The 54,488-nt window shown below is 36.2% G+C and overlaps 1 protein-coding gene across 13 annotated transcripts; it reads left to right on the top strand.

The window, feature by feature from the left end:
* Positions 1-1,138: 1,138 nt before the first annotated feature.
* POSTN (periostin) lies at positions 1,139-35,207 on the top strand. 13 transcript variants are annotated; one of them, XM_005501866.4, is made up of 24 exons: positions 1,139-1,398; positions 2,935-3,033; positions 9,794-9,858; positions 10,978-11,135; positions 11,780-11,944; positions 12,757-12,903; positions 14,171-14,312; positions 15,462-15,674; positions 15,810-15,944; positions 16,536-16,684; positions 17,210-17,346; positions 18,171-18,301; positions 21,123-21,253; positions 21,425-21,527; positions 21,898-21,965; positions 22,543-22,588; positions 24,770-24,817; positions 26,321-26,416; positions 27,038-27,127; positions 28,670-28,747; positions 29,058-29,138; positions 31,210-31,296; positions 33,391-33,432; positions 33,971-35,207. In XM_005501866.4, exons 1-24 carry the CDS (start codon positions 1,277-1,279, stop codon positions 34,009-34,011), a joined length of 2,574 nt encoding a protein of 857 aa, XP_005501923.1. In that variant the 5' UTR covers positions 1,139-1,276; the 3' UTR covers positions 34,012-35,207. The 13 variants fall into 13 exon arrangements, with proteins under 13 accessions (XP_005501923.1, XP_064908361.1, XP_005501926.1 ...); XM_065052289.1 differs by lacking the exon at positions 29,058-29,138; XM_005501869.4 differs by lacking the exon at positions 31,210-31,296.
* The last annotated feature ends 19,281 nt before the right edge of the window (positions 35,208-54,488 follow it).

Raw genomic sequence — 54,488 nt, 5'->3', positions numbered from 1 at the left:
CCTTAGAAACCATGAAGAACAATGGTTATGTACGACGTGACCTTAGTTATCAAATTTCTGTATACCTATGCCTAGTTATAACCTTTACGTATAATTATGCCTATGAAATAGTCATTGTCTCTGCCTGCTGCTCTTTGCCTCATTTGTCTCTGTTCTGTAGCAAGAGGTTGGTTCTACATGTGCCAGTTCAATACTGCATCCATTTCCAGTTATTCACATCACTACTCACTCTGGTTTGGAGGAAGAAACTACAACAAAGTACTGTCATTAGAACTGACCTTATTTTCATAAAGATCTGAAGTGATCTATAGACTGTACCCTGAAATTGTGTTAATACACAAACACTTCTATATAAATGGCATAATTTTTTCCTTGACATGAAAATTACAAACTCCTGAATTGCAGTGCAAACAGTAACTGTCCCTGGAGCCTTAAAACTGTCACTTCACTGGAGGTCTGAGCCTGTCACTTATCCCTTCTGCCTCAGTTTCTGCATTTACAGCTCAGAATTACATTTTCCATTAACTTCACAAGAGGCTTCCAAGGACTGAGTGATAAGTATAAAAAGGCATATATTCAAGCTTTCAGATACTCAGTGATCTTTGTATGATTACATAAAACTCTGAATAAAAGCATTATGTAATAGCAATAGCTATTATTAGAATTAAAATGAATATTTAACCTAATGCTGCATTTGATTGTGTAACTACTTCATAATCAGTGTGTTAATGCAGCTATTTTTTCTTAAGAGAAAAATGGTATTCCAGGTTATTGACAACAGTGTTGTTTGTAACTTTCATCAACTTCACTATTTAAACAGCTGATAGCTGATAACAGTGAAGGCATGGAAAAGAGAGAAAAGTAGTTCTGATGAGAACAGAAAACATCTTCCTCTGGGTTTGAAGAAAACCACACGCAATGATCATGATCTCTGGATGCTAAAGTGCTATAAATACCAAATCATTAGTCAAAGTCTAAACTTCTCAAACTTTCTCTGCTGTTATGTCAGCAGAATAAAATGCTAAGCCTTCTGTAATGAGGAAGAAATTAGTCAATCGGGGTTTATAAACAATGGTTTGTATGGTTAATGTATGGTACTAATTTAGGTCCTGAAGCTGGCAGGGAAAGCTGCTGTTCTAAGGAGGGTGGTACCAAGTTTCAGGTTGATCCTTTGGTTCCCTCCCGCCCCCTTCCAGCATGTATATAAGTTGTCAGCTCTCCAGACCCTCTGCCAGTTCTCTCTTCTAGACTTGCCAGAAGCAACAGAAGACTAAAGATGAAGATCTTTTTCTTATTCACCTTTTCCACTTTGTTTCTGTCTGCTTTTGAACAAGCAGCTGCTTCTGCTCACTACGACAAGATTTTAACTCATAGTCGAATAAGAGCACGCGATCAAGGGTAAGTGGGCTTTATTTCTATTTTAAAAGGGTGTTTATTAATCTTTATTCTCCCCTTTCTTCTTGAATTATATTAAATGTGATTTTTCACTATGAATTCTTTATATTATTCAAGTAGAACTTTTCTTTATTAATTTTACAGGATTTTTTCCTAAATAAAAAGCTTTCTGAGGAGTTTCAAAAGGAGACAGAATACTGTCAAACTTCATAAAATGTGGATAGATCTAAAATAACAATTTCTCAAAGAACAAACTACATGTGTTTTAGAATCACTGAAGATAATTATGGATCATAATTAATGTGATGGGACATCAGATATGTTTAATATATATTTTGAAATCTTTGAATAAAGTTGACACTTATTTTAAGGCATTTACTCTTTTTATTCCACCCTAATGAATAACATGAACTCTATTTAAATGCTTTCTGACATGGTAATATATACTAGGATCTCGTAATAAAACTTCTGTTCCCACTAGAGCATTGCGGCATGCTGATCAGCAGGGTACCCAAAAGACAATGCTTACAAGCCAGGCTGCTTGGAGACATGGAAATAATTTGAACAGCTGGTGTCAGGGAGACACATGTGTCTCAACATATTTTAATTCAGTCTTTTTAAGTAAAAAACTTTCTGTGAATAAGAATTGTTTACCCTCCAGTCTTCTTTTGTTGAATTCCCTCTGACTACTTCACACACACACACACACACACACACACACACACACACACTCCCTGAGCTTTTTAACAGAAAAAAAGTTCACTGGCTTCCCGCTGTAATGAAATACAAATTCTAACTTTTGAACTGATGAGTTCTTTTAATTGTAGAAGTATAAGAATTAGAGACAAAATGCTTTTGCTCCATGGAATTTACCCTTGAGAAATTCCTCTTCTCTACACTACCATGCTAAGGAAAAAGTATTCCTCATTTGAAATCTGTGACTCCTTTTATTTACATGCCAATTTACCCTTTGGTCCCCAGTAATTCCCAGAATGTTTACTTAGGTGCCTGTGGTACTCCAAATGGCTGGTAATCAAAATAGCTGATCGATTTACAGAAGACAGGGCTTCCTTCTACATAAATAACAAGGCAATTTTCTTTCCCATCTCCACATGACCTTCAGCTGCACAGATGTGTACAAGACAAAAACTTTAATGAAAAGACCGTGATGGTATTCACATCTCGGTCCCTGGTGGCTTGGAATTAATTCATTTCACAGGAGGAAGAGAGAAATGAAAGGCATATTGAGACTTGACTAGGCACAGTGGGTGATCACTGCCCATAAGAGACAGAGGGTCAAAACAGAACAGAGGCAAATCTCCTGTCTCCCTAGGAGGGTGGGCTTGCCAAGGAGCCCAGCTGGGCAGTCCCAGGAGCTTGCACTGTGGTTGCTTGAAAACACACCTGCCCTGATAACTGAGGCCAGATGTTCATTTCTTACTCTTCTTCAACAGAAACTGTATTTGCTGGTACTTTATGTAAAACTTCCAAATATGTAAGGAAACTTATTTCAAAAATGTTTCTCATTCTCACCCATAGACCAAATGTTTGTGCCCTTCAGCAAGTTATGGGAACAAAAAAGAAATACTTCAGTACCTGCAGAAACTGGTACCAGGGAGCCATCTGTGGAAAGAAAGCGTAAGTGTCCTGTTTCAAAACTATTCCCCATTCATTGAGATATAATTTTCTATTAGAAAACTCTCCTTTTCTCAGAAGCAAACTAACTGTTTCAAATGCAGAGACAGGAAGAACTTACAGGGTTACAGCTTCTATTTAGCTGCTTCTAAAACCACCTGGATAACTGATCCAGTAAGTGTTGCCAATAATTACAAAAGGAGTGGAACATCTGAAAATGACAGCATAATATGCAGTCATTTTTTTAAGTTCAAGAGTCTTGAAAGTATTAGTTTCAGCAATATATCTCTGAGTTACATATTCACAGCTCTATTTTAAACACAAAGACATACGAGGTTAAGCGATCTACCCAAAACCACAGAAGGATCTAAGAAGCCAGTTGTGAAAAGAACTCAGCACTATCCAGCAGAGCTGTGTGCTCAGACCACACCTCTCCACAAAGGAAAAATAAAAACTCACATTATGGTTGTGGATACAGATTAAGTCTGGATGAGTTTGTCACTCTTTTGGAACCTGTGAGTATGTTTCAATTGTCAGTTGTTCTCAGAACACAAGTCATTGCCATCTCTGTGACAAAAAGTCAGTAGTGTCAGAGTCACTACTGCTTTGTCAGGCATAGAGTAGCATCAGAGTGTGAACACATACAAAGCCCTGAGCCCTGAACTTGGTCTGCCCCACTTCTCTCACTTAGAATTCATAATTTAACAGGCTGACATTGTTTACCCAATAAAATAATGTTTTTCTAATGTACTACATTTTCTCATGCTATTGTGCAACAACTTGGATAAATTTCTCAGCAGTTGTCACAGGAAATAATTGTTTTTATTTCCCCATTATTGTCTTACAGAGTCCAAATAGGTCTCAGGTGACATTTTCAGAAAGGCTTGAGTGAATAGGGAGTCTGGGCTTCAATTCCAACTCTGTCATACGCTATTAGGAGCATCCTAGTGAAAGCCCGTAAAACTCTTCCACATGCCTAAGTAATATTTAAAACACACAATTTGGATAGTCACTGAGAGATTGTATGCCCTAAGACATAAAAATATTAAGTTATATTCGTATAAGGTGCAAATTACATAGATGAGGGACTTAAGTCCATTGAAAGTAAGATTTGTATTTAAAATTTTCCTAATCAAGCTCAACCACTGTTTGAGATGTTAATGTAACTTGGAATACGGATGCTTTGTTTCTGTGTCAAAGGCTTCATTAACAGAGGTTAATATGGAAGAAAAGTATTCATAATGTTAGCCACATAAACCAGTTGAAGATGACTCTCTTTCTAAACAGGTTCTTAAAGTGTCTTGAAAAAGTTTTATGAGCAACAGTATTTCACTAAATAAACTAGAAAGGAGGCCTTAAACAAGAAGTGACTGATAATTTGCATTTAATTAGTGTCATATTTGTATTCTCCTGATTGTCAAAGTAATGAATAAATAGAATACACATTTTCCAGTCCATTCTTCAACTTTAAAAAAATGCTTCTAAATATAGAAATAATGAAAGTTTTGGGAAAAAAATAGATATATTTAAACAATTATATGTTGCTCACACTGATTACATGTAAGTGAAAACTGAAACTATAAGCCTTTGTAAACATGTATGAAATCCATTTAATTGCTCTTTTCAGATAGAATTCTGTGTTGTCAAAATTATATGCATACACAATCTGAGTTTGTCCTGGGAAATGGGAAGGACAAAAAAAAATGATGCAGAGTGTACATACATCACTAGCAGTGCTAATATGACTACAGCATTCTTTAGTGCATCTACATAATGACACTTTCGTAACTAAAAAAGTATCCTTTCCCTATATATTCTTTTTATTTTTCTTCAAAGCCAGCTTGACATGTTGTTTCTTTTTTTTTTTTTTTTTTTTTTTTTGGCTGGTTCAGCTGTCCTGGCTGACAAACAGTTATATTCGTAGTTCTTCTTGAACATGATCCATATAGTTACTAATTTAGAATAGAATAGACTAGACTATTTCATTTGAAAGGGACTTACAATGATCACCTAGTCCTACTGCCTGACCAACTCAGGGCTGACCAAAAAGTTAAAGCATTAAGGGCATTGTCTAAATGCCTCTTAAACACTGACAGAGTTGGGACATCGACCAACTCTCTAGGAATCTTGTTCCAGTGCTAGAGCATCCTCTTGGTAAAGAAATGTTTCCTAAATGTAAAACTGATTAAGACTCACAAATGATTGTTTATGTGAGAAAAAAATGCCTCCAGTAATGATTTTTGCACTGTTAAAACCAGACATGTATTCAGTAGTCAGGCAAGGGCCTTAGGGAAAAAAATGAAGGAAGATGTAGGAGGAGGAAGTTTTCTTTCATTTTCTTTCTGAGAAAATGTTTTCAGTGCTTTGCCAGTGTACCATAAATTAATGGAGCAAGTTATATTTGTGATACCATGAGATACTGATTCCAACACACGGTCTTGCCTTTTAAGCACTGCCATGGCTTTGAAGTCTCAACTCTAAGGTCTGTCTAGACGTGAAGAATTATATGGCCTCACCAGCGCTGAGGAAAAGGCTGGATTTTCATGGGCCAGGCTGTCACCCTAAGCTTTCTGCCATTGTAAACTGTATTGATTAATAATTACTTACTTCCTTAAGAAGGTGGAAGAAAGTAACAACAGTAAGTTACAGTGATTGTAGTACAGATCATAATGTCCATCTTACCCAAACAGGCAATTTGATTATTCTAAATCTCCAGAAGTTTCTTTGGAACATAATTGACTGTCTGAAATCCTAACCAGTCTCTCCTATTTTGATTTTGGCCTTGTTTTTATAAGCAAATCCAGACAGGTTAAAACCCATTTTTCATACAAATTGCAGATTTGTATCCATTTGATGATGGTGATAATAACAAATTTCCAGTCAAACTAAACTGTGTGAGGTCGTTTGCCCTGCCTTTACCTTCAGTTTTTTCAGACCTGTAGGTTCATATTTTTTATCAGAATCTTGCCTTCTCCTCCAGGTGGCATTATAATACTGACTTCCCTTTTCCTTTAGTGGACATGCTGCAAGTCATCCAAAATACTTCACCTTTTGAGGAAAGTCTGCCATACCACTGGCTTCTTTGGCACTACATTTTATTCCACTACAAACAGATTGGGAAGAAGGCTATTTCCTGAAGATGACTTAGGCTGACACTTGGATATTCTCAAAACCAGTTTTGGAAAACAACCTACTCCTGTGGTTTTGTTCCTAGATATATATCATGTCTTCCCATTACAGAAAATCTGACCTCAGCACAAATCTGACAGGGAATTCATTACTTTGCTGAGCTCCAGAAGTAAAATGAATTAAACAGTGATAGATATGTTCATGTGTCAGGAAAAACAGTTTGAAGCAACAGGCAGTTTGGACTCATTGAACTGAAGTCAGGTGGTGCCTTTGTTCTTTTCACTGACTTGAATTTAGAGGAGTGTAAACTGTAAAACATTTTGCAGAGCCTGAAGCCCTTGAGCTGTGGGGCTGAATGGATTTGGGCATGAGACTCTATACAGAACTGTTACCTACCTTCTCCCTCCCCTTTTAACACTCCTTTTAAGCACTCACAGAGCAAGGCTAGAAAGGAAAACTATGTATGAGAATAAGTTAAGTCATAGAACTACTGTGGGTTTTTTTTGTGGCTGTAATAGAGCATCTGTTATAACTTAGTCTTAGCTGTTAATGGGAGTTTTATACTCAATGCACGCAGAACAGAAAAGCAGACATGACTAAAGTGGTTACTTTAAAAAGAATACTTATACAATGGACAATGGCTCTTCTCATGTTAATATCTCCATGTTAAAAAGTCCTCCTTAACTTGTATGTATGATATATAAAATGTTAATTTAATAATAATTTTATTATTTACACTTCCTATCTACTGCTGTAAATTTCCAATTGGGATGCAACTTAATGTTTTACTAAAATAAAAGGGTATTGGACCAGAAGTCTTTCCAATGTTTCTATGCCAGGAAGGAGTAGAAACAGATGAGTCCAAGAGATGATTTGAATAAACTAAAATCCAGATCTGTTAGCCAAGAATAACAAGGACATAAGGTAGTGTAGCTCTGCCCCTTTTTCTTTTGGAATATACTCTTTTAGATGAGGTCAGAACAACTTTTTGCTAAAAAAAAAAATAACAACGAACCAACCAAAAAAAATGCCCCAAGACCAAACCAAAATACCAAAAACTCGACAATGCAGCATTAATTGTTATATGAATAACTGCTTTCTTCACTTGGGCACCACCTTATATTGAACTAGTAGGGAGGTACAGATGAGGATGACATATGGTGTGAGAAGATACTTCCCTCTTGCACTGTGTCAATACGTGTGTGGTGCTGAGGAGCTGTATCTTGAACTGATTTATATCTGATTCTAACCTTATTATGGGATCCTCCATATAGACCGCATTTCTCCCATCTTTCTCACAACATTCTGTGCACAGCTGATACATGGACCTTCTAACTGCAGTCAACTGTAAGGGAATGTGAATATAGTAAGTAAGAACTTAGAACAAACCTTGATGACAGAAAAAAAGCCGGGGCTGTACATAACAAGTTTCATGGTAAAAAAAGGCACTAATCTTGTAATGCTCGGCTAAGAGGCTTTTTCTTTCTTAACTATGTTCTTCAGCCAATTTTCTGCCTTTCATTAATTGTGTCATTGTTGGGTATGGTAAGAAGACTAAACTTGCCATGTCTCATTCTATTCTTATAACTCAGCTTTCTCTTTCCTTTGTCCAGAAGCTGATTAAAACTGCAGTCTTTCATAGTTGCTCATGGGGTGAGGGGGAGATATTTTTTATTCCATGGAAGGAAAAAATATTTTCTCATGACAAAGCAGTTCACACAGCTGGTAGAACATTCAGAATCCTATTCTGCTATACAGTTTTCTTTAATCACATTTTTCTTTATTTTAATTAGCTTCTGGTAGGATCATGGAGGAGGAGTATAATATTAATTTTCTTGTTATTTGAAAAATCTGTAGCATAAAGTGTATGCTCTTCTTGCATTCCCAAGAAATAGTCATTCAGTTAATTGTTTTAAAGAAAGAGATGTGTTAAAAAGAGCTATGGAAATACTTTCAATATATGGCTTCTCAGTTGGAGAGATGAACATGGCAGAAAGGTGAATGTGCCATGTATATATGTATATGAGGGCATGGAGACAAAATATTTTCATAGCACAGAAAAATGAAAGACTATGTGTTTTTTAAAAACTTTATTCTTCAGCATTTCTATCAGATTTCTGTCAATTATGGAATTATAATCTAAATATCTAAAAATGATACTTTGTAATGCTATTGCTTTTCCTGTCTACTTTCATTTTTTAATCTCTTCTGGTAGTTTGGATATTGAAGGTCTTAAGTCCAACTTTTCATTTGAATAAGCAGTTCATTTTAAATTTTTGTGGTTAATGCTTTGTCAGCTTTAGTTTATGGAAAATGAGAGAAGTGTACTTAGCTGCCACCAAAGAGTCTACCAATTAAGATCTGAAATGTAGTGGTAAAGACTCAGCAACAATCTTCAAGGATTTAGTGTTCAGAACTCTATCACTACCAACATCAGCCATACCTGTAAAAATATTATGTAAAACAGTGATGGCAGTTTTTCCTTGTCAGTCCCAGTGTACAATAATTTGAAAAGTAATGTCTGAAGTCTAATGTCTTAATGTTTTAGACTTTGGTAACATTGTAGAATTTGTTCCCTCTCCTAAGGAACCAAAATCAACTCAGAGATAACTTTAGTGAATTTACTCTTCTGTGTAAGAGAGGAGAATTTGTCAAGCAGATGTATGGTAGAGCCTTTATTTCTATTATATTAATTAAGAAGACATTATATTTTATACTACCATCAATGCTAAATTATCAGTTAGCCCTGATTTGCTGTTATGTATAGCTTATACTTATTCGACAATGACAATATTTTGTTGTCATCATTATATAATAGTTCCTAGTCCCCGGTATTGCTAAATTCTATGCATGCTCTGATGACATACTCTTTGAACTCTATTTTTGATTTGTTGCAGTCTGGTTTTCATTCTCACTACATTTATCAACAAACTTTCCCTTGTGCCTACCCATCTAGTCTTTAGTGACTTCCTTCTCTGAAGCCTGTTTTATGTCAGTTTTTAAATAGTTCTCTCACACATTCCCGAAGCTTCTTCAGTCTTTCTTGAAAAACTGAGCCTCTGCAATCCTACTTTCTATCACCATACATTCATCAGGACCTTCACCTAAATATTTGCTTAGCTCCTCTATCCAGTATGAAAGTGACCTCATGTAGCTTTGTCATTTTAGTTTTAGTTTCTGTGTAGTTTTTTTTTTCCTTTACAAGCCTGCTGCCATCAGTTCCTTTCAATGTCCTCACTTACTTTATTTTTCCCCTTCGTCAATCCCATATAATTTTTTCAAAGTAGACCAGTTAAACTAATTTTCTTCAGCTGTAATTGTAGTCACATCATATTTTAATAACTTTACATGTGTTCCACCTTCCCTCCCATATTTCTTCCGAGCACTTAGACTTAATGATGGCAGTTATTCTGAAAATTCAAAATTCAGTAAAATTCGGCCAGTTTATCATCTATACAGAAAAGATTGAAGGATGAAAAATGGGTTAAGATATCTGGAAAGCATGTAGTTAGCAACTCAGAATGAAGAAATTAGTTAAAACTTAATAATAAAAACATAAAAATTAGGCTCAGCTAAAATTAATGTACTGTTTTCCTGTATACTATTTAATTGTTATTTTGTCTGTCTCCCATAGAACCGTCTTATATGAGTGCTGTCCTGGCTATATGAAGATGGATGGTACGAGAGGATGTCCTGCAGGTACAAGCTTATTTTCATATGAATGAGTATATGGAAAGCATTACAACACAGGAGACTTTCACAGGTGGTCATCTTGAGAAGTGACTGCCTCTTTTTCAGAATTACTGCCTGAGACACATAGCTTCATTTGCATACAGCCAACACAGTCAAAAGTCAGCCAGCACTAACTTGAATCTTGGAGCTGAATTTCAGAGCTCCTTCCATTTACTGGGTTGTAGACAAATAATAGTGTATTCAGTTCCCAAAGCTGCCAAAGAACTTTTATTCTTATTCCCATCACACCCCAGAATAATGTATAGTATACCAGTGAGATCAGAAACCCAGGATATGAGGTATGACATATTGAAATTCTGTTTATTCCTTTTCCTGAGAAGACTTGAATCATATTTAATAAAAGAGTGTTATAGGCTTTAAATAAACTATTAATGAGAAGGAGTGAAAATGAAGACAGGATTTCTTGATTTCTCCTATTTGTGATATTCTGTTTTGCATAAATAAAATTAATTGCAGCAAGGAAGAGTAATTTGAGAAGGAACATATTTCATAACTTTACATCCCAATATCTGAACTAATACTTTTACATTCAATGCCTATAATTAGGAGAGATGAATCCTGTTCTCATGCAAAATTATTTTAACTGTGAGACTATGGTCATTCTTACTCTCCGGATGAATCAGTATATGCACAAACCACACACTGGAAGAAGAGCAAGATGCCTCACAAGGAAAATTCTTGTCCACTATGACCAAATGAGACCCACTCCATTGATATTTTTGTGATTGTAGATGGCATTTTCTCCTGCTCTCAATGGATAGCTTCCAATTTCAGGTTGAGCTGGCACAAAACAAGACAACTCTTCTAAATCAAGTATTACAATACTAAGATTTGTTTGATCTAATTTTTCGTAAAGCAAAGCAAAAAATAAACAAAAAGCAGATGTGTTTTGGATTGTTTTTGAGTGTGTTGACAATGGAATTTTAATAGAAGCACATTGTTTTAATATTGACTTAATCAATTTCAGAAAAGCAACACTATTGTCCAACAAAAATAAGCAAAGCAGATTGTGAGAAACTGGATGACTGAAAAGTTTATAGTATTCTTATCTCATGTTTATTTTAGTTGCTCCTATTGATCATGTATATGGTACACTTGGTATTGTGGGAGCTACCTCCACACAGCAATATTCTGACGTATCAAAGCTGAGAGAAGAGATTGAGGGACGAGGATCATTCACTTTCTTTGCACCAAGCAATGAAGCCTGGGAGCAATTAAATTCAGTAAGTGTGTGTGTGTGCATGCATGCATGTGTTAAAGGGAGTTTCTCTTTCAGCTAATGTTGTTTTAGCTGCAGCAGCTCATCTATGATAAGGTAGACTAGAAGCAATATTGATATTTTACACATAAAAGAATATTACCATTACACAAGTTATAACAAAAGGGTTTGCATGTTTAAAATGCATGGCTGAAGCTGGAGAGTCTGAATGCATTTTCAGAAGTAACAAGCAACTGTGTTTCTTTTTTAAACACTTGCATGACAAATATTAATACTCTTAGTGCTATTAGCATAGTTTGGGGGAAACTGAGAGGAATTCCAGCAATTGCATGATGTAGATTATAATTGTACTTTGTCAGTGATTTAGGTGTCCTTCCTTCAGTAATGTTAAATAAATATTCAATCAAAACCCCTCCAGTGATTGTCTGTGATGAGACTTGTTGTCTTCCACTTGTTCATGAATCAGACTAAAGCACCATTTAAGCAGAGCCAGATAGATATAAAAGTTATCAAAGTCTTGTCTCCTAACAGGAAACATCCATTGTTGAATTTATTGAAAGCATGTATTAAGGTAAAGCAATATGTACATCTTTCTGATAGGAAGAATGTTTTGAAGTTTCTAATTGATTAAATTCCTTTCTTTTTCAGGAAATTCGTAGGAATTTGGTTGACAATGTAAATATTGAACTATATAATGCCCTCCACCACCACATGGTAAACAAGCGCATGTTGACAAAAGATCTCAAGAATGGCATGACTCTGGTGTCCATGTACAATAACCAGAAATTGCTTATTAACCATTATCCTAATGGGGTAAGACTATTTTTTTTCCCTAATATAATTATTCAGTTATAGCCATTCCTCTTTCCTTTATTTCCTTCTATAGCTAAGAAAATAGGCTATAGGAAGTTGAACATCTAGCAAGCCAGTTGCCACTGACAAAAGTAAATAAATTTTATCTTTGAAGCAATTTCACCTGTTGTGTAGACTAATCACTAAGAAAGAATTAACAAACATACACTGGTTGCTATTCAGAAATCAAAGTTCAAACAAGAATGAACTTTCCTTCTAAAAGTCAAAGACTTTTGTGGCCAAAATAAATGATCATAACAAATCTGAGAACAAAATTTACTGCTAATTTTCATGTGTTTACTAAATAATATTAAATTATTAGATTTTTTTTTTTAAATTGGTGTGCATGGTTAAAACATTTAAGATTTTGGGGGACACACATCCATTATTTGGCTGGAAAAAAATAACTTTTATAAATGCTAGGAATCTCCCAGTCAAGTTACTCATCTTTGTTTTCTTAAATGCACGGAAGTGTTTATGTTGAACTACAGTTTACATCAGTAACAAAAATTCAATCACCATATTAACCAGATATGGAAAACAAATCTGAATAATTGCAATAACAAATAAAACATATCTGCTGATAGCTTTCTAGAAGTTTAGTCAGACTTTCAAATCTTACAAGGTTTTACTTAAAAGTTAAAATAAAAAGTGAAATAACTACAGTGAATAGATAATATACAGTACATAGATTTCCAGTCTGTAAGAATCAGATTTCAAGTGTTTGATCAAATTAATGCTTAATCTTATACTGCTTGATTCTTCAAATATAGGTTGTTACTGTTAACTGTGCCAGGATCATCCACGGCAACCAGATTGCTACCAATGGTGTTGTTCATGTCATTGACCGTGTCCTGACAGCTGTTGGAAATACCATTCAAGATTTCATTGAAGTCGAGGATGATCTTTCATCTCTTAGAGTAAGTGGACAAAACCAAAACAACAAACAAACAAATTGTTTCTTCTTTCTTTTCTATTTGTGTATGATACTTGGAACTAAGAAAGGTTAGTTCAGTAAGAGACAGAAATAAAGTAAAATAAGAACTCCAGCTGATGTTGCAACCTAGCTATATAAAAAGACAAAATATATTTTACAGAAAGAATCTGCTTCTGCTGTTTTGTGGATCCTATAGGACCATATCAATAAGACAGAATATGTCCCTGTACATTAAAAAAATGTGTCTTCTTTTCAAGCACGGAGGTAATTAAATGTGTGGGCGTAAATAGTAGATACCCCATTACTGGAAATATTCAAGGTCAGGTTGGACAGGGCTCTACATAACCTGATCTAGCTGAAGAGGTACCTGTCCATTGCAGATGGTGTTGAACTAAATGACCTTTAAAGATCCCTTTAGACGCAAACTATTGTAAGATTCTATGATTTAAGTTATGGTGTCTTGTGCTAGATAAATGATTTCAAAATGGACAATAGAAAATTGTAAAACCCCCAAATGAATTCCAGAACTTGACTCACAGCAAGTGTCAGAACACCAGGAGAGACATGCAGAAAAGACTTTTCTTGCAGAAAGGAAACAGATTCTTCTGTCTCCAAGTTTTTAATTTCCCTTCCTTTTAGAAGATGTCTGCTTAATGGGATGGCTTTTCATGCTGCACGTGTTTAAAAAAATATGCCATGGTTTTGCAAATAGCTATTGTCCTTTTCCCTCCTCCACCTCCTCAATAAATACAAAAAAATATTTTAAATGCAGAGCCATAAAGGTGGCAAAGACCCTCAGAATTCCCCAAATCCAGTCCATGATGCTTAGAAGCAACCACATGCTTTAATCCCTTTAAAAAAATGAATATAAAAGCCAAATCTTTCTAGTCTCCTGGCAAAAACTAAGCTTTCTGTATGTTATTTTTTCCTGTGCATTCCTCTTTATATCTCTTCTACTTGGGTTTAACTTTTGTAGATTCTAAGGAGACATTTTCAGCTAATCCTAGATGAGGTCTTACCTGTTCCTCTTATATTAACTTGCATGCTTCCATAACCCTTCTTGAATAAAACTTACTGTTTTCCAGGATACATGCTAGCATCATGCTTGTTTTTTTTTCAGATGCATCACAGCACAACACTGATTTCAGTCTAACATTAAAGTATCTGTGGGCACTAGGTGAAAATAGACAGATAATACATTTTGGTAATATTTTAAATAACAAGCATTAAAAACTCAATTTATTTTCTAGGCTGCTGCCATCACATCAGATGTCTTGGATATTCTTGGAAAGCCTGGTCATTACACACTCTTTGCTCCTACTAATGAAGCTTTTGAGAGACTTCCAAGGGGAGTCTTAGAAAGAATCATGGGTGACAAGGTGGCTTCTGAGGGTATGTAACCTTTCTTTGAAGTGAGAAATACAAATGGGTAGGTCAGAAGGAAGAAACTAAATTATTCTAGTGGCTCTGAAATCAAGCGCTTTACTTTTATACACATAGGGGTTATTTCTTCTGTCTGTCATTTTTCCAGTTACCTAAGGATTCCAGTTCACTGAAAACTTTGTTTCCAAAACAGTGTAAATGAACCTGTGAAAATATAGGCATATTGATGCTTCTAATAGTTCAGCTACATAGTTTCGATAGAGATTCCTGACTCTAGAAATGCAGGGTTATTTATAGGACTCTCTCACAGCTTTTTCATGAACAGCTTTTTCATACAAAAAGGACATGTTCTTGTAAAAGGCAAGTGCTGCCCTGCAAGTTGAACTGAATTTACATAATGTATTCTCACACACTGACAGTCAGCACATATTCTTCTGAAAACTACAATAAAAATGAACAATAACTGAATCAATCTGTTATGTGAACAGCAATATAATGGACCACTAAGCAACTGAAGGCTAAATTTATGAGCTCCACTGCACTAAGCAAATTCTCCATCATTTTATTATAGTCTGATTAAGTCACTGTGCAGTATCCCAATGTAGAATGGTGAGAAGAGGGGTCTGGGCTAATTTTAATGTGAGACAATGACTGAAAATGGGATCTTGAAGAAACGTGATAGTTTTGTTCTGGTTTTTTTAAATTATTTTTTCCAGTTTGCTTCCAGGAATTTTTGCCTAATTCTTTTGGTACCCACAGAGTACTACATTGAATCTCACTTATTTAGTAAAGCATGGTAAAATGTAAATCTGGGGCTGACTTCATGTCGCCTATTGAGTTTTGTACTTGGAGGTCCATTTGGAGCATATCATCCACAGTCACTGAACTATATATAATACTTTGTTATATGCAGATCACAGCATAACCAGTTTTGGTTTTGAAATATAAGGGATGCCAAAGACTTTTGACCATAGATGTTGTTTAGAGGCCTATAGTGCCAATTCTCATATAATAACTTTCAATAATCTTTGAGTGCAAATAAGCAAATATGATAGATAAGCTAGTAAACTATTAAAAATAGTGTAGATGTAATGGTATTATATGTGAACATATGTGTCCAAACACTTATATATGAACTTCCTTCTCTTTTTTCCAAAGCTCTTGTGAAGTTTCATATTTTAAATACTCTCCAGTGCTCTGAAGCCATCACAGGTGGAGCCGTCTATGAAACCTTGGAAGGAAACACAGTTGAAGTTGGTTGTGATGGTGACAGTCTGACTGTGAACGGAGTGAAGATGGTGAAACGCAAAGATATTGTGACAAGCAATGGCGTTATCCACCTCATTGATGAAGTGCTAATTCCTGATTCTGGTCAGTGAAGATATTTTCTACAGTCTTACCTAGATTCCCTCAGACATATTGTTATGGATAAGTATGGAGAATCAAAATCAGGAAAAGGAATAAATTGTGTGTTAAAATACTTTTTTTAAATTCCTTTATTTGCAGCCAAACAAGTCATTGAGCTTGCGGGTGCCCAGCAGACTACTTTCACAGACCTGGTGGCACAGTTAGGACTGGCATCTTCTCTAAGACCAGAAGGCCAATACACTCTCCTGGCACCTTTGAACGGTGCTTTCTCAGGTTAGTAGCCTTAAGAGATTATGCTCTGAATGTCAAAATAAACAAGAATATATGCTACCCTGACAGTTTTCTAAATAAGCCCCTGTACTTTTTCTGAGTCCCAAGGAAAGAGAACCACAGGAAGAGATACCTCATCCTTTCAAAATACATATCATACAGAAGGTCAAAATAAGCCTAATCATGGGGCCGCACAGTTTGTATTGGTATAATTTGTTAATAGAAACAGTACCACTAAATAAGATACAAAATATGCGGAGATTGTGAGAAATGAAAGGTATTAATGAATTGCCCTTTCCCTTAATCTTTGCATTACTAACATTAGATTAACAATATATTTATTCTCAAAAAATTGTACAAGAAGGTTGGTATTTTCCAATACATTAGAGCAGAGAGAAACTAACCCAAATATATAATAAAACAGGTGTTTGTATATCTGTAGAGGTGGCCACATAGGCATCCTGCTGTTCCCTCAAGAATTTGAATGTTAACTCACCACCACAGAAGCAAATTTTGAATGGTTTTATGGGGCACATGTAGAAAGGATATAAAGTATATAAATCACTATATATTCATATCTAAATGGCTTTGTAGATGACACCTTAAGGATGGATCAACGCCTTCTTAAAACAATTCTGCAGAATCACATTATAAAAGTGAAAGTTGGGCTCAATGAACTATACAATGGACAAGAGCTGGAGACAATTGGAGGAAAACTGCTTAGAGTCTTTGTGTATCGCACAGTAAGTGAATGGGGCTTTCTAACAATATGTATTCCAACTATGAAGATGAAGAATCACAAAGAATAAAAGACAGAGAAAATTAAAGCCTCTGACATTCACCATTACAGCTATCCAGCAAAAATCTTTAAGCTTTTAAGCTACGAAACAGTGAAAATCTGATCATTATTAATGAGAACTTTGTTTGCCTGGAAAACTCTCTGGGAAAACAAAAATTATTCCAGATTTGGCACTCCATTAATGACAATTTTTAAAAGCTAGTTTTTAGAGCTAATTAAGAACATTCTCGAGAAAATAAAAGTCGAGTTTGGAATTATTTACACTATATTAACTTGCTCCAGATTTTCCTACTTTTGCTTTCTCAAGCAATACCAGATTTCCTGGCAAGAACACACACTTTGAAATATATATCAATATTATTTTTAAATTTAGGATCCTGTTGAGAAGTATGCATCCATCTCATTTTTCTATCTACATTTAAATGTACATAATTGTGTGAATAGCTACACCACTTTCTCTTTTTATCAGGCTGTATGTATTGAAAATTCATGCATGGTCAGAGGAAGTAAAGAAGGAAGGAATGGTTTTATTCACATCTTCAGACAGATCATCAATCCAGCAGAAAAAACATTGCATGAAATGCTAAGAAATGATAAGCGGTTTAGGTGAGTAGCAGTTTTGACAGCACTGAGATTTTCCTACAGAGGGTAACTATATACAGCACAGCAGGTCTGAGAAAAAGCTGTCAATCGTGGGTTTTTGGACTTTGGTGGGCAGCGAGGATAAGGAAAGAGTTACTACCTTCTCAAAAAAAAAAAAAAAAAAGGCCTGGGGGGCGGTGTGAAGGAAAAAGAAAAAGCATTCTCCTCCAGGTGTATGGTGAAAGGACTCCCAGACTTTATTCTAGAATGGTTGTCTACAGCACGTAAGAGTCAGTAAGCGACCAGAATGAGCAGAATGAGAGGACTAAGAGGAATAAGAAGACAAAAGGGATTGAATGATACATCCAAGGCTATAAATGCCGTGGATTCTGGAGGTTTAATTAACAAGTAGTACAGTTCCATATGGGTGCAGCATGACTGCATACACTTGTGGTACTTATTTCTGTCCCCTGCCTGCAAGTATCTCAATATTCCTAGAGAGCAACTACCCTTGGCATCCTCCATCTCTTTGACTTGCGAGATTTTTATTCAATTAATTCTGCTCTGATCCAGGTTGCCAATAGTGTTTTGTTTTGTTTTGGTTTGGTTTTTTTGTGGGTTTTTGTTTTGCTTTGTTTTCCTCAAATCCTTTTTCCTCAGTCTGCTACTCTTAATACTGTGTATATTTTTTTTGTAATTTTTTTCTTCCTCCACTGTCTTTATTTCTGGGAAATCACGAGAGCATGTTAAGATTGATGTGCTATCTTAAAAAAAAGGCAACTAAATGCCTGGACACAAGTATAATTACTACAGAATGAATTTATGCTTTGTCTGTTTGTTGTAAACAGCGTTTTCCTCAGTCTGGTGAAAGCTGCAGATTTAGATGATGTTCTGTCTCGACCTGGACAATGGACTCTATTTGTTCCAACTAATGATGCCTTTAAAGGTTTGACTGATGATGATAAGGATATATTGATAAGTAAGTAACCAAAAAAAAAAAAAAAAAAGTGGCTAGTGCATTTCTTACACACAAGATGTCTGATAAAAGACTTTACCTTTTGCATAGAGCAGCTCATAGGACTTCCCTAAATCAGTTCATTCTTGGGGGTTAGAGAAAATAGCATCCCACATGAATTTAAATTTCAGTCCTTGATATATTATTTCAAGGTGTAATTACCTTCCAAATTATAATATGCATTCATTTAAATAGCTTCAACTTTTTGTCATTCAACCTTGCTATAGAATTTTTTTAAACAGAAAAGTTTCTTCTATCGTGTTTCTTTTCTAGTCATGAGCATTGCATTAAAAGATTGGGAGTATTGACCTTCCTATCTTTCCTTTCTCTTCTCTGTCTATACCTAGTGATCTCTGATATCACCTGTACTGTACAAGTTAGATGTTGAATACATGTTGCTAAATGACACTTTATGTATTTTCTTTCCATCTTACACTTTTAAACTCTGGAATTATATACATTTTTCACAAGATTTAAAAATAGTTTCTTTAATGCCATGCTTTATTTCTGTGAGAGAAGAAATGCACAGTGAATACTTCAAACTGTCCTGCAGAATTTCTCAGTAGAGAGGTAGACTGTGGCCACAGCACTATAAATATTTTTGGTTTATTTGATGCTAATGTGAATCTGGCCTGTGCACAAGTGCCAGAGGAGTGGTTGCGTTGAGTCCTGCATCCAGAAGGTCAGTCACATTTTCCGTTCCAGCACTTCTCAGATCAAAGGTCAACAGCATGAAGCTGAATCCCATGTATCCTTAATGAGTATGAAGAGCCCAGCTCAGAGCATTGATAAGCAGCAATCCCAGCTCTATACAGACTTTAGCACACTAATGAGGCACTGCGAATTTGAATTTTCTCTTCAGCAATTTAAAATTATGATAGTGTTCTAAATAACCTCTTCGTGTGGTGTGTGTCTAGTCCCTACCAGTAAATTAACAATAGCCTAAATAGCTAACATTAGATATCTATCAAATGAAATTAAGCTTGTCTCAAGGCTGTGAACTGAAGTAACTGGACAAATGTCATTGTTCTGTTTTTGTTGAACTATATAGTTATTTTATTAACTAAGACTGAGCTTATCAGGTCTATTATTTTTCTCTTCAATTCACAAATTTACATTGTACTCAACGTCAGTGCCATTTTGTATTATTTCTGTAAATAAGAATGCAAATACATTTACCATTCTGTTTTTCAAGGGGCTTTATCTACTGTCTTTTCCAGTCATTGTCACTCAGTTTCTACTTACTTTCTTGGCAGACAAGATTTTAATTTTCCCTCATTACTTTTTTTTACATTGCATTTTTTGTGTCAGATTACTTTCTGGAATTCTGTCCTGTCTTTCTTTAAAGACATTAGGTTGCTTTCTGCATAAAAACTAAACCTTAAAATATTTAGGGTTTGTTTTTTCGGGTGTGTTTTCTTTTGTTTTGTTTTGTTTTAAGGACTATAAAGAAACACTTTGTTTATCTGCAAGAAAGACACAAAGATTATTTTAACAAGTAACCAGTGGGACATAGAACAAAAGTAATCTGATAGTTTGTGAAAACAGCTCTTGAATGGCCAAGTTCAGGCTTTGTATGTATACTTGATGTTATGGTCACAAAATCTCTGTGCCAATTTTAGTAGGAAGAAAAAGAGCATTTAATTGCCTTTCAGTAGTAAAACAAATTGCAGTAGTATCAGTGGACAAAGCAAAGGGCAGAAAAATGAAAATGTTAATTTAAAGATACACCCAGAAAAAAATATAATCAGACAGTATTTCCATTGCAGTTTAATCAAGGCTGAAACTCTTGATAACAACCAATATCAGCATGTAACATTAATATGAAACTTGTAATAGAATGATCAATATTCCATGTAATGGAAAGCAATTGTGTCTTAAAACTGCTCTGCTTAGTACCCTGTCTCCTGGGGATGTTGTGGGTATTCCTACAGGCCATCTGATGACTTTGAACCTGCATGGACCCAAAGTGCCAGAGAACTTTGTCAGGACACTAACCTGGGCTCCAGAATCCATTTACTTCAGACAATCTTGAAAATGTTGGCTATTATTTTTCCTTCCAAGTAGCAATGTCAAACTTTGAAATATGGAAATCATCCCTAGAATAGTAGTTTTTTCCCCCCTTCCCAGGTTCTCCAAGCTGTGTCTGTTGTCTGTAAGAACAGACAAAACCAGCACTCCAAATGACTCCTCCTTTTCTGCCTGAAACAGCAACTTTCTCCTGCCCTAGATAGGACAGATATGTGTGTATATAAAGAGTTGTGAATAATTCCCAGTCATCTCATAAGGATGTTGACACAAGAGAATAATTATATAAATTGTTAGCTATAGTTCCCTTTAATTGCAACAGTCTTAAGCCTGGAGTTTATCTAAGAGCTTGGTGAAATTTGATATTGCTGACTGCTTAGTAGTCCTGAAATTATTGTGTAAAGAATGATATGTGAAGCTTCTTTAGGAAAAGGGAAAAAAAATATTATTAGAGGCACAAACAATTAAGAGAAAATAATACCGAAAAACAGGAAAATGCTGTCAGCTTTTCTGTTCTTTTGTATAGGAGTTCTCATAGCATCTTTATGATTATTTTCTGAGTCCCTTTTTGTCGTATGATTGGGGTTTTCTTCACTTTATCATAATTTTAACAGATTCAAATTATATGTGTACACGGTAGCTTCATTCATACCATGCTTAATGCAGGCTCAAGCCTGTGTGAATCCTTAGAATTCCAGAAAAAAACTATCCATTATAATTTAATTTTTACTCCTACTTTTCTTTTCTTTTTAAACAGGAGACAAAAATGCTCTCAGGAACATTCTTCTTTACCACTTGACACAAGGAGTTTTCATTGGAAGTGGCTTTGAGCCTGGTGTGACAAACATTCTTAAAACTATCCAAGGAGGGAAACTTTACTTGAAAACAGTTAAGTGTTGAAAAAGAAGCGTCCCTGATACAGCCTTGTAACAGGGATTTGACATTCTGTGTCTAGCCACATTACAGAATGGGATGGATTTCTCTGAACATTGTATTAGGGCTTGGGATTTGTTTTTTAATGTCCCTAATAACTTGTGTTCTCTTTTCATCCTTTACCAGGTGAATGATACTCTTCTGGTTAATGAACTGAAATCAAGAGAGCCTGATCTCATGGCAACCAATGGTGTCATTCATGTTATTGATAAACTCCTGTATCCAGCAGGTGAGTATTAGTTAATGTAATTTATACACATTCTTGTGAATCTGTTTACATGTTATGTGCATGCAATAACTTCTAAAAGTTATTTCCTTTAAAGAGGCAATTCCTATGTGGAATAAGAAACAGAATTTTTTCCTTGCTACTCATTTTGTAGAATACCCTTGCTTTAAACCATGGCAACTCTTTGAAATTGTATTAAAGTCAAGCATATGGAAGACAAGATGCCCTAGGCTATCTTTTCCACTAATATGGTAGAATGTATATGTACAAGTACATGCTTCTGTGCATGTTTGAGAGTGATTACTTCACTGTAAATGAATGTAAAATGAACACACATGTATGTTTTCTCTTATATGTTCATTTCTTTTGTCAGATCTGCCTGTTGGAAATGATCAGTTGCTCACAATCCTGAAGAAGCTGATTAAGTACATTCAAATTAAGGTAATCTTTAAATAATTATTTCTTTGTCTCTTTGAAAGGATGTACGTTGCAATTCATAAGTGATTCTCTGGTCTGCAGACAACATATTCAGTGTTTCCCAGTTACCAAAATCTAACTATGAATGATACACTGCACTCAATAGTTGGAATTTGTGTTTCTCAACACCAAATAATTGTAGAATATTTATATTTGGATAACTCCAATGTGAACTGACCCAAATCTGCTCTCTGGTTCAGGTACACTTTTTCACTCCAGCAAAATAATTCACTTCTAAGTCCTTGAGGCAATCCTTCTTTGAAAGAAACATTGAGTGGCTAAATTGCTGTGTCCTTAAAACCACCAGCCTCGGTAGCCTGTGGAAGAAAATAGGCATAATTATTTTTCTCAGCTATCCACTTGAAATTACTTTCTCCCTCAACAACGAATTTTCTCTCCATCTCCTCAACACAGACCTAGTCAAATATCATAGCCTAACTTTTAGATCAATGAAGCAGTAAATCCTACCCACACTCATTAGGGAACTAGAAGGCAAGTGCTCTTTCTTTTGAATACTTAAATTATTTTTCTGGTTTTATAGTTTGTTCGTGACAGTACCTTCAAAGAGATTCCACTGACGTTTTACAGTAAGTTAATTTTAAATACTTCCAGATGGGTTTGAGATCGCTTTTTAAATATTGCCAATTCCAATCTTGAATTGTAGATCATTTTTTCAATAAAAAAGAAAGCAATTTCTGGGAAAGTAAGATGTGCCAATGAAGCACAGGAAGAGAAAGACTCAAAGTAGAATGTTTCTGGCTGTTGTGCTACTGTATGTATTTTTTTCCCTTTCCAGATGTGTGACAGGAAAATAACCCTGAAGTAAGCTGTTCAAAGTCTTTGGGACAGACAAGATACATATGGAAAAGATTGTTTTTCAGTTTTTAGCCAAGGTTCATTGCTTGGTGCATAGTGGATTTGTACTGCCTCTCTCTCCAAGATGTAGCACTGTACTGTACTGAATCTCCAAGATGTAGCATTGACCAAAGTCTGCACGGAGATTCTTTCTTTTTCACAAATGCTTCCAGATGGACAGAGTGTACCTGTTCCACCTGTTTCTCATATGTGCAAACATGAGACTTATATATGAGGCAGTTGTTCTGAGTATTTTCTCTTTAGGGATTAAATGTAAAAAAGAATCTGTTTTTTCTCTCTTGTAGCCTTTCTCAGGGTTTGCATTTAGATTCTGCATATAAAGTAGAACCTGTTGAAGAAAATGTTAGACTATAATAATAATAATATTATAATAGCAATAACAACAATAATAATGCTGAAGCTTTGGCTTGTGAAGGAATATGAATTTTTGCAGATTATTACATTTCTGTAGGATTCTACCCATATTTCTCAGTAGAAAACTGAGAATGGATACAGAGGTTAAAAGACTCTTGGAACAAAAAAATTGAATAATCTGTCTTGATGGCAAGTTGAATATGAATCAACCACGTGACCTTGCAGCCAAGAGGGCAACCGCGTCCGGGGTGCATCAAGCACAGTGCTGCCAGCTGGGCGAGGGATGTGATTGTCCCGCTCTACTCTGCACTAGTGTGGCCCCACCCCATGCAATTTGTACAGTTTTGGACACCTCATTATAAGGACATCACACTATCAGAGCATGCCCAGAGGAGTGTGACCAAGATGGTGAAAGGCCTTAAGGGCAAGACTGACAAGGAGCACCTGAGGTCACTTTTTTTTTTCAGCTTGGGGAAGAAAAGGCTGAGTGGTGACCTCATCATAGTCCACAAATTCCCCAAGGGAGGCAGTGAAGGGGGAGATGTTGATCTGTTCTCTCTGGTGAACAGTGACAGGACACAAGGAAATTGAACAAAGGTGCATCATGGGAAGTTCAGATTGGACTTTAGGAAAAGATTCTTCCTTGAGAGGGTGGTCAGTCACTAGAATAGGCTTCCCAGGGAAGTGATCACAGTACCAAACCTGTCAGAGTTCAAGGAGGGTCTGGGTGACACTGTCATATGGTTTAGTTTTAGGCTGTCCTGCAAGGAGCAGAGAGTTGGACTTGATGACCTTTCTGGGTCCTTTCCAACTCAAGATGGTCTATGACTCTGTCTCCCACACCAGTGAGAGTAGCACTAAAAGGAATTCCTGTAAACTGAAGCAAGGGAGGTGAATGCCAGACACCAAGAAACTTGCAGCTGTTTATTTAGTTGAATGTGGAAACATGAAGCCTGGGATCTCAACCAGTGAAGGCTTTTCTACCAATGAATGGGTGAGAGTCATTTATCAGAGCTGTTCAACGAATACTTGAGTCTACCCTAGGTGCAGAGGGACAACTTGATCTCCCAAGGGCACCACAGTCAAGCGCTCTGTGATGATCTACCAAGTGTAAGAATAGTTTTGAATGTCAGATGCTTTCATCTGTTTACCAGGTTAGCTCCCTAATGAAAAGGACAAGATTTGAATTTCAGATAGATCAGGGAATTGTGCTAATCTTTATGCAGGGAATTGTGTGAACCATTATTATTACCTGTCTTACATTGTCACGGGTTTTTTGACCAGTGGGTTTCACAAGGTGCAAAAAAAACAAACCAAATAACATGCCAGAAGACTCTGTTTGCAGGTGACTTGCATACACCACCATTTAGTAACTGGAACTGAGATCCATAACCTAGATCCTTTTGATTTACGTTTCCATACATTAATATCTATTATTTTATCCACATCTTTATGACCAGACCAAATCTAAATGATCATTGCCATAAAGAAACTATAAGAATGGAATGTGCTTTATATTCCATTTTCTATACTTTCAGAAATTAACATAATTGAAAGCAACGTCCAGCCCATCATCAGAAAGGAAGGTAAATGAGGCCCTGAGTATATATATTTCTGTATACGTTCGCATACATATACAGAATATATATTGTAAATATTTCTTTAACAGGATGTGTTTTGTACATAACTCCAGGATGTTCTGCACTTTGCTGGAAAAGCAAAGATACAAATATTGGAATTAGAACTGGCTGAAATATTTTGTATAAAAATATTTCCCACAGTTTTTCTCCCCAAATGGGTTTTCTCCTTTTTCTACAGGCATTTAAAAATATTTTTTAAAAATATTTTTTTCAAACAATTTGTTTGAAGTGCCACAAATATCACTATACTTTCAATAAAGACATTTATTTTTTTTAATTAAACATTTATTTAAAAAATAAGTACACTTGTTTCTTGAACTGTGAAGAAAATAATAATCAGTTCATTTTTTTTATAGTTTTCAATCAGTTCTAAACACCAATATCTGTCGGATTCCTGGAAAGGATGGTTAGCCAAAATTTATTTTTCAGTTTCTCAAGGAATCGCATGACCTAAAGTTTAGTGGTGGGACTGAAGAGATCAAAAAGTGGGACTGGGATTGCCAAAATCACTTGTGATTCAGAAATTAACTAAAACACGCATTGGTTTCACTAGACCAGGTACACTGCTAATGAGATCTGGTTCCTTGGTGAAATAAAAATGCTCAAAGAAAATCTGACCAAGCTCAACTGAGGAGAAAGGCAGCTAAAACTGTATTGCAAAAATTTTATCCAGACTGTTTAATCGTTGTTTCTGGGAGGACTTTTTCCCAACAGAAGTGACATGAACTTGTTTTTTCAACATCTTCTCTGTGTTTCATTCCACCTAAGATTATAAACACCATCTACCATATATGCTGATCTTGGTTGCCTAGTGTTCATCATTAAACCAGATCCACAGAGCAATAAAAATGGATAGATGATTCCATATAGTAATTCATCCAAGATATTTTAGAAATCTTCCTATGATAAAGGAGAATCACTCTCTGAAAGTACCTGTTCTTCTAGGCTAAATCCAGAGACAGGGTGATTTACATGGTTTACAAGTCGAAAATTAAGTGAAACAAGCCCCTCTTTTAAAGAAAATATAAATGTAGCACTTCTATAGTCAAATGTGCAGCTGTTATTCACCAAGGAAAGAAAAAAATACAAGAGCAATAGCTTTAAGATTCCAGAAATGCTGGAGAGCAGACTTCTTACCAGTATATGTAAAGACTTCCTTTCAGCAACTGAGGATCTGGTTTTTGCCTGAGACTTCTCAACAGATGTTTAAAATATCAGATAAACAAAAGTAAAATATGTAAATGTAAATAGTAAGTGTGCAATAAGATCTAAATTTAAGATAGCATGGGAGGAAGTTCAACATTTTACAGCATCATTGCAAGTGTCTTCTCAGATACTCCATTACAGTCATGTGCTACGGGGATAAGGCTAACTTCATCTCACCCCCGTGGAATACCATAAATATTTTTATGACTATTTGTAACCTGTTGTTTTTTTCCTATGTCACAGACCCATCTGTCACACAGCTCACTAAATTAATTGAAGGGGAACCTGAATTCAAAATAGTCAGGGAAGGGGAGACAATAACTAAAGTGATTCATGGAGGTTAGTATGCTTTCAGCAACTCAATTTGTATTAGCTAAAATTTGAAACATTCACTATTCCCAGTCATTTTCTCCTTTATGTAGGTGATTCCTCTGATATGTTAGACAAGTGTTCTGTTTTTAACAAGACCTTCTGAAAGTGTTACAATTTTATTGCATCATCTCATTCTCACATCTCATGCATTTCAATAAAATGTTTTTGGTTTTTTTTTCCCAGTTATGTCCTATAGCTACAACCAAGACAGTATTAGAAATGCTCTGCATGCTGACATACCATCTATCTCAGTTAAGAATTATTTGCTGGTTTTTGTCCTGCAATCAAAAATTCAGTACGTAATTCTGTGATAGAAACGTAGTTTTATCAGACAGGTAAACTTTGCCTCCTGCTTTGCTAGGGGCCTTGAGAAGTTCACATCTAGGGTGCTTTTAAAGGCAAAACACCATGTAGCCATCCAAAATTTGGAGGAAACTTTGTTCCTGGTCTGCTCTGAACATTTTTCTTTTTCATAAAAGATGCTATGGTATTTCCTTGTGTGCTCCAGCAAGTTTTAGTATCTCGAAAACAGTACTTGTAACGCTGTTCATCATCTGATTAATGTCTTCAATTTAAAAATCCTTGTAGAACCAATTATTAAAACCTACACCAAAATAATTGATGGGCGACCTGTGGAAGTGACAGAGAAAAAAGTAACAGAAGAAAGAATTATTCAAGGTAAATTATGCTGAGATATTAATACTTAGTGAAGACCACCATTACCTAACAACACATCTTAATTTCTTTCCTAATGCCTAAACTGTATTTCCCAGAGAGATAAATCTTCCTTAATGCTTCCCACTGTCTATGTATATCTGTGTATGGCTCATATGTCTAGGTCTGGCTGTGTGTGCTACATACACATATACAGAAATGGCAACAATATTTTAACAACATGAAAAACAATGAAAACTTTTTTTTTTTTTTTTAATGTATTTGCAAACCGTGTGCTTTTTCAAATTTCTTGCTACCATTTCAGAATTAGACTGCTTTTATTGCCTTTTTTTAAGTCTGGCTTGCTTTAGAAAGAAGGTGCTTTTTTTTGGTGAACTTTTGCATTGTGTATCTCCAGGTAGGCTTCATTTGATAAAAGTTAGATCTTCAGTGTGTAGATACCTACTTTTACATGTCATCCCATGTCCTCTTGACACTAATTTCGGAAAAAAAAGAACTTCGCTGTTTCTCAGGATGGAGGGGGCCTAGACTGATCTTTCATCCATAAGTTAGACTTTTTTATTCAGCTAGTGTAAGATAAAATTAATGCGCATCTGTGTCCCTTGATCTTCTTCCACAGTAACTTTAAAACTCTTTGACAAATTTCAATTATATTTGACCTACTACAGAGCTATTTCTCTAAGTATCCTAGAAACTTCATGGAAATTGAAAAGTGGAGTATTCAGGCAGTCACAAATTCTCTGCTAATATGTTTTTATCCCCTTAGTTAAATAACAGTTTGAATGCTGCCATTAAAACTCATAGCAGTTGTAAGGGAAAGACAGTGTTGTAGGAACATTTTGACTTAGAAGAAAGACTTAATATTCAGTTTATTTAGGAAATCTTAAAATTCAATTTAAGAAGTCATTCAAGAAAGAACCAGACAGGTTATTCTCATATAGCTATTTACTATAATGGAAAAATCTGAATGAAAAACACTGGCGGTTTCTGAAGAAACCTGGGACTATTTTTCAACACAGAATTTCTGAGGGAGAAAATAAAAAAAAACAACCGAACAAACCACTTTCTTATTTCTCAAATTCAAGTTACATAAATACCCACATGAAATGTTTACTATAATGTAAAATGCCAGTGTTTCAGACCTGATATCTCCTCATCCCTCTATGGCAGAAATTGATAAAGTATTCCAAATGTTAAGCTCTCAAATTATTCGTAGCAGCAATAAAAACAACAACATCTATTCACAACAGTAGAGCCAGACTCTTTTTGCACTTAGTGTTTAAAACTGTGTCTTACTTCAAGAATGTGAGCAGATATTTGTTATAACTATGTTATATTTTTCTAAGTACTTTCCTGAATAGCTATAAATGGTATTTGTAACCCTCTTTCCATCTTATTTGGGACACAGTGAAAGATAAAATGGTGGTAAAAGTAGATCAAAGCATGTTAACCATGGAACAATCCCAGCTGTTAAATAGGAAAAAATAATTTAAAAGGCAGTCCTGTTATATCTGATTAAATCACCATCTTACACATTTTTTCCAGGTCCTGAAATAAAATATACCAGAATTACTGCAGGTGGTTCAGACAATGAAGAAAAGTTAAAGAAACTGCTTGAAGAAGGTTAGTGTCCTTGTTCTATTTCCTTACTTTAAAATATATATGTCAAAATCTAGTGTTCTGGTTTGAGTCTCTGATCTTCACATTTCAGTCAGCTTCACAGTTGAGGCTGCCTAGGTCTCATGCACAGTATGCTATGTCTGTCATGCAATATTATATTTTCAGTGCTTACATGGAATTTAATTTGATAATTTTGTAATAATTTTGTAATTCGGCAAAATGCTATAATAGGATTAATTCAGTAACATGCTGTCATTGCATTGTCAAATGTTTTCTGTGAATCAATGTTGTGCCATAACCTGTATCCTATCAGAGGTTACCAAGGTGACCAAATTTATTGAAGGTGATGGTCATTTACTTGAAGATGAAGAAATCAAAAGACTTCTGCAGGGAGGTAATTCAGTGTATTATAACTAACCTTTTTGCAACAGGTTATGATAACTGAAACCCCTGTCAGATACAATGATCTCAACGTTTTAAAGACTGACCTAACGGAGGTATAATTTTAATGGGAAAAATAATGGAATTCCATATGTGAAGTGCCAGATGCCTATGAAATGGAAATAAGTACCAAATTTTGAGTAATCAATTTTGTTATTATATTGATTAGGAAAAAAAATATTTGGGAGTTTTTTCAGTCTTTAAAAAGTTATCTAATTAAAACTCAGGGGAGCAATGAAGATTTATTCCATTAGCTGTGAACTCTTAAGCAAATTTAAACCTGAAAAAAACTTATTAAGTGGAAAGTACTGTAAAAGGCCAAATTCATCTTAATTATCAGTTCATCAGAAATGAATATTCATTGCCCTCAAGATAATAATAAAGGCATGTTGAGTATCTTTCTTTCAATGCTTACAGGTGATGGATATCAATGCATTAACTTTAATTCTCTTCAAATATAGCACTCCAAGGAATGGTTTTCTTTCCTTCTTGCTCTTTTAATTCTAACAGTTTCGGCAATATATAACCAGTAGCTGTAGAAAACTGGAAAAGAACTTGTGCTTATGAAGTTAATCTTTTTCTATGAATTTGGAATGTTCTCTGCTTAATGTAGATTAGAAAAACTATTTATAATAGCAACGGAGAATTAAAAAAGAGAATTCAAGTGCTGTGATTTTAGTAATTATTAGTGTAAACCCAAGTCAGGAGCTCAAAAAGATGTGGATATTTCTCTTGGTATATATTAACTGAATCCACTTAATTTTGTGTTCACTTCTCGGTAAGTTACAAACTTGAATACTAGCGAAGCAGCTCACAGCCAGCCATGTGTTCACTGAAATAAATCTTGTAGTCCTTCAAAAGCACTATCCTGTGGATGTGACTTAAATTTAATTTTAAACCTGAGTGATGGCTGAACAACACAGAAAGATTTCCACCAGTCAAACCATGTTAGTTAATAATACAGTTAGTGTTAGAGACAAGTTATGAATGGTCATATGGTTATGAATACTGTTGGCTGTAATTCTCTCTTCTGTTTTGAACATCTAAATCTTAGCTTTACAGACTTAAGACAGGACTTCAGTGTTGAATATTTAAAAACAAATTTGAAAATTAAATTAATTTTAGGAAGAAAATCTCTCCATATACTGAACTATGTTCTACTGGTGTCAACAAGGCAATGAAGAGCAGGAGCAAACTTTACCTGTAGAACTGCTGAAAATTCTGGTGACAGTTCAGATTCCAGAATCTAACAGTTACAATTGTAATTGTAATCATCTTCAGTTACAGAGGCATGCAATTAAACAGGCATAATCTGTAGAGATACATCTTACAGTGGTACTACAGGTGTATGAAAAAGAGATATTTTCTCTGTAATAAATTTGGAAAAGACAATATCATCTCTTGAATTCTTGTTATTTTTCCTTGCTATTATATTTTAGCTTGCATAAGCATCCTGCTTTATAGAATGGACGAAATAGGCAGATTTGTCTCTTGTTTTAATTTGATTTTTATTTACCTTTTCTATGATTTGTCCAGTCAGCTACCTTGGCTGCCGTGATAATACCTTACCATATGTTTAGCCAATACAAGCATATATATATGCTGCTTTATGGCTGTTGTTGATAATGGTGATAAAGCTTTATGGCCTTCTTGTCTACATCAAATTACTTCTGTTTTACTGAAAATTTCCTAAGCATTTAAATTCAAGTTTGGTCACAAATGAATATGTTCCCACTGTCTAAAGTAAAAGCATGTTTTCATATGGGCTGTAAGTTTACTCATACAATATCCAGTGCTGCTTATTACAATTGACAGTCTTTACTGAAACAAAACTTCAAGCCAACATTTCCATTAATGACTCTCAGCCCTAGAGAAGGAATTGTCAGAGGACCTTACGACATTAATAACATGGCAGCCTGCATACACTTACACCCCCAAAATGACATTGTGACTGCAGAAGGCTCCTTGTATAAGGAAAAATGCTATGCCAGATTTAACTCATTTGTTTTTGATGATTATCATAGCTGGAACTGAGTACACCAAGGTTACTAAAGTAATTGAGGGAGAACCACAGTTTATCGAGAGAGAAATCAAGAAAGTCCATCTGGAAGGTTAGTTTGTCTAAAAATCCAGTATCACTAAGACCTGCTTTGTCTGAAGTGATCATTCCAGGTGGGGTTTTGTAATAGCTATTCACAGAAATTACTTAGGTCTGAAGCCAGTATTTTAGCAAGAAGAGTTTTATAATTGTTTTGGACAAGAATTATTTCACTGACATGCAGAGACAAATGTTGGGGCTTATCTTGTGGCTAAAAGTAACTAACAGATTTGGCAGGCATAGTAGACAAGAGGAAATGTTTAACCACAAAGCTTAGGTAAAACATTTGAAGGAACACTCACCACAAGAATTGCCTTTTCGCTAAGCAACAGACCCAGAAGAAGAACACGTGAGTTGTTTTTAACTTGAGTTATTTCTTGTTGGTGTTAATGTGATCTGTTGATGTGAGGGGTTCTCAGCTTGGTGAAGTGGGAGGGATAGGGTGGAAGGAATATAACCTCTGGGGCTGAGTAAATATCTCACAGGGTCTTGGAATTTCTCTGTTCTTACCATGGTTTTAAATGGGAGAAGCTCTTGGGCTTGAAAAAGCTGAATTGAATTGAGGTCCAAAATTAATCTCTCTTAAAGGAGCCAGCTTGGCTTTATACTAGGAAATTGTTCTTCAAGTTTAACAATTGTTTTTTAATATTCTTCATTCAAAGTTAAGAAGTAGCTTGTTTAGGGTTTCTTTTGGTTTTACATTTGTATGTCCTTTTCCAATTATAATTCTAATAATGCAGAATAACTTACTCTGTCGGCCTTTTAACTAAATCAATAGGAAAAAAAATATGGCTTGTGGAGAATAAAGTTAAATAAATATGTTTCTACTTTTTAAATTTTGAAGTTTATGCTAAATACTGAAGATATTCCATAGTGTTTGTACAACTTCAATGTTGAGTAGTACAAGGCATGCAGGGAAGTCAGATGTTGCCTGAAAATTACAGACAGGTGTGAACTTTGACCATGGAGTTTGCCTGAAAGCGTAACTGTATGGACAGCATAGAAGTATGCAAAGCACACTTTTGATGGACCATGTTCTGTACTTTTCAGGGTGGTGCAGATCTGGAAATTTTCTATTATGTTGATGCAGATATCCAGTGTTTAGCCTGAGCTATAATAAGGTGAAAATTGCATCTCAAGGCCATGCAATTATGTATGCTGTACCATGCAATTATGTACCCTGTACCTCAGGATAAAAAGGCAACTGACTATGGCTGGTTAAGTGAAAATACAAGTACTTAATCATTATAAAGAAGGAAAAATATATCAGTAACATGTCTGTGACAGTAACAGAAGGATTATCTCTTATGCTTGTGAAATGTTTTTCCTCCCAATGAGGAGAAATTTGATTTTAAAAAAATGTATCAAAGTTTGATGAGAAAGAGGAAAAAGTATCATTAGTTTCGCTCAGTCAGTATTTTGGAAACAGATATATCTGCTAATGAGGGTGGTACCTGCTCAATAGCCCTTGCTTTACTCTACCCTTTAAAACAGAAGTCTCTGATAAAATTAACTGAACTCTAGATGTGGAACAACACTGTGGACTCACAGTGTAGATACCCATCAAGCCCCAAGCAGCTGGAGATGAAGCCAACATCTTTTGATGGTTGAGTTTCAAGCACATCACTTATAAATAACTGCTGAAGTAATGTCTATACAGCAGATGCGAGCATCCTGTGCCAAAAGCTGAGTCTGAATCCTGGGCTGTACATTAACCCGACTTTGTACATTGCTGACAGTGTAAAATGGTGTTTGCTGAGTGAAGAGCATAAGCAAAACATCCTGGCACATACCTACATCATGTAACCATCTGCAGGAGATAAGTGCGAATAATGGATTAATTCATACAGTCAAATTGTAAAAATACTTTCAAAATGTTGATGAGATTTGATGGATTACTGCACATGACAGAAATGTGTGAATTGTATTATAAATATTCATGTTTCAGGTGATTAAGTCAACATGCTAATGAGACAAAATCCTTAATTTTCTAAAAACCTTAAAGAACAGACTTCATGAGTCAGCAATGGGATTCCAACATTTCTAATGAGTTTTAATTCAAAAGATGTTACAGATAACTTCTGACTGCAACATTTCTGTTTTCTAGAAGCACCTGTACGGAAAGTACAACCAACTAGGAGGACACAAGGTAAAAGCAAAACATATATTTAAACATTTTAAAAAGTATCAAATATTAGTCTCAGATGAAGTCAGGAAAGAAAAAACATACACTTAAGAAAATGGAGTTTGAAAGGAGTGAGTTACATTTATGCTTAAAAAAAAATTAACAAAGTTTAGTATTGTTAATGACTGGGTCTCTATATTTTTTACTTATATATATTCCTATCTGAAAATAACTTTGATTACGTGCTTGGGCCAAACAATATTTCTAATTAGGATAAAGCATCAAAGTGAGATCTGACTCTGGAGCTGAACATTGTGAAAATGATACTGTGCAATTCCCCACTGTGGTATTTGTAACTCATTGATTCTACATTATTTTGATCAATTAAGAAGCTGAGATAGCATTGTAGTTTCCTAGCTGCCAGCACAGCAGTGAAAGATTCAACATCAGGCTTCATCTTTTCTATATACGTGTCTGTTTCACAAGGAAATATAGTATACTGTGTAACTAGTTTGTGTATAATTATAGGTAGTAATTGTGTTTTTTTTCACATTTTTCCCAGGGGGAACAGGAAGAAGGAGGACAAGACTGGCTAATTCCTAAAAGCTTTCCATGACAGGATCCACAGAATTAAAAATAACAGCATGGACTCTGAGAAGAATAGAAAATATTTTTTTAAAAACTGAGAACATTAGAAAATAAGATTGTTTTGATAGCATAATCTAAACTGAACCATGAATCCATAAAAAGATGTGAAGCTGCAGATACTCACTGCTAGCACGGTGCTCACTAGGACTAGTCCATTGGAGGTGCTTTAACAGCTCTTGATAGTAAGCATTATGCAAGGTGGGATCCTGGAGCTGCTGAAGACCATCATCTTCTGTAGAACCAGGATTCTTTCTTATGCTGGCTAGTAAGTGTTTGCAGGTCTGGATTCAAAAAGAGCAGGGAAAAATACAGAGTGTATTTTTTTATTATTATTATTTCCACAAAATAGGAAATATAAATAAAATTTGATCATTTTTAGAAAAAAAATCAGGTGACTTTTAGACTAATCTAAGGAAATACGAGATGTTAACATAGCACTTTTGGTTCAGTAGTATTCTTATGCTTTTTATAAGTCAAACTTCGCCATGTTTTTAATGTCATAACACCAATAATGTTACCTTTTCTAAACAAATGAATATGCTTTATATTAAACATATATTTTCTTGTCATTGTTGTTCTACATTGCATATCCAAATACCTTCTGGTAACACAGCTAACAGAAGGTCTTAAAAAGAAAAAAGCAAACATTATGAGCTTCTTGATATGTATTTGAGATCATGTTGACTTCTTTATTTATAAGAAATATCATTCCCATGAAAGGAATCCTATACCAACACATATACTGAGATTCCAAGGTGTTTTCATAGTTTTCCCTAATTGTGTCTTTTGATTATTAAAGTGGATTATAAAAGGGATGAATAAAATGCATGCCAACAATTAACTCAGCATGGAAAAAGTTTTTACAAAAACAAGGCTAGGTCTGAAAGCTTTTATATCAAAACATGCTTTGCTAATACATGGTGCTAATATGGATTTATCTGTAAATTATGTCGATTTTATAACTCTAGTTTTATACTCATAAAAATTGTTTGCCTTTATTAACAAAAGTTGGAAAACAATTATTCGCAGAGTAGGAAAAAATGTGTACAAAGTGCCTTAATTCTGCAGACCAAAGTTTTAGAGGAGTTACCTAATGTGCTTTTATAATTGATTTGAAACAAGTACTCAATAAAGAATTTGGCGGAACTGTGCTTGCTTTCATTTGTAAATATTTTTGTATTAAAATAGCAAATTCTACATGTCTTAAGGTTTATTGTAGTTTTTAGGATGAAATATACTTTCATGGAAGCAAGATGATGTTTCCTTTTCTCTATTAGCACATGCTAATGCACTTAGACTTCATCACTTCCCTTAAATGCAATCAAATACCTTCACCAATTCCCTGACCCACATACCACGAGCACTACTCCCCGAAAGGCAGAGCCATCTGAACATTGGACTGATATGTTGTTCAGCCTTACTGGGGTGTCTCAATAAGGTGACCTCAGTTTCTACAATCACAGTGCTTTGGAGGAAGAACAGCTTTTAACCCTGGTAAAAGCTAGGTAGATTTTAGATAAGAACGTGAATGAGAGCTCTTAGAACTACCTAGATGGTGAACGGAAGCTGTCACGTTGTCCTGGGGTCTTTGACTGTCATTAAATCATTAACTTTCTTCATCTTTGTACCACCATAACCTGTTTAGTCAAGTAAGATTTTAAAGGACAATAATTATGTAGGGGGAAGAACATGCCTGTGCTCTCTTCTCCCAAAAAAAAGAGCAGGAAGAGGTGAAGAAAATAGAAGGGGTCATGAACTGACAGATAAAGAATCTACAGCAACTGGGGAGGAAGCAGGAGGCAAGAAAACTAATTAAAACCTATGCTGTGATCGGACATTTTAAACTTTTCAAGTGGGAATAAATTTGTAACATACTAATTTTGTCATATTTTCTGCTTTGATAACATTTTTAAAGCCTCCGGTAGTCACTGAAATATCTTTCTGTACTTTGACATTCACTAATATAATCCAGGTGAAATGCAACAATATACAAAAGGACATTCTTCTATGAACACTTATTTCCCTGATACATTCCATCACCCTGAGTACTTCCTTAACCATCAAAGGTGCCTGCCCAGCTGCACTGTACACCGACATCTCTTCTGTTGGCATGTCTTTTTCTGTTTATCTGAACAGGAATCCTTCCACAATGCAATGCAGAAAAAAAATCAACATGTTCTTTTACTTGCTTTTCATATAGTCATTTCTGGCTCAGCACAGTCTTTTACCAAAGAGCAGATCTGGAGAACTATTTTGAATATGAACCCACCACCCACGCCCTGTTATCCATTTCTCCTCACCTTATAGTTATTTAAACAAATGTAATGTGTCTAAACAAGGGATGAGCATACTACCAAGTCTGAATGTTTACTAGTAACAGAGAATTAACTCTTTTCTTTGGTGTGTCCTTATAATCTCTTGGGGATTTATAAGGAGGAGCACCCAGTTGATTTGGCGATTGAATTCTCAAAGCACTTTATCTGCTTCCTGTTGTATCCTGCATGAAAAACTGATGTCAAAGAATTAATAACTGGCAGTCATCACAAATCTGTCAGTTTTGCCAACAGTAGATGCACGTAAGTGATTTATAAGATCACTGAATACTCCTGCCTATTTTAAAAATAATGAAATTTGAGAATGAAATATTTAATTCTTCCCTCATGATATTCTGGAAACTAGGATTTATATCTACATGTTTTTCTTTGTGACGTAGGAGGAACAATATTCATATATTTTTGTAATTTGACAAATATTGAACAGAGGACACCATGGTGAATGTTTTTCATATATTGTGTAAGATTAAAAAGTAGAATCTACAATGCAGAGATGCATAACAAAACTGCCCTGGAATTAACAATGTTTAGCATTTAAATATCACCATACACTTAATTCTTCATCTTAATATAAAATGCTCACTTCTGTCCTTTCTTCCTCTCTCTCTCATCTCCTCTGTGGAGTGATCAGCAAAGATGCCTGAACACTTCTTTGTCATGGATCTATGTAGTCACAGTGAGATTTGCAGTCACGCTAACCCTACTTAGTTTCTAATACTTATAAAACCCAATTCCCAAACTTACCTGTGGTAAAGAACAAGACAAAATAACTAAAATCTGACTTCTCCAAAAAAAAAGTTGTTTGTTCTTCCCCTTAAATGTGAAAGACATAAGCTACCCTTAAAAACAGCACCACAAATTATAAGCTGTTTCATATAGATTTCTGTGTTCAATACCCTTTTGCCAAATTGATCTGAAATTGGGTAAGAGGTCCAAAATTTAACAGATGACTGATGTCCATGTACAGATCTTCCCATACTCTCATACACATTGCAGTCTATGTATCCTCACCCATTCAGAGCGTTACCACAAGACCCATGAAACAAGGCCCAAAACAGGAGAGATTTTTTTTTTTCTTAATAGTGTCTGATTCTTTCTTTACATGATACAGCAAAAAATTTCACCCAACCCTATTTCTCCCTCTCTAGCTTGCACAAGAGCACTGTATTGTACAGCCTAATTTCTGCATCACACCTATGTCAGACCTAAACTGCTTACAGTATCTCCTCCTGTCAGGGTCCACATTTTTAAGCTTAAATAACATTCTGGTAACCTTGGTCCTATGAGAGGAGAGTAAATTCTTATATTTCTATTGGCACTGGTCTTTTGGTTATTTCTTCCTTTCTTACCCTTTTCTTGTTCCTTCAAAGATCTTTACAATCACCTCCGGTCACACCTCAGTGCTCTCACCATGGTCCACTCACAGCAGACTCTTGACACAACTCCAGGACTTCTAGTAGTACAGTGACGTGACGTGTGATATCTGTAAAAAGCTGAACAGAACAAAACTTTAACTCGGCACCTAAGAAATATATCCACAATTGTTGTAAAATCAGAAATCTCAAATCAATGTTGAAATCTTTTAAAAAGTGAGTGGCAAAAATGTTATCTGAGATTCTATGTGGAAAATTGAGTAGGTCTTTTCATTAGTGCATTTTAAATGCCTACCTCAGCCATGCACATTCAATGTTGGTTTTTTTTTTTTTTTTGAAAGACCAGCATGATATGTCACACAAATTTCCCAATATTTTTACTGGGAACAATTTTTGAAAATATTACTTCTAAAAAGACTAAACTGACTTTTTATGGCCATTTGCTGTACTCACTCCTGCACTGGGGACTACAAAACTGGACACAGTACTCCATGTATGGCATCATCAGTGCTGATTAGAGGGGAAGAATCAGCTTCCCTCACATGCTGACAGTGCTTTTTCTAATGCAGCTCAGGAGGCTGTTGGCCTGCTTCTCCATGACAGTACGTTACTGACCCATGGTCGATGTGTTGTCCAACGGGACCTAGTGTCCTACTCTGTAGAACTGCCTTCCAGTCAGTTAGCCTACAAATTGTGCTGGTGCCTGTGGTTATTCCTCTCCAGGGCCAGGACTTGGCTTTTTCCTTTGTTGTGCTTCATGAGATCCCTTTTGGCCAGTTTCTCCAGCCTGTCTTCTGAATGGCAGAACAGCCATCTGGTACATCAATCACTCCTTGTTTTTTAGCCTCTGCAAACTTACTAAGAGTATGCTCTGTCCAACTGTCAAAGTCATTAAAGTAGATGTTAAACAAAAGTAGAGCCCAGTTCTGACTCCAGGTATATAGTAATACCACTATGAAGTGAAAGATGCTTCTGGTCATGGTGTGTTGGATGTTTAAGTTATGAGGAATTCTGCTTACTGCATGCCTGCTTTATAAATATGTATTTCATGATAACTCCTGCTGATACTTTTTAGTGCTGTTTTAATAGTGTCTGGGTTGAACCACAGGAATTTGGTCCTCTAATTGCCAGTCCAATTATTTTTTTTCTCTCATCAAAAATATTTAACAAGTTTTTTCAACAGCTGTATTTCCCACACTGGAACACGTGGCCTAAGTCAGGACCACATTGAAGCCATGTGATGTGAATGTGACACTAAACAGAATTAAACCAGCATGTTTATTAATAGAGAAAAACACATCAATGCAAAAACTACTGGCAAGAGACAGGGACATTTTCAGGGGCACATACAGGAGTGACTTGACGTATGATTTACAGAAGTTTACCCCAGGCTCTTCAGACTGTCGACTTTACTGCAAACAAGATCTAAGGAACCTCTTAAGGTCACCAGTATCCCTGCAGTCCTCCAGAGCTCAAGTGCCTACTTGTCGCTGTCAGTCTGTCACCATGATTTCTAGCAAATTCAGACCCCATAGTTCTCAATGACAAGTACAGATCCATCTGTCTGAAGACACTTAGATCAATTTGTCTGGAGGACTTAGTAGGAGTTGTTTCTGTCTTTTATGAAGACTTTCATTAAAAAGTGCCCATATGGTGGTGGAAGATATAGATGGAGTAGTGAGTGAGACTGCTGAGCCTCCTTGTTCCATTTCTAGAAAAAACGAGTTATGATTTAATTGGGAAGGATTGTTCTTTCCAGGGAGGACAGAAGGATAACTCATTTCTGAAGCCGAGCTGGTCAGAGATAGGAAATACAGTAAGTGCAGTTTTTAAAGAGGAATCCTGGCTAAGAGCTTTTTAAAATAAGATGCATATGGCTGTACTTTTTTCTTTTGCATTTTCATATGAAATTGGATATGGATGAGGTTATCGTTGGAAAGGCTTTTTCTGCAGTGCCAAGACCTTGGGAAAAGTGCGTGGGAGCACTGCAAGGCACACACCTCCTGTACAAGTCCTCGTTGGAGGGTCACATCCAGAGGGTAGTGATCAAAGGCTTGATGTCCAGTTGGAGACTGGTGACAAGTGGTGACCCTCACGGGTCCGTAGTGGAACCAATACTGTTTAATATCTTAATTAAAGCTACAGACAATAGGATTGCGTGCAGCCTCAGCAGGTTTGCAGACGACACCAAGGTGAGTGGTGGGGTTGCACACCTGAGGAATGGAATGCCATTCGGAAGGACCTGTACAAGTTTGAGAAGTGGGCCCATGTGAATCTCATTAAGTTCAACAAGGTCAAGTACAAGGTCCTGCACCTGGGCCGGGGCAACCCCCCATATCAATACAGGGTGTGGGATGAAAGGATTGAGAGCAGCCTGATGGAGAGGACATGAATTGACAACATATACTTGCAGCCCAGAAAGCAAATCATATCTTGGGTTGCATCAAAAGGAGTGTGGCCTGCAGGTCAAGGGAGGTGATTCTGCCCCTCTATTCTGCTCTGATGGTACCCCACCTGGAGTCCTGCATCCAGCTCTGGAGCCCTCAGTATGGGAAAGACCTGTTGGAGAGGATCCAGAGGAGTCCACAAAAACGATCAGAGGGATGGAACAGCTCTCATGTGAAGAAAGGCTGAGAGAGTTGGGATTGTTCAGCCTGGAGAAGAGAAGGCTTCAGAAGATGTTTTTACAACCTTCCAGTACTTAAAGGGAGCTTATAAGAAAGACGGGGACAAACTTTTTATTGGGGCCTGTAGTGATAGGACAAGGGGTAAGGGTTTAAAACTAAAATAGGGGAGATTGAGACTAGATATAAGGATGAAATTTTTTACAATGAAGGTGGTAAAACACTAGAACAGGTTGCCCAGAGAAATGGTAGATGCCCCATCCCTGGAAACATCAAAGACCAGGCTGGAGAGGGTTCTGAGCAACCTGATCTAGTTGAAGATGTCCCTGTTCATTGCAGGGGGGTTGGACTAGATGACCCTGAAAGATCCCTTTCATCCCAAACTATTCTATGATTCTATGAGTCTGCAGAAGCCCCGAGAGGATTTCCAAGACAGCAGATCTTCATGTGTGTCCCAAATGGGACAATACCTGAATGTGTACTCTCCTTCATCTTCAGTCCTCAGAAAGGATTCTGAAAACATGAGCTGGGGAGACATCATGCTGCAATCCAAAGAGGAGTGAGTCTGGAACAAAACAGCTGTACATCAAATATTAATTTCTTATTTCTCCAGCTGCAGATCAGAGATATTACAGATGGAAAAGTCATATTATATCATGTTATGGATCTCCTTGCCAAGGCTGGATTGTTCCCTACTGTTACAGTCCATAATGCTTTGCCCAGGTGAGTGATGCCTTCCCACAGTGATTCTATCATGGTCTCCTTAGAACTACTTTCCCATACTTTGTTCCCCTTTCTGGCCTAGCTGCCATCTGGGCAGACATATTCCATCAAGTACTCCTCCAGCAGAAAAGACAGCTGTTTTAGCAATAACAAAGATGTACATCCCTGTTAATGTGACAGTAATGAACTTGCTCATATTTTCCTGAAACATCTGTACAATTGGAGATCTATTTTGGTGTTGAACAACCTATTGACTTCTATTTAGTTTGTGGATGGCCTCATAAGTCTGCGCTTTCTTTTTTTTTCTCCTTCTTAATAATGCCATAACAGTTCAGGATTGTGTGATTCATGATCACACAATCACAGAATGTTTAAGGTTTGAAGGGACTCCTGGAGGTCATCTGGTCCAAAGCCCCTACTCCAGTAAGATCAACTAGAAACCTAAAAAATACTTAAAGGCTCAGTTGCATTTGTGAATAATTTCTTATGAGCTGGTAATGCCCCTATGTATTTCTCTGCTTGTCCTTATATCAACTGTATTTTTCAAACACTAGTGCAATGAGTAACTATTTCATGTAATTGTTGATACTTCTCATGAATCAAGAAGAGTTGTCAGTAGAAATGTGGAGTTTCATCATCGAAAACCTTACTAGTCTTCATCTCCTGGCAGCCAGGATAGCTGGGCTTCCCCAAAGAATCAGGCAGCAGAAAGCCATTTCAAAGTCATTTGGCTCTTGGGATCTAGACCCTGATATTCGAAGTTCAGAAAGCATCCAGGCTTCTGGTTTCACAGACAGAATTGCCTGTGAGTAGGAACACAGCTGGCTGAAATAACAAGAGAAAATCAGGACATATTAGTTGATCGTAGAGAGACAATAAGCCATAAGTGTAAAGTATACGCATCTCCAGTGTGTTCACTGGGAATCTTTAAACTGAGTCTGCCTCATCTATCTATAAAGACCATGTACACAGTCAAAATGAATTTATCATGTGGATAGTTTTGTGCATTTTGTAACTGTGCACTCAATTGCAAATGTGAAAATTTGCAGCCCAGCTTTATAATGTGATTCAAATGAGCTCAGGGCAGCAGCCAGACACTCTGAAGTGCTAAGTAAAAATAAAAACCAAAAAAAAAAAAAAAAAAGACACCAAACCAAACAAAAACCCCCAAAAAAACACCTCTAAATTTTACATAAGCAAACAATTAATTAATGACTGACCAGTGCTACTGACACACTGCCATCTAATCAAATTGTGAGGTTATGATCTAACTCTTTGTGGTTTCTGTGTAAATGCTATTAAAAATGTTTTTTGCAGTGGAAAATCATCACATAAAGCATAACAAATGTTGAAGATACAAACCAGGCTTTTTGTATCTCTTCTATTCTATTTTATTTGTTCGTGGGTGATGAGGCACTATCAGAAGCTGATCTGTCTTTTTTTCCCCCTTGCTTCCATGTCCCCTTCAGGGAAACTAAAGTCTGGAGAGGAAAACCTTGTATGATCCAGGATCACCCCAACATGGCATGATACACAGAAGCCCAGCACCATAGAAATATTCTTAGGTCACAAAAGAACATCATTATCAGGTTAACTATCCTCCTCCCTAATACATGGCAGAGATTCCCCTATGCTCAGTTGTCTGCACTATTCAATATGGTAAACCTTTATTTTTGTAATTTAATTACTTAGGTTTCCCTCTTTGATATAATTATTGCTTTTATGCTCTCTTTGCCACTTTCAACAATCAACAAGAAAGCAAGAGGGTTTTTTGGGCAATCTCTACAGCTGCAAGTAACAGACAAGCTTTCAGGTACAGAAGCCCTTCATCAGGGCTGAAGTGAAAGTATTCATTAACTGAGCCACACAGTACCAGAAGGATAGCTCATTTCAAAAACTTAATTTAGGAGATGCAAAAGGTATGGCTGGAACAAAGATTTTACCAGCTGTTTGATTAGACATAGTAGGTGGATGTTATCTGGGAGGAGACATCCTAGCCCTGCAAGACATCCATGGGAGTTTTGTTGGTAATTTTAGTGGAAGCAGGATTGCATCAAAATCCTTTTCGTTTCTTTTTGTACCATATCTCCAATCTTTATTTATTATGTTACATAAAGAGGAGGAAATTCTCATTAGCTGTGAGTGAATCTGAATAAATCTCTAAAACTTGTGGTGTCAGTGAGTTGAATTATCAGACAGTCTTGCTTTCTGTACTTGGTAGCTACAATAAAGTGAGCCGTGGGTGGGAGATCCTGAAGGACGGGTGGTTTGGATCTCTATCACTCTCCTCTTGGACTTAGAAACCAGGTAGATGCCTAGCTAGGTCTGTCGTCTGCTCTACGGTAAAGGAACAGATTGTGACTCTTGGTCTTTACAAGATCTGAAAAAAAGGAAGTTCAGCACTTATGACTATTACCTATACAAAGCTGCAGACATGACTGGCATTCAAACACCAGTGTGAGAAGTAGAACATCTGGGTTATGGTCTAAGATGCGGTTAGTCAAAACACAACTTGATGTAAATTGCTTATGTTCAAGGTTTTTTTCCAGGGAATGACTTACTGAAAGAGTGGTGTAACTGAGGAATCTGATTTACTAATGATTCTTTTAATGAAGAAAAAGTATCTGTTTTATATAGTAGCTTTCCAGAGCTCCCTGAAAAAGGGCCCAGCTAATTCCCTCTTAGGGGTATTTTTCCTCCTAACCCAATCATCCTTTTCATCACATCAGGTATCCTTAGCAGCTTGGCAGTACGTCACTTCGATGTTTTCAAAAATATTTATAAGAGGTTAAAGTGAACATATTAGATTTTGGTGAGGTAACAGACCTGTAACTGTAACAATTTGCAAATGCTATGCTGTTATGGGAATTTGAATAGTGTTACTGAAAACAGAAAGAAAACAATCTATACTTTAAGATAAGGCACCCTCAAGCAAATATATCAGGATCATTACAGGACAACTAAAGAGCCACTGGTAAGCACACTATGGTCTGATGGTTTTATATGTCTACAATCAAAAACTTATCTCAAGAGCTCTCTCTGAATTCCCTGATTGACCATTGCATAGAAGCATTAGTCTACTCCTAGAATGTCTTTAGATGTCCCTCTAAAACAAAATTTTGCTGTCATCAGCTGATAGTTCACTCTGAGTCAGCATAGTTGGAAAAATAATTGAGACAACACAGGTGCTCAGACTTGGTAAGAAAGCAGCACAAAGCTCTTCATGAAAACACGCAAGACCACACAGAGCTTTCTGTGGAGAGCTGCCTGATTAAACATTGCTGTCTACTACAGCTTTCTGCACAATAGATGTTTGTCCATCTATTATTTAACACTTCTTTCTTGCACTAGACCTTACTTCTGCTGTTAAAAATAAGCCATGATTTGAAGAATATCATACACATATTTGAACAGGGGAACCTGAGAGAACATTCTGATTCCAGACCTGAGGCCACATTTCTGATACCGTTACTGAAACTGGGACAAAACCTGAATATATACTGTAATCTCATGAGCCCGGGTTTTCCAATAGAAGAAAACCCAGGCACATGTACACAAGAACAATGATGTGCTGGTGTGGACAAGCAGGGTACCTGGACTCTGAGAAGAACACAGATCCCACCCACACAGTCAAAATCCATCTCTACCCACAAACTCAGGGAAGGAATAATCTTGGGGTGAAACCTGGCTGAGAAAGTTAGGTGACCAAGGCCTGAGCTAAGGATATCTGAATCCTATGAGGCTTTACTAGAAGAGATGAAGACATGATGTTCGCTTGATTACAGGGATACTTTCAGGCACACCGTAACATGGTCAGTCAGACACATACTAATGAGACTAAACTTCCCAGACCATCCAGTACACTCTTCATATGCAGAGATGGTGACAACATACTGACAGAAAACTCTGGGATAATATTTTACCCTATATTATTTGCCAGGATAGTTTCTTAATACCAAGGCAAAAGAGAAGGAGGCAGGAACCATGGCCCCGATCCCAGGCCTCATGGCGGGTTATATTGTGTGACGCATGTTCCCATCATTAAAGTCTTAAATTGTTAGATTGCTTATACCGTTATACAGTTGTGTTGGTAGTTAAGTTACCCTCAATGCACAAGTTGGTCTCAGCTGAAAATGTGTCATATGTGGTGCTAGCTGAAACGGCAGTTTTGAGTGATTTGCAGGCTGGCATGAATGCGTTCATGTACACATTGCCCCATGATTTCTGATTATTTCCACAAGCCAGTGGAAGTGCAGCTGCTGCTGTTATCACCCTGTGTGTACTCTCACTACAGATCCAGGCAGCCTGACCACAAGAAAGCCTTTGGCACAACAACCTTTTATAATAAGGCTGTCTGCTCTGCATAATTCTACGCAAGAGTGAAGCTCACTATAGTGAATTCAATCTCCTTTTCAGTAAGTAAGAAAACCACTTGAGTTATCCAGGGGATATTTCATGTTTCTAAATTAGGAATTTGCTTTGTCTCACTTGGCCTGAGTGCGTGTTCTTCACCCAAAAAAGGAAGAGACACTGTAATGAACGTAAGTCTGGTGCTCAGAGTGCACAGTATTCAGCTATCTTCATTAGAGTCTTTTAAGGTATCCAGTGTCAGAATTAATCTTTAGTATTTAGATTTCATTGCTAAAACATTTAGGCAATCTCAATTTTTAACTGGCTGTAAAAATGTAAAAATATTTGAGGGCTTGTTTATAATTTGAAATTGTATTGAAAAGATACCCAGCAAATCCTATACACATAACGAATAATAATAATTTAAAAAATTGTTTCTGTTGTATATGGTAAGGACTATTATCCTCAGTGTAATAATAATAATATATCCTTATGGCCTCAAAAACTACTTAGAGGTCACTGATGTAACTACTTTATATACATGTTACGTGTGCAAAAATAATGACCATGTCTGGTTCATGCATCATCCTATATTGTTAGAAAGGAAAACTACGAAAGGTACTGCTTGCCTTTTTATTTAAAGAAAATACTGAACCATTCAGCACATATGTGGTCTTTGTATTGACTAAGAGTCTATATGTCACACACAGAGTAAGCAAAAGAGTAAGAAAAAAAAAAAATCTCTGTTGCTTTGGAGGACAGGATGTTTCTATTATGTTTTGTTTTGTTTTGTTGGCAGCTGTGCCATAAAGAATGTTAATTTCTAAAAAGATGTGGAAAAAAAAGTTGTATATAGAAACTTTGGTCTAATATTATATTATTTATGGATACCGGCATTTTTCAAAGAAGGAAAATCTATTCATAGCAAAATTATTAAATTGTCATCATGACCACAGGATTGCAGTCAATATAAAAGGAAGATTCTGATAATTGGTGTTTCACGATATATGTTTTGAAGGAATGCGGAAGATTTAGGCACTGATCTCTCTCTGACTTTCAAATGACAGCCAAGCTTGAAGAGTTGTCTGTACTTCTAGAGATAAGTAAAGGAAGAAAAATATTGTAAACCACAAGCATAAATTTAGTTAAGATAAAAATACCAGTATCAAATTTTCTTCCAGTAGAAGTCCTAAGCTCTGCCATCTGCAGTCAGGAAAAGCATGTGGTTCCTTCTGATTGGACTTTCCCATATTTGACAACTGGTCAGTTGATGTGCTGCAGATATGTCTGTCTACTCACCAGAACATCTCCCCCCTCTTTCAGCTCTTCACATCCTTTGGTCTTCACCCCAAGTACCACAATGTCCCATTTTCTCCATGTGACAGATGCACTGTCTCCCCCACCCCAACTAAACCAGCAGTAGTTCGGTACAGGCTCCAAAGCAGGTAAAAACCAAAACCCGCAAGGAAGAAGAACAACACACTGAACATCAATAAGTTGTGGGTGCAAGGAGTCTTGTGCATACTTTTCCCACTGTATGCAATTTGACTACAAGCCAACCACCTTATTTTATAAAGATGACAGGCCACGTGAGTCTACTTTGAGCTCTCTCTGCTAAAGAAGCTGGCTGTATAGCGATGATCTTTTACTGCTTACAGATCACTGTATGAACCCAAATTAAGTTTTGTATTAGTCATTTAGTTTAAGTAAATGCATTTTCAACAGAATGAATCACTTAGAGTTAGAAGGTCATGTGACTTTTGATATTACGTCTGCTTCACATTTCTTAGCAAGCTAAATTTGCTGAAATATTAAACTGTGTGTTGTAAAGTTCAGCTCACATTCACAAAACCTGTATGTACTTAAAACAAAAGCAGCTACAGACCATCAAGGACACCTGTGAGATAAGGCCTTTGCATTTTGCTAAACAAAATAGGATGCATTCACACCAAATAACACCTTCAAGGCCAGCATGAGGTAGCTACGGGCTGTAAACAATGACTATAGATAAACAAAACAAAGGCCTGTCTGAGGTCATTGAAAGAATCCAATGAGAAGCAAGAAGACCCCAGACTCAAATATTATTATTGTACTGAATCATGGCTTGAGGGGCAGGTATATAGTCTGTAAAGGTATTATTACCCAGGGATTTCAGTGCTCAGCAGGACACCTCTGTGAAGACACCCAGCTTGAGCTGGCCATGCTGCTGTACTACTCCATAAATTATTTGTTTTTGTGAACTTCGGTGCCTGAGAGTTTGCTTTGAGAGACCTAGGATCCAGACTCCGGAATGACCTGACACCAGACCCCCGGAGGGGAGGCAAGTTGAGTTGCAGAATAATGAACCTTTGAAATCCTAGCCAAGCAATATAAAGAATTGGGTGCGCACTTATAACTCTTTGGCCGTAAATACATATAATCCTTTAGCTGTTTTCCCTTAACCTCTATGTTTCTCATGCATGAACAATCAAATGAGTCTGGGACTAAGTTGGATCTAGCCACAAAGACTCCCCTCGGAGAAGTAGTTTAGAAAGCAAGTGAGTCCGTTCTGAACTTTGTGACTCAATGGTCTCCCATCTATCTTTTGGCATCTCCTGTTCCCATAGAAATCACTCCAAAACAACTCTCACAGTATTCTGCTTGGCATATTTCCTTTATACAGTAACAGAGTGAACCCTGACATCGAACTCTGTTAAGTCACACTTTTATTTAAATGATCTAAAAACTAGTCTATGGCAAACAGGACCCTAAAATACTTTTCCATGACACTCTGGTGGAGCCTGAGCAGTCAGATCCTTTGTGAGAGAAAATAAATGTAATATTTTTCTTGAGCACAATTCATCTCAGAAAATCTGCAATGATAGTCAATGGAGACAGTACACTTCACTCATCATGGGTTCTTCTAGTAGGGAGGATTTTAAACACAGCACTAATTAATTGGATAATACACAATGCACAGACATAAAAAAGAATGCAGACACCTGCAGTGTTTTTAACATAGCAGTTTCCACTACTGTCAATCTTTCTGTAAAGAAAAACCACTATATAAGACACAATTCAATTCACATATCGTCTGATTTTGTTTAGCATATTTTACAAACTGTTCAGGCTTTTAACCTCAGTAGTTATAACAGGAAGCTGTAAAATAAGTCATAGTGACTCATTTGGACTAAAACTGGGTATAAAGGTATGAAAGCTGATATGCTAATAGAACAAGGCTGAAAGTTTCCATTTCAGTATAAAGGCAGTAATTTTAAATTCTACGACTACTGAGCATTTTATTCATTTAAATCAAGGGCAATAATTCCTTATACTTTCACCTTCAGCCAGGTATTCTGCATAAATTACATGTGCTAGGTCATACCTAGCTACCACATGTAAAGTTTCTCTTGAGCGCTATGGAAATTTGTTAAAATTTGACACAAGGTTAAAAGACCTGATACACCTATAGGACTGAGTAGGGCAAGAGAAAAATGACCTTTGGTTGGAAAAGATGCAGTAACTTGAGTATAATGTATTAGATAAGCTGGTGCATTGAGATTTCTAATTTTTATTTTTTTTTTTTTTTTTAAGTGCAACCTTTGTTGCAAACTGAATTAATTTCTTGCTTGACATTGAAGTAATTTCTCCAAGACATGGGACAGCTGTGTTGAATGACTGGTCTGTCTATATTTTAATATTAATAGTATGCTCTTTAATCTTTATTGTGCATTTAACTTTTATACTTTTCATTTGTAGTCACCCATCCTGTCTGTCCCAAGAAAATACAACTTTAAACTTAATTGGCCTCTCTGAGATTTTGCAATGCATGAGTAGTGTTTTGTAATAGAAAAGGATGTGAATTTACTGTCATCCAAAAAAGTTCTTATCATGTTTATATTAAACCAAGCCATTTTTTCCTCTTTTTTTTAAACTTTTTTTTAATGATTAAGAGATTAGTTCTTTTGAATTCTGTTTTTTCTTTTCATAAATTATAATTATTTAGCAACCAAATTAATATTTATCCACAAAATCACAAGATAGAACTTAATAATATTAGAAACCTTAGAAAATACAACAGCCAGCTGGAATCCCAGGAGTGTCTCATTTCCATGCTTTCCCACAACTGTCCATTACCTTGTCGTTAAGACGTGCAAAAATTAGTACTCCTCCAGGGCTATTTTTCCTTTTCCATACAGAAAACAGTAAACCCTGCAGCAAGCAGAATCATTAATTACAGATGACTATGCACAATATCCTCATATTAGTGAACTGTGCAGTAAAGGAGTCACCAAGCAGTGGTCAAACATTGCTGATGGAAACTTGAATTTCACTGCAATGCTTCAATGGGTGGTATGCGTCTATGTTCCTGACTGGCTCAGGAGGTCAGGTGTGTGATGTACATACACTGCATTTGCAGGAGAGATCACCATGGGAGTTTCCCAGACAGCATATTGTGTGCTTGTGCAGAATTCATCCATTTTTCCCCTCAAAAAGATTGAAACTCTTTATGAGAAAATGTATTTGAGCAGCTTTATTTTTAGCCTGCATTTCAGCCAAAGAGATTGTTACTACATAGGTTGCAATTTTACTCTTCCACTTCAACAGAAATTTCCTGTGCAATGATTTCACAGAATCACAGAATGTTAGGGGTTGGAAGGGACCTCAAAAGATCATCTAGTCCAATCCCCCTACCAGAGCAGAAACACCTAGAGGAGGTTACACAGGAATGCGTCCAGGCCTTGAATGCCTCCAGAGTAGGAGACTCCACAACCTCCCCGGGCAGCCTGATTTCCTTCCTGTCTCTAGGGACTTTTGTGAAATAGATAACTTGTTTTCTAATTTTATGTGCCACAAAAAAAAAAAAAAAATTCAAAGCAATGGTTTGTAGTTAATGGTTTCACGCTTGAAAGCAGTAATATAGCTTATAAACCACTGCATGGAACTGCACCAAAGACTTTCTGGAATTATTTGTATATCGTCAAAAACACATCAGGACTAAAAACTGGTTAAATATTTCTCTGCTCAAAACTTGAGGTTCATCAAGTCATTGTGAGCTGTATTTTTGTTCTGGTGTGGCTTTCATTTTCCAAATTATTAACATGAATTTACATGGATTTTAGTGCCTGAAATTCAATTATGCAGTTCTGGGAAACACACAGAAATCTGTCAGTGCCCTAAAAGATGTTTAGTGCTTCGAACCTTTCCTTCATTGCTTCTTACTTAGTACTTTTACCTAAATTAATCATGAAGTCTTCCTCAGACAGACTTCTCATCATGGGAATGCAAAGAGACAGAAGAACATGTCTTAACTATTTTAACCATAAAGGTTTATGATTAAAAATACCAGCAGTTTTCTTCTCCAGGCAGGCCTAAACTGCTGTTATTCCTCTGTAATTAATTCAAATATTTCATTATACAGGTAGAAAGAACATGGGAGAAAGTCACAGGCACCAGGACTCATAAGCCAGATATTCACAGTACTGTTTGCTTACCTCTACGTTTATGACTTCTGGGATAAGTGATATACCACATCTGCACATGTCTGCCAGAAGTACATGCGTCTGCTGAGCAATGTGATGGGTACCTCCAGCTGCTGCTGAAATACCATCCAAGTCTTTAAAATTTACTTCAAATACTTCCATCACTATCTTTCAGCTTCTTGAGCAGTCAAGTCTAGCAGTTTTCAGCAGTTTTTGTTTTACAGTGTGTGTTTCCTGGCCTAAAGATAGAGCATGAATATGTTATAATAGATAATAATAGAGTAATTCAATGCTTTGTTGTATCCATTCTCCTGCCTGTTTTGGGTTCTACAGCTCACTAAATCATAATAATTGCTTACTGATAAATGTTATTTTGCTTTTATATAATTTTTTTTTTGCATTTCATTTAATATCCTGTGTTTGTCAGCATGTGTTATTTCATACCAATGAAATTCTTCCTGGTTTTGGAATTCCATCTTTACTCTTTAAGTGCTTATCAATATTTTTTTTTTTACCCCTTGGTTTCTATTCTCCTCTCAAATAAAGCTGTAACAAAAAGCTCTTTATTTCAGTAGACCATATCAGTTTCAGATCTAAGTTTAATAACTGGAGAGCAACATCTTTGCTCTCATCATTTTGATAGTGACAAATTACCCTATCAATAAATAGGGTATAAAAGGGTGAAAAATAGGACAAAGGAGCTGGCACTTCCATAGACAAAAAGAAACAACACAGCTACAAATCATACCTAAACTTAAAAAAAAAAAAAAAAAATAGAAAATGCAGAAAGACAGTAACTTGACTTGCATATAAATTCTTCATTACCCTTCAGCATGAGAAGCAAATACAGACAGTGGAAACAAGATTAAATTGCTAGCAAGCACTAGAAAATAATCCAGCCATGTGGAGTGACCATCAGAAAAAACAAGGCAATAAACTAAATGAGAGTAACACTATGAGAGTACCAAGATGTAATTTCTGAGTTCCCAAGCAGCAAATGGAGTGATGGAATTGTTGGTCTATAGTCACAGTGAAAGTAAAAACTGCCAGCCAACCTGATGCTTTTTGAAGTCCTTTGCAATAACACTCCCTGGATGGGTCAGAGTAGTTGCTAACAAAATTAACTGCAGTCACAAAGAGTGAATGTCTTTCTCTAGAGTGGAATGAAAAAACTACTTTGGGAATTGAAAGTCTTCAGATTGGTTGGACCTGATGAATTTCATTCTAGGAGATAAACCTGACATAACCTCAGAAGAAAAATATATTTTTTGGAAGAAATTTTGGAGAAGGGTGAAGTACTAGAACACTGGGAGAAGTGTTTCTAAAAACTGAGAAAACATAAAAAGCAAATTTTCAGTCCTATTGATTGGATAGAATTCAGTCTGATCCTGGAAAAGGACTTCAGTTCTGGAAAAGTTCTGGAGGAAGCGATCTTTTAGCACATAGTAAATAAAAAAGAAAATGGTGACTGAGACCATGGTCAAATACAAATAATGTTAAAAAAATGTGGGTTTCTCCTAGGTAACAGACTTTCTGGACATGAGGCCACATTAAAAATAGGATTATGCTAGCCACTTGTAAGTTCTTTCAATGTTCCTACAACTATTTGCTTATGTTACATACATAGTTGAGAAAAAAAAAAAAAAAATTGTGTGTTACACAGGAAAAGATTTTATTGACATGCCTTTGAAATAATCTGCACTGATTCAGTCTCAGATTTACTGTTTTGCTTCCACAATTAGGTATTATATGGGCAGCTTGTGGACCATTTGAAAATATGTTATTTTTATCAAAGGCAAGTCTTAGCATGCACCCATTAGATCACACGCATCCCTAGTAGAGGCCAAATATTTTATTCTAAAACAAAAGCTCATCCAAATGTTATATTTACCCAAGTGCCTATTAGTTTACAGAAGTAGATTGTAAATCTCACAAAGTACAATATTTCTTACACATTTTTTGGCACTTTCACTTCACAGCTTGGAAAAAGCTATGTAGAATACTCCATGCTAGTCAAGTATTTTCTCTTTTGGCACTAATCCAAAATTCAGAGATGAAGAAGAAAATCCAAACCTCATAAACACTGAAGAATTTTAAGTTTAAGTTTGCCATTGAAAGAGGAGAGTGAGTTCTTGATGTTTTTCTGCATTCTGGCCCAGACACTGATGGCGTTGAGCAGCAGGAAAATGATTTCTACACTGTAAAGGCCAATGTAGGCTGGACATTGCTGGTGGACATTTCTGCCTGGTAAATCTTATTTCTTTTTATTTCAGCTTTTTCAAAGGAAGTCACTTTGTTAGAGGTTAACTAAAGCTCTGGTGGCTCTGTTTATATGAATCCTGGTAGTTCCCTGGTGACCAGCTGAAGCTGGGATAGTCCCCTTCTGAGGCCAGGGAGCCTGGTGTTATTTCAGTCACGCTCTCCGTGCAGCCGTTACTCAGCCCTTCAACAATTCGGCATTGACACAGATGTGGTCAAGCAAAGCTGACGCAAATTATTATACAAACATTATCATTGTTGCATTTAGCTGTTGCAGAAGATTTATAGCTTCACATAGTCCCATAAATCATTCAAAGAGCCTGGAGTTTCTCAAGTACAAGGAGGAGATTTCAGCTGCAGCACTTGCAGAGCCAGAGAAGACCTGGTGAATAAGGCAGCAGGTGAATCCTTCAGCAAAGTCCTCCCTCCAGCCTCCAGTGATCAGGGGCTTTCTCCCACTGGGTCATATAAGTTTGAAGGTACCAACCCAAAGGCTGGACTAGCAAGGTCTTCCAGAATGTGTAGCTTTCTGGCCCAGCAACCAGCAACCCTGAGTGCAGCTCAAAACACAGGTTACATGTAAGGTCTCTCATGGGTTAAATAAACAAGAGCAATTTCTCCAGTTTTGGCTCCCAGTGTATTTCTTGAATCATTTGACAATTCATTGGATGAAGAGGAAGGAAATGTTTAAAAGCTAACGTCCAGTTTATAGAAGAAAGTTTAATTTATACAATCCTAACTCATGCTGTTGAGAGAAATGAAAGCAGGAAAGCAAATAAATAAATATGTAACTTTCATTTCCTTTCTACTAATTTGGACATTTTCTAGGTCATGTGAGGCTCCCCAGGCTAAACTTTCTAAAATGAAACTGTAATAATTATAAAGAGAGCATGGAGCACAGTAAAGATGCAAAAAATACTTTGAGGCAAAGCTGTTTGCCTTCTAAAAAAAGAACCAGAAATCTCAGATTTTTAATTTTTTTAATGGTGAGATCCATAGCTTTGTCTTGTTAATTCTGTACAAGAGTGTGTTGAGATATAAAAAGTTTCATGAGTCATTTGTGCTACTGCTGTGGATTTTTCATAAACCTTGTGATCACCTGTCTTCATGAATTTGTAGTCACATCTGCTAATCTGTGCATTTTTTATCTTAAAACATCAAAGGACCAAAATTAATGAAGCTAAAATGATGTTTAATGGAAGGGGGGAAACATATGCAGATAAATAACAAATTATTATTATTTTATTTTGATTAATGCTGGATATAGATTTGTATCAAGCTCACTTAATAATTTTTATTTCAAATGGA

The sequence above is a fragment of the Columba livia genome, chromosome 1, assembly GCF_036013475.1.
Source record: "Columba livia isolate bColLiv1 breed racing homer chromosome 1, bColLiv1.pat.W.v2, whole genome shotgun sequence".
NCBI classification, from domain to species: domain Eukaryota; kingdom Metazoa; phylum Chordata; class Aves; order Columbiformes; family Columbidae; genus Columba; species Columba livia.
The sequence above is the reverse complement of the archived record's forward strand: the minus strand, read 5'-3'. Positions and strand labels throughout refer to the sequence as shown.

What these genes read in the sequence shown, in the direction of transcription:
- POSTN (XM_005501866.4), top strand. Translation starts at nt 1,277, where the DNA reads ATGAAGATCTTTTTCTTATTCACCTTTTCCACTTTGTTTCTGTCTGCT. An exon ending in GGAAACTTTACTTGAAAACA is followed by an intron (nt 21,254 to 21,424) that starts GTTAAGTGTTGA and finishes ATCCTTTACCAG; the next exon opens with GTGAATGATACTCTTCTGGT. An exon ending in CAAGAAAGTCCATCTGGAAG is followed by an intron (nt 31,297 to 33,390) that starts GTTAGTTTGTCT and finishes TCTGTTTTCTAG; the next exon opens with AAGCACCTGTACGGAAAGTA.